Source organism: Mauremys reevesii, linkage group 3 (genome assembly GCF_016161935.1).
Source record: "Mauremys reevesii isolate NIE-2019 linkage group 3, ASM1616193v1, whole genome shotgun sequence".
NCBI classification, from domain to species: Eukaryota; Metazoa; Chordata; order Testudines; family Geoemydidae; genus Mauremys; species Mauremys reevesii.
The window spans coordinates 39201720-39273245 of record NC_052625.1 but is presented as its reverse complement, the minus strand read 5'-3'; the positions used below and the strand labels follow the sequence as shown (position 1 = coordinate 39273245).

At 43.4% G+C, this 71526-nt stretch overlaps 3 protein-coding genes across 7 annotated transcripts in view; 1 reads left to right on the top strand and 2 right to left on the bottom strand.

Moving 5' to 3' along the window:
* Positions 1-11531, bottom strand: part of CAMKMT (calmodulin-lysine N-methyltransferase) — a 352032-nt gene extending 340501 nt beyond the window's left edge. The window contains exon 1 of the mRNA XM_039529504.1: positions 10933-11531. Coding sequence (XP_039385438.1) covers positions 10933-11082 — 150 coding nt within the window. The 5' untranslated portion in view covers positions 11083-11531. The remainder of the gene's footprint in view (positions 1-10932) is intronic.
* PREPL (prolyl endopeptidase like) lies at positions 11521-37505 on the top strand. Of its 5 annotated transcripts, none has more exons than XM_039529498.1 (15): positions 11521-11798; positions 12324-12903; positions 14106-14234; positions 16883-16949; positions 19428-19631; positions 21311-21434; positions 24665-24881; positions 26448-26633; positions 28212-28406; positions 29135-29310; positions 30947-31163; positions 31704-31853; positions 32986-33112; positions 35906-35988; positions 36977-37504. In XM_039529498.1, the coding sequence occupies exons 2-15, from the start codon at positions 12694-12696 to the stop codon at positions 37028-37030; spliced, it is 2139 nt and encodes a 712-aa protein (XP_039385432.1). In that variant the 5' UTR covers positions 11521-11798; positions 12324-12693; the 3' UTR covers positions 37031-37504. The 5 variants fall into 5 exon arrangements, with proteins under 5 accessions (XP_039385432.1, XP_039385433.1, XP_039385436.1 ...); XM_039529499.1 differs by having other exon boundaries at positions 11714-11798; positions 12555-12903; XM_039529501.1 differs by lacking the exon at positions 11521-11798 and adding an exon at positions 11901-12263 and having other exon boundaries at positions 12555-12903.
* Positions 37506-38483: 978 nt separating this feature from the next.
* On the bottom strand, positions 38484-68609 carry SLC3A1 (solute carrier family 3 member 1). The gene is made up of 10 exons (XM_039529503.1): positions 68174-68609; positions 66549-66728; positions 64426-64580; positions 59768-59893; positions 56861-56980; positions 55763-55887; positions 54116-54314; positions 52432-52615; positions 39996-40099; positions 38484-39067 (listed from the first exon to the last, which is right to left on the bottom strand). The coding sequence occupies exons 1-10, from the start codon at positions 68607-68609 to the stop codon at positions 38627-38629; spliced, it is 2070 nt and encodes a 689-aa protein (XP_039385437.1). The 3' UTR covers positions 38484-38626.
* Positions 68610-71526: the final 2917 nt, after the last annotated feature.

Sequence of the window (71526 nt, the reverse complement as noted above, 5' to 3'; positions counted from 1 at the left end):
ATGAGAAAACAGTATGAAAACACTGCTCTGTTTTCCATTCTTTGGTCTAATCATTCTGTAAAATACATTCTCTAAGCTAGCTGAACACCCACTTCTTGAAGACACTTTTTAACGATAAATTGTGCCTTCTCATCAAACTGGAACTAAAATCAAGCAGAACTCTGAAAATCAAAAACACAATGGAAGGACAGATTTTTTAAGAATCTGGAAGTAATTAAGGAAAATGTAGACTAGAGGGAGAACATGAGGTATTGTTATATTTCACCCATGTATTTTTCAAAAGACTCCAGGTTTCTTTTCTTAAGTCAACTCCTGGAAGCATCAAAATTGTGTTACAAGTCACAAAGATATAGTATCGCTATTGTATAACTGTAGACAAAAACAAAGCTATCTAGAACTAGTTATGATAACATTTTGAAAAAAGACAGTCTTCTCTGTTTTCATGATGCCCTCCAAGTGAACTTCAAGGCTCACTTACTTACCATATAATGCCATTCTAAATTAATACCCTCCCCGGGAATAATATAACTAGCACTCTATAGAGCAAAGCAAATGAGAAATGGTCACTAAGGAAACGGACAAATACAAGAAAGAAAAAAGTTGATCCAGAGCTATAATCTATATTTGATTACTCCACTGTAGAAAGTGGATAAACGCTTAAAATTTGGCTGGAAACAGTTTAAGTAATATGGCTTTTAAAATGACCACTGAAAAAAAGGCTACAATAATAAACCTCATTTATGTCAAACTAAAAAAATATGCTTCTGGGTGCATATATAATAAAACAAAATTCTTACAAAATAAATCATGAAATTACTCATCCAATCATATGAATGAACAAAAAAATTTTACTTAAGTGACAAGTTTAAAAAAAATGAGACTTCTTTTTAAAATACTTATCGTTAGAATAACTAACCTGAGATTGCAGAAAGTAATTTTTTAGTATGTTTACTCTGTGGATTTGACAACATTTTGTTTATAGTTAGTTTCCTGTTTCCCGGTTTAGTCAGGAAGTCATTTTCCCCTTTTTGTCTGTGCGAGTCTTTCACACAAGAACAAGACAGATAAAAACATTTTATAAAATAGAAAATTATTGTAAACTCCGCAAAAATTGGCAGGGGGACTTAAGGACAAGTGTAGTACTTAAAACTAGTTTTAATTTTTTTTAAAACACTGACTGATTTCAAGTTAATACTTCCCCCTAACTCCTGAGAAAGAGAAGGATGAGTGAAGTACAGTAATATCTTTTATTGGACCAACTTCAAGCAGAAATTGATCCAGTAAAAGATATTACCTCACCCACTTTGTCTCTCTAATATCCTGAGTCCCACCCGACTACAACACCACTGCCCCTAATGCCTTATTTACTCTACCTTTCCTTAAAAAGACCCAGAGAACACACAAGCCTTGCAGATCAAAAGATTCCTCTCAAGCAGGCTGATAGGGAAAATGAGAATCTTTGCATGAGTACCTCAGCTGATCTCACCCGCCTCAGCTAGATCTAGTCAAAATTTTTCCATTGAAAAAATGTGGTTTTATTGAAAAGGAAAGAAGGGGAATAAGGGGATAAACAAAAATTCCAACTTTTGAAAATAATTCTTGGAAAATTTTGAAAAATGTTCTATTTTGAGCCTTGCAAAATTGAAACAACTTCAACCCTCTCTATCCCCATCACACAAGAAGAGCGGTACCTCAGCTCAGCAGACAAAAGCAAGCCTCAGTATGGGCTTTCTATGTTTTAAACACCACCCTGTATTTCACCTTGTAAGAGATTGGAGGCCACTGCATACTACACAGGACAGGAACAAATATTTCCTTCCTAGATACACCACGAATCAAGTGAGCCATATTCTGCACTAGTTGAATCTTCTGGAGGTCTTCAGGTGTAGCCCATATAGAATGCATAAAGTAATCCAATCCAAAGGTAACAAAGCTATGAATAGCTTTATCTAAAGCTTTGTAGCCAACATAAATGGTGACTGACCGCTGGCCAAGTGCAATCCTGGCCACATCTGCTATGTAGGCTTCCAGAAACAGGAGAAACTAATGACAAATTGCAGGCATGCCCCACCACTCTAAGTAACCTCTGTCTCATTCAAACTGAGTTTTCACCCAACTAGACTTCATCCAAGACCTAATATTCCCAGGGCATCAGTCCAATACCATGCTTAAGCTGAAGTCTATGTCACTTAAGAGCTATGCTGGGTTAACTCCTGGGAAAGTTGCTCAACCAAACCAACTGGACCAGATGGAAATATAGAGTGGAGTGACACCCCCATACTAAAGAAAATGCAATTCATAACGCCTCACTAGACCTGATTAAATAATATTCATCAACATGTTTGATTAATTTTGTTGCATTTTTCTAACACAGTGCCTAATTATTTTTCATCAATCTCTTCTCCTCATTAATTCTCACAACAACTTCACACCATGAACGTAAGTGGTGACAGAACTGAGTCCGATGGAATGCACCATAACACAGTCCTCCGAGTAGATGAGCAGCTGCCCACAACTGCTCCCTAGGATGTCTTCGAATGAAAATAACTGAATAACTCCATCTACTCCTGCTAGTGTCCCTGGTTGCCAATGTCACCTCATAATGGATGCTATCAAAGACAGTGGTCAGATCTAAAAGAATCACTGGAACATCCAATATCTCCCTCCATCAGCAAACAGAGTCTATCAAACAACAGCACTGAGGCAGTTTCACCCATACACAAACCTAAACCAAATTCACAGGGCTAAAGAGGATCCCAGTGCTCCTGGACCTACCTTGCTACAACCTCCTCCTAAAAGAAATATCTGAGACAGTGCAATAATTGAAGCATTTGAAGGGATCATTTACTGGACATGCAAGATATGGGCCAGTAAAGGCCCTGCAGCATCACCCAACCTGTTCTTGGGTATTTTCTCAAATCAGGGCCACATCCATGATAAATTCAAGTTTAATACCATCCATCATAGCCTGTCATCATACATTAAACAGCATGATACGAAAATTAATGAGGAAATCCTGAAGAGACAAGCTGGGTGAGGCAGTATCTTTTATTGGACCAACTTTTGAGCTTACAGAACTCTTATGTAAGCTCAAAAGCTTGTCTTTCTCACCAACAAAAGTTGGTCCAGTAAAAGATATTACCTCACCCACCTTGTCTCTCTAATATCCTGGGACCGACATGGCTACACCACCACTGCAAACAACTGAAGAAATCCTGACAGACTGAAGAGAGACCATTAGTGACAGCTAGCTCCCAGTTTGGGATTAGCGGGAAACCACAACTTTCTCCCTACTGCTCTGTGCTAAGACAATTCAGTCCTGAAGAATGGTGTTCTGTTTGGTTATAAGTAAGGCTGCATGTCTGTCACAGAAATAACGGATTCTGTGACCTCCGTGACTTCTGCAGCGGCCAGCAGCAGCAGTTTGGGTATGGGAGGTGGCTCAGAGTTGAGGGAGGGAGTTGGGGTGCGGGACAGTGCTTACCTCGGGGGGGAGGGGCTCTCTACCTGTCTCCCACCAGCATGTCCCTGCAGCTCCTAGGCGGAAGAGCTAGGGGGCTCTGCATGCTGCCTGCGTCCGCAAGTGCCACCCCTGCAGCTCCCATTGGCTGCAATTCCCGGCCAATGGGAGCTACAGAGCCAGCGCTTGTGGCGGGAGCAGCGCGCAGCGCCCCCCTAGCCGCCCCTCCCCCCACAAGCTGCAGGGACATGCCGGTCAGAGGTGGGTAGGGAACCTGCCAGCCCTGCCAACTCTCCCCTGCCCAGCACGGATCCCAGGCCGTGCCACCGCCCACCCCCACCCCCAGCATGGGTCCGGGCCAGACACCACCATCCACAACCTCCCTCCCACCAGCACGGGTCCTGGGCCACACAACCCCAGCACCTGAGGAGCCCCTGGCCTGCCCCCACCCCCCAGAGTACCCATGGCCCCCCAGCCCAAGTTTTTGTCAGGGATATATAGTAAAAGTCATGGACAGGTCATGGGCCATGAATTTTTGTTTACTGCCTGTGACCTGTCCACAACTTTTACTAAAAATACCCGTAACTAAAACATAGCCTTAATTATAAACCACTGTTTTAGACTAACAACAAAAATGAAGACGCCTTCCTTTCCCCCCTATGTTAAATCAGACCATTCTTTCCAAGATGAACTGCTCTGTCCTTCAGACACTGAGATAATGCAACGTATGGTAGTGAAAGGCTGCAGCAGTGGAGAAAGACCATTTTTTGCAACCAGGTAGACTATGTTTGAAAATGTCTGACACTCATTTAAATTATGTCTACACTTACGGTAGCATGTATAGTTCAGACACTGCACTCCTAGCTAGCATGGGCATAAATAGCAGTGAAGATGTGGAAGGCACTGCTTGGGCATGTAGAGAGCCAGGTATACCCTGGGGGTTCGCAGCTGTTCAAACATAATCCACATGATTGTAAAAAATGGTCTGTTGGCCAATCTGGACATCACCTTCTCCTGAGTTTACCTGTATTGTAGAAGTACCGCTATTGGCTACCGATACAGGGTTTGCATGGCGGGGGGGGGGGGGGGGGAGGAGCGACAGTCCCATTGGGGGCATCGGGGCTCCCCTGAAACCGGTTTGCACATGCCATCTGAGAACCACTGCTCAAAATGCTTTGTTTAAGGAGAATATGAAGGAAGATTGTCCCCATCTCGCTCTCTGTGATTCATGGATTTATCTGAACATTATTGGTAAAGAGTGCAGAACAGATTTTTTCTTCAGATGGACCAGTAAGATTAAATTGATCTTTGTTCATTGGACCATGTAAAACTTATAGAAGAACTAATAAAGAACATGAAGAAGCAAGAAATCTGCAGAGGAAAAGGTCACAGATAGATACAGGTTGAGGAGGGAACATAAGCCTTCTCCCCACACACAGAGAAATGCATCACCCCAGACACTGCTGCTGCGTTCTCTGCAGTTTTTTGTGTTTTAAGTGGGAACATGACACAATTAACAGGCAGTACAATTAAAACAAATTAAAGGAAATATTTCTGTGTGTAGTGCCAGCCAACATAATTTACTGCAAAAGGAATTTACAGGTTTGATTTTCTTACCTGTAAGTCTGAATTTCCTATTATGGATCTCCTTCTTTAACATAAATTATAATTATAGGAATTTTGTCCAATAAAACTGAATGGAGGCAGGGGAGGGTTGGCTGTTTTCTGTGTTTGTTGTGGGACGGGAGGGTAAAAACAGACTAAAGGCTCCTCCAGCTGGCAGGTTTGCTCACTGAACCAACCAAACCTTCCCCATACAAAAACTTCCAAAGCTGAGGAGGTATAACACTAGAACAATAATTACCATGAACAAACTGAACAAATACTCAGAATTGTAGTGTGGATGTAATTACTGTGACATATTAGCCCCGTTTGGCATTCCCTCTTGTCTTAACTTAAAAGGACAACAACAGAGAATCTCACAGTAAACCAAACATATCCATAACACAATACTATCATATGGGCAGTCTTTCCAGGGCCACTGCTCCAAATTAGGGGAAATCAAAATTACACATTAAAAAAAAGTTAAAATTAAGACCCCAATCCTATGCAGATGTATAATTTTAGACAGCTGACTAATCACACTGAAGTCAACTGAACTACTCACATGTTTAAAATGAAGAACCTTGGGAGGGATTCACTAGAGCAGGGGTCCCCAAACTTTTCAGGGTTGCGCCTCCCCCTTACCTCTGTCTGTGCCCCACCCCCACCCAGGAGTGGGGCCATAGTCCCGGGCAGATAACACAGACAGGGTTAAGGGGGCCGAGGCTGGTGCCACACTGGGAGTGGGTCTGGGGCCGGGAGCAGGGAGCAGGGACAGAGCCGTGGCCAGGGGCCGAGCCACAACCAAGCTGTAGTGGAGACTGGCAGCTGGGCCCACGGCCAGGTGTGGCTCCGCTCCCAGCCCTGCCCCACCTCCAGACTGCAGCCAGGGGGCAAGGAGGCAGAGGCAGGGGTGGAGCTGTAGCTGAGCCGTGGTGGGGGCCAGCAGCGGAGTCACATGGAGGCTGTGGACGGGGCCAGGAGCGGGGGCTAGGACTGAAGCAAAGCTGGAGGCAGGACTGGGTGGACATCCATCTCCGCTCCCACCTCCAGGGGACTGGCCTGAGCCTGCTGACCTCCGCTCCAAACGTTCTCCACACCCTGCTATGGGAGCTCGCCCCACAGTTTGGGGACCTCTGCACTAGAGGATTCAGACTCCCTGGCACCTAATGGAATTCACAACCCTGAGTCAGGCTCCCAGACTCCCTATTCAATGCATGGGGAGAGTTAGGCACCTAATGGGATTCACAAAAGCCAGCATGCTGAGCAGGGAATTGCCTAAGATAGCCAACAGAAATGCTGCAGATCTGTGTGCCCTAAGTGCCACCCTCAAAAAGACTTAGGCACCTAATTCCAGGCCAGAGAGAAGCACCTATCTCCAGATGGGATTCACAGCCTTGAACCCCCTCCTGGAGTTAGGTGCCTAAGCCAGGTGACTGTTTTTTCAAGAAACATGGTAGTAGTGATATCTCTGAATCTGTTGGAGCTGTTGTATTGTGTATAAATAACTATAGATTCATTGGAGCAGAGAAGCTGGAATATGAGTCTCCAATCTGAGTGCCCAAACCATGAGGCTATATAGTCACTCCCTCTCTCTGGCCCAATTAATATTTAATCATTTATATACAGTGGAAGAGCTTCAAAAGGAGAGATTCAAAAAGACCCACCCCAGCATACTCTATAGCCCAGGGGTTAGGGCACTCTCCTGGGTGATGGGAGACCCAAATTCAAATGCCTGTTCTATATAAGGCAATGAGGGAAACTGAACCGAAGTCTCCCACAAACTGAGTGCAGTAACCACTGGCTAAAGGTATCAGGGGGATGGGAGTGGCACCATCTCCTCCTCATCCTCTCACATGGATATAGGCATACTCTAAGCGCATATACCAGCTTGAGTCCTGAAGGCTAGATAGCCAGGGAATGCCTAGTTTATGAATCCTGCAGGGGGGGAAATTTAAAGGCAGAAACTCAAGCACCTCATGACTTTAGGTGCCTACCTTTAGGCGACAGCTGAGCGAGGGTTTTGTGAATATCAGCATTGTCTAAATCAGGGGTAGGCAACCTATGGCACGTGTGCCGAAGAACTCACACTGCCCAGGTCCTGGCCAGCGGTCCGGGGGGGGCGGGGAGGGGAGGTCTGCATTTTAATTTAATTTTAAATGAAGCTTCTTAAACATTTTTTAAATCTTATGTACTTTACTTACAACAATAGTTTAGTTATATATTATAGACTTATTGAAAGAGACCCTCTAAAAACGTTAAAATGTATTAGTGGCACACGAAACCTTAAATCTGAGTGAATAAATGAAGGCTCAGCACACCACTTCTGAAAGGTTGCCAACCACTGGTCTAAATGTTGGACTTAGGCACCCTGAGGGGTAGTTAGGTGTTTAAACCGCCTTTGTGAATTCCACCTCTAGTGTAAATATTTGCAAGATCAGGGCCTTAATATTGCTTTTCTCCTGCACTAGTTCCACTCTTCTGGGCAGAAGTTCTGCTGTAATTTAGGAGAGGAAGCAAACAGTGACCATCATCCACCAAGCACGTACTAGTAGGGAAAACATTCAGATAATTGACAAAGGAAATAAAGGGAGAACTGAGCTAAAAAAAATGAACCTTTCATAAATTAGAACGGATGTGAAATTAAAGAAATGATGTGAAGACTTTTCAGTTACCTTGGGGCTCTAAAATAATTATGTGCAGATTTTTAACACTGAGGATTAAATAACCACAGGAAGAGTTTTAGGAAAGGTGTGGTAAATTCTTCAACACTTGAACTCTTTAAATTAAAATTGGATGTCTTTCCAGAAGATATACCTAGTTAAACCAGAAGTTTTTAGGTTCAGTGCAGGGATTCCTGGGTAAAGTTCTAAGGCCTGTATTATGAGTCAGACTACATTATCTCATAACTTCTCTTTCTTGATTTAAAATCTATGAATTTACTTCACTCTGAAATACTGGAAGGTGTTGGTGGCTGTTGCCACTCTTTTTACTGCTGCCCTGAGTGGAGCTGAATTCATGGAAGCAAGCAGCAGCAGCAGCGGGAAATTTTAAGAAAAAAAGATTGGTGTAGACACAGCCTGTGTGACAATTCAAATTTTGGTGGAGAGCAGAATGTAAGCACTGCTTCAAAACACCGCTTTCCTGTTGTCCACTTTGGTGATGCCAAGCCATTTACCAGCGAGGTGGAAGGCTGGCTTGCTCTGGCATGACAGTGATCTTGAAGAAGAGGTAGGCTACATCAGGTGTAAAATCCACTTCCAGGACAGAGACACATAGAGAGAGAGATCAGTGGTTCAAGCACCTGTGCTGAGAAGTAGGAGACCCCTATTTAAATCCTTTCCCCTCCTCTAGCAGAGAGGGGAGAATTGAACCTGCATGTCCCACACCCAGGCAAATGCTCTAACCATCTCCTCTCTGACCAGATTTTGGATGGGACCTGATCTGGTAGGTGACCTCTGAGCACACCTACTAACTAGATCAGACCCTGCATGCAATGTAGAGAGCTGAATGTCTATCTACCCCTGGCTTGTGAATTGCTCTGGGGCGTAGACAGCAAGGTGGACATCTCAGTTCCTAGAGTGAGGCAGCAGTATGCATGCCCAGAGCCAGAAACACAGGTGCTAGTGAACTTTTATTCTGAAAACTTAGGGGCCAAGTGGATTTGGGCACCTACAGGATTCAGCTGCAGTTTTGTAGATTGCAGTGGAGACAAAACTGGGATTTAGGCCCTTAAGTCTGGAGTTTAAGCACCTAAGTACCTTTGTGGATCCCACCCATACTGCCTTTAGGCCCCAATCCTGCAAACACTTATGCATATGCTTAACTTTAGGCACAAAAGTAATGCCATTGAACAATATGGGACTGCTTGTTCAACTAAGCTCAATTTTGCAAACCCTTAAACATAAGTAATTTTACACTTCGGCCCCAGACCTACAAACACTTAACCTTGTCCTTAACATTACCTATGTGAGCAGTCCTACTGAACTCAGTGGCATTATTCATGTGTGTTAGGCACATCTTAAAGTGTTTGCAGGACTGGGCTCTACTTGTATATACAGAGATGGAAATTGACTATACATAAGGTGTTGTCAAATGCACAGATTAAACAAAATGAAAGATAATACCAAAAACCCCTCTCTTTCTCTAATGCCTTTCAGTTATACAGTAGCAATCTTGGGTCCCTATCCCAAAACAACTGGTTCCTCACAGGCTGACCCTCTGAGCCCATAGACTTCAATAGGGCTCCATGCAAGTGCAGGAGTCTGCCTGCACATAGCTAAATGCATTAGGCATCACATGCAACAATAATACACAAAATATTTTCAAAGAGACGTGTGAGTTTTAAAGCGACAAGTGTCCCTTTAACCATAAGACTCATCTACATCACGAGTATTGTGAGACTTTGTTAATTATCCACTTTAAGAGTTCAAAAATTACGATTCAGGTACCCAAAAATCATGAGATTTGTTTAGAGATCATGATACTTTTTTAAAAATCATATATTTTAGGTTGTTTTTATTTGTCTTCTGGGTTTTGAGCCTCTAGGAAACATTTAAGTCACGTTTTCAAATTTTTCTCCACAATCATGAGGACTAGAAACCTGCTTTTACAAAAACAAACAAACAAACACTGACATTCTCATCTATTCATATTATTTCTTTCATGAGAATTTGCAACACTGATTACCTTTAATGTATAGGAAAGCACTGAGTGATCCTTTAGGATGAAAAGTCCTTTCCATTCCACCTAACCTCTCCTTTTTTCCTCTCCTCCCCAACCCTCATCACCTCCTTCCCTCCTCTCCCTATTTTTGTATGTCTTTTCCTATTTTATTAGTGTTACACCCACTCCAACACATTATGTCTACGCAGTATTTTCTGATCTTGCAGCTTTGACAATCTGTAAAATTGCACAATTCCATAATTCCATTGGCAAGCCCAGGATACAGTATTTGAAAACATACAAGCTGTAGGTCATTTACCATTTTTGTCTCTTTATGAAAAATCAGTAACAATTAATAGAAAAATAGAAATGCCAGTTAATAGTACATATACTATTTTGAGGCATTAGTTCCCATTTGCTCAGAACTGTTGCTGCCTAAGGCCCTGAGCCTGCAATCTGCTCTGCATGGGCAGACACTGGCATCTGTGCAGAGCCGCAATGAAGTTGGGGCTGCCTGCAGGAATGGGCACTACGCACTAATGCCCATTGGTCCACCACTACAGATTAACTGAAAGTTAATTTTTAAGAGTTTCTCAGTTTATGGTGAAGGGTTTCACTGTTTGTATTTCAATGCCATTTTTAACATTCCACTCATTTGAATAGCTTGCAATAGCTCTGCAGTTCCCCAGTCATTGCAAATATACCACACCAAAATGTTGTGAAAACAAGCTAAGTGATTGCACAGTATTTTGTGGCTCTCAGGTGAAGCATGTTGCTATGGAAGTGCACAGTGTGTGTTCTGGGAGGTGCTTTAGTGGTCTCAGCACCAGGTCTGAAACACTTGAACTCTCTGTGCCCAGAAGCCTAGATCCCAGCGATGTTATCTTAGCCCTTCATCCTGGTGAATTGCAATTGAAAGCATTAAGGCATCTTTCAGCACAGCCCTTAAAAACTGCAGCCTTCGTTGTTGTGCCTGGACATTCAAGTGCCCCTGGAGAGCAGTCTCCTCCTAAGTGCAGGACTCGTCAACAGTGTGTGACCAAAGTCCCTCCCCCATACAGGCTGCTTTGCCATGGGACAATATCCTAGCTATCGCCCTCCACCCCAGAAGTGGCTGCATGTCAGTGGCCTGGTGCACAGGTTAGCAGGCTCTGTGGCACCCTTGGGAGGAAAGGGCCTTGGGGAAATGTAAAGTAGCATTATACCTCTCTGAGCAGTTTCCACCGGGCTCTAGCGGCTCCCTGTCTCCTTCCTTTCGGACCTTCCTCAGCGTCTCCCTCTCCTTTTCCTCCTCCTGACTCACACCTAGCAACAGGAGCTGGGATGCTCCCGGGCCAGGCTGTAGCCTCAGTCATGCTGAGGCTGCTGGGAGCAGGCTAGGGGAGAGCTGAGGGAGCCCCCAGGGGCTCAAGGGGAAACAAGCCCTGAGCCACTCACTGACCCGTCCCCGCCCGGGGAGCAGCAGCCAGGGATAGACAAAAGGCGGGCTAAGCAGGTGGGGAGGAAGAGACGTGCGCTCGGCAGCCCAGAGAAAGGACTTGCCCTTACAGCTGCTGCGGCTAGACCCTCCCAGCCCAGGCTAGGGAGGCGGGACGGCGGCAGCCATCTTTGATAAGGGCAAGAAGGTTCCTGTGGAAACCGTCCTGCATGTTTCTGCCCTGACCTATACAGCACCTCACCTGGGTCGCTGTAACCTCGAGGAGCTCGGGGGTTACTACAAGGAGCACCCCGCGATAATAAAACCCATTTGTTACAGATCCACTTTTCTCTATTAAGTTACGGTTATCGAAAGGGGCAGGTGCCCGAAAGCAAACATTTCCAGGCACGAAACTGGGGTAAAATAGCAAAGAAAATGTGAATATGCCTTAAAACCAACAACCTGACGGATTAGAGTAAATCACTATCTGGCCAACGGCCCATAACCAAGATGGCGACAGAGCGCACAGCTTTTGTCGCCATCTTGACTGCTGGTCACCGCGTTTAGAGAGGTATTGGTTCGGACGCCATCTTGGCTATGGGCATGCCCGTGAATCATCTTGACTGTGGGCAGCTCAGCGTGTAGGAAAATCAGGTGAGTCTCTGGCTTCGGCGCGGAATAGAGATGCTCCTCCGTGATGTCATCACTGCGCGCCCGGTCGGGGGGCTGCGGCGGCGACCTGAGTCTCACAAGTGGCAGCAGCCGCTTCCCGCTGCCAGAGGCGGCGAGTCCCGGCGGGCGGTGGGAGCCGTTGCAGGGCCGTTTCCATTTCCAGCAGCTGCGCCGGCGGCGAGCGAGGACCCGTCTGGTCTCTGTCCGGAGCCCTGCCTCCAGCAGGCCTGGAGGGGTCTGTCGCGGCCGCCGAGCGCCTTGCCCAGCTCGCCCGGGCCGGCTGCCCGACTGGAGGCGGGGGTGGTTAGCATGTGCGCGGCGCTCGGAGACCTGCCGGGTGGGGTCAGATCTCAGAGCCGCTCCGCCTCGTGCAGGCTTGGACGTGTTTCCAAGCGGTGCGTTAAAGCCACTGGCCGGGGCTGGCGGATTGTGTCTAAATGCAGTTCGGTGAGCCTTGAAAATCTCTCACATTTTAAAAGCTCTTTGAACTTTCACACATCTGAACAGGAAAGTGTCCGGCAGGATGGCTGCGGCTGGCCCTCCCACCTCCGGGCCCGCCGAGGTCTGCCCTTCAGCCGTGTGAGCCTGCAGCCCGGGGGAGAAACACGCTGCTTAAGTGTACAAACGAATTATTTGAAAAGAGTTAGGGGAGGCAGCTTCAGGTTGCTTTTGTGTTCCCTGCCGTTCACATGGTAACTAAAGTTTACAGCATTCAGTCTGAATCTTTTGCCCCTTTAGGTTTAAAGCCTTCACTTTTGAAGAAATCCCTGCTTCAGTTTCACCCTGTTTCAGGTACCCAGTTTAATTGCACGCAACATAATTTTGGATTCTTGGAAAGTTCAGAGTGAGTAGTCAGTCAAGTCAAGATTTGGGCATCATGCATCGGACTGTGAAATCTTTTCTCCAGACTCTGAAGTTCAGTGTTGGTTACTGCAGATACTACTTTAACCATAACTGTGATCTGAGAATAGCTCTTTGCAGTCAAATAAAACCGCAAGAATTTCAGTTTACAAAGTGTTTGGGAAATTCATGGAACAACACAGACTCACCAGGGCACATTGTGCCACGGAGATTCTTTTCTTGCAAGGTATGCAGTTTAAATATAAATATAATGCCAACAACCATCATGACCCTTACATCAGCAATGACAGTCACACTGTTTCAAATGTTAAGGAAACATTTTTTTCCAAAGAGTTTGAGATAGGGATTGGGATTTCAGGTATACTCAGAGACAAATGACGTTGTTCAACTTGTCAGTATCTGTACTTATCTTTCTTGGGAGGCAGAAGAGGTAAATGGATCAGCAGGCTGGAAACAGATAAGGGGGAACACCCAGGGAACCATTTACAATGGATAAGATAATGGACAAGATAAACCTGGGACACAAGATGAGGTAAAAAGTAAATTGGGATTGGTTCCTACAAAGTGACCAAACCAATCCCAAAATGTGTGATGCAATATATAGGGAACGTAATGTGATGTATACGTGTATATAAAGGAAGGGAGTTTCTGTGTAACTTTGGGTGTATGGTATTCTTTGTACCTATGCTTGAGCCTGATCAGCTGAAGCGTAGTTTGATTGTATGCCAATAAAAAAAATCTCAGTGACCAGTTCAGAGTTGAGCTGAGTTCTTGGGAAGCAAGTAGATAAAGTCTCGGAGGCTAATAGGTGGATACGGTCTCAGAGGGTACCCCCAACATACTGTAGCTTTTTTCCTAAAATCTAAATAGCTGCCAGAAAGATAATATTAGGGTATCAGGATAAAACTGTATAAAGAATCTCCATAGTGATGAGACCAGGATTTAACCACTGCTAGCTGACACAATGTTTAACAAAACTTGTCCTTGTCTATACAGACAAGTCAGTCTGTATCCGTAATTGGATCTACTGGCAGCCCATTGAGCCTGCACAGACCTTGATCCTCCAATTAAATCTGACTGACTTTGGAGGGGAAACAGTGAAAATTATTTATCAGCGTGCATGTCTGATGCATGCAAAAAGCAGAGAACAAATTCTAATATTTTTCAATAATATAAATCTTAGGTGTTACTTGAAGTACATAGTAGGTGAAATATTTCCAGGCAGAAATTTGAGTTGTTTTACATTGACAGTGTTTATTTAAGGGTGACTTGAAAATGATTTTCAAAAAGGTGGATTTCAGCCCAGCCAATTTAAGTTAATTTTCTATTGCATAAGTGATGCAACATGACCTTGATAGGCAAGAGCATCCAACCATAACTTTGGACATTTAAAATCAGAGGTTGATTGCATTGACATATTTGTACCAGGATCTTCTGAAATCAGAGCAGGAGAACTGGAAAGTAACTTCAGCAAGATATATGGATACAGCAGAAAGACTCAAGAAGAAATTAGAAGTAATGTACAACAAGTATACATTCAGCATGAGCAGCCCAGTGGTGAGTGGCAATTTTTTTTTTAAAATGCATTATAATTTAGTACAAGTAAGAGTCAGTGAAGCTGTTCCTACTATGAAATGCCTTTACGCTACATGTTTTTGGTTAAGCTGTTTTATGTTCATAGTCCTGATTTTTAAATATTTTGATATTTATATCAGAGAGGTAGCTGTGTTAGTCTGGATCTGTAAAAAGCAACAAAGAGTCCTATGGCACCTTAAAGACTAACAGATGTATTGGAGCATAAGCTTTTGTGGGTGAATACCCACTTCATCAGACGCATTCACCCACAAAAGCTTATGCTCCAATACATCTGTTAGTCTTTAAGGTGCCACAGGACTCTTTGTTGCTTGATATTTATAAAGTATGAACAAAATAGTCTGGAGTATGCTTACGGTATCTTAGATCCAATACTAATACTTTTACCTGAACAACAGTCTTAATGCCACCACAGTCAATAGAAGCAATAATAATTAACAAATAGGATAAAATTAAACTGGCTTTTTGGCAAACAGTGTAGATTATATGATCCAAGAGAAGATTTAAATGCTTTTAGCCATTATTAAGTTTAGGGGGGGGAAATAGTAACTGAATTGTGGAGCTTTGATTCCATGCACCGATAGGATATGATAAACTGCAAGACCTTTGCTCTCTTAGACTCCAGTTCTAGAGACACTTCAGTACCATGAGTAATCTCATTGATATCAATTGGTCTACTTGCAATAGTTAAAGTTAAGCACATGCATATGTGTTTGCAGGATTGGGCCCTTAGGCCTTGAGCCTTAAACTCAATTCTGATTTTTTTAACATTAAGTAGTGAATAGTCCCATTGAACCTAAGTTGTTAGCATACTTCTTCCTATTTGTTGTTATAGCTTTTATTTACTTCAGTGAGACTATTCCTGTGCTTAATGGTACATATGTGTTTGTAGGCACAAGGATTAAGGGTCCAATCCTGCAAACAACATGTGCTTGGGTAATGAGTAATTCTGTTAAGTCAGCTGTTCGTAGGATAATGCTTTTTGCTTGTGTAGTTACCAGAGAAATGTCTTCTCCATTTGTCAGTGTCTTACAGCAGTGGTCTCCAACCTTTTTATGCACAAGATCACTTTTTGAACTTAAGATCAATGCAGGATCTACCCCTTCCCTTCCCCAAGGCTCCACTCCATTCCCCCATCTCTCCATTGCTCACTCTCCCCCCCACCCTCACTCACTTTCACCGGGATAGGGCAGGGGGTTCGGGTGCAGGAGGGGGTGCGCAGACTCTGGGCTGGGGCCAAGGGGTGCGGAGTGTGGGAGGGGGCTCCAGGCTGAGCCTGGGGCGGGGGGTTGGGGTGCAGGCTCTGGGAGGGAGTTTGGGTGCAGGTGTCATATGGTCACACTGCACCTAATCTCAGAATCCACTGGACATTTCATGAGTTTTACTTTTTATTAGTGGATTATAGATCCAAAAGTCTTCAGGGATCGTCACAAGTCAGTGTAACATTCTCAGCTGTGGGGTGTGCATTGGCTGAGCCTGGAGCAATGGGTTGAGGAGCTGGAGTGAGGGGTGCAAACTCTGGGAGGGAGTTTGGGTGCAGGAGGGAGCTCCGGGGTGGGGCAGAGTGTTGGGAAGCTGGAGGGGGGTGAGGGCTCTGGGAGGGAGTTTGGGTGCAGGAGGGAGCTCCGGGGTGGGGCAGAGTGTTGGGGAGCTGGAGGGGGGTGAGGGCTCTGGGAGGGAGTTTGGGTGCAGGAGGGGGCTGGGGTGTGTGGGCGGGGTGAAGGGTGTGGGCTCTGGGAGGGAGTTTAGATGCAGGAGGGGGCTGGAGCAGGGGATTGGGGTATGGGAGAGGGTGCGGGGGCTAGGAGGGAGCTCTGGGCTGGGGTGCAGGAGAGGGTGCGAGGTGCAGGCTTCAGCCAGGAGGCGGTTACCACCGGCGGCTCCTGGTCGGCAGCACAGTGGGGCTTAGGCAGGCTGCCTGCCTGCTGTGGCCCCATGCCTGCTGTGGCCCCATGCCCCTCCTGGGAGCAGCTGGCTGCTGGCACGGCTCTGCATGCAGCCCCTGGGAGGGAAGGGGCACCGGGTCTCTGTGCACTGCAAACACTGCCCCCATGGGGATGGTGCTGGGGTTGGAGGCAGCACGCGGAGCCGCCTCTCTCACACACACCCTTCCCCCAGGGGCCACAGAGACGTGCCTGCCGCTTCTGGGAGCGGTGTGGGGCCACAGCAGGTAGGCAGACTGCCTGAGCCGCTGCACTGCAGGACTTTTAGTTAGCGGCCTGGAGATTGCGATCAGCTGGCCGAGGCTCCAGTATCGACCAGTCAATCGCAATCGACAGGTTGGTGACCACTGTGTTATGGTAGATTGACTTAAAAAAAGAAAATCTTAGTGTGTGGGTGACTCCCTTTCATTCCTCTGAATATGACTAACAAAATCCTTCAGTGTATCAAGCACATCTTTTATATTTTGTCTTATTTATATATAAAATATTATATGTTGCTGAATTAGATTTTATTTATACATAAAACCATAGGCCTATTCATCTACTATATAACCTCAGCAGAAAACCGATTGTATGTAGTGGCTTTTAGGAAATATTTTGACCTCTAAGGTCTGACCACGATTTAATTCTGCCTATATATTGGCAACATGTCTGTTTTGTGCTTAACAGATTAGGTTTGGGGATTGTGTTTACTTTGAAGAAAATGGCTGCATATTTCGTTCAAAATCAGATGCTGGTAAGATATTTCTTGGATTCTCTGATCTTTCCGCATGCATTGACGTTTTAGGATACTTTACTAAGCTTCAAGCTTAACCATCCCTGTTACTTAATTTTTTTTAAACTTACCATTTTGAGCTATTTTTGTTTTATTTTACATAATAAAATGTTTAAGTAATAAATTTTATAAAAGTACTAAAAGCTTCAGAATCTAGAAAGGAGAATGGGACAGGAACTGGGGAGTAATGTCATATGATTACACATATTAAAGTCTCAAACTTTTTAAGGTCAGAAGGGCCCCATGCTGCAGAGGTAAGCAAAAAGGGTCTCTGCCAATCTGACCTGGGGGGGAAATTCCTTCCCAACCCCAAATATGGCTAGGGTTGCCAACTTTCTAATCACAGAAAACTGAATACCCCTACCCTGTCCCTTCTCAGAGGCTCTGCCCATGCCCTGCCCCTTCTGAGACCCTGCCCCCCACTCACTCCATCCCCCCCCTCTCTCTTCTGTTGTTCTCTCTTCCCCACCCTCACTCACTTTCACCAGCTGGGGCAGGAGGTTGGGGAGGCGAGGTTGAGGGCTCCAGCTGGGGGTGTTGGCTCTAGGGTGGGGCTAGGGATGAGGGGTTTGGGGTGCAGGAGGGGGCTCTGGGCTGGGCAAGAGAGTTTGGATGTGGGGGGGGGTGAGGGATTTGGGGAGTAGGAGGAGACTCTGGGTTGGGGGTGCAGGATCCTGGTGGCGCTTACTGCAGCTCCGAGGAAGTGACCACCAGGTCCCTGTGGCCTCTAGTCACACGGGCAGCCAGAGAGGCTCTGTGCACTGCCTTCGCACCCACAGGTGCCACCGCTCGCAGATCCCCATTGGTTGTGGTTCCCGGCCAATGGGAGCTGTGTAACCAGCACTCGGGGAGCCTCCCTGGCTGTCCATGCATCTAGGAGCCGCAGGGACCTGGCAGCCGCTTCTAGGAGCCATGTAGAGCTAGGGCAGGTAGGGAGCCTGCCTTAGCCCCAGGCCCCTGCTGCACTACCGACTGGACTTCTAATGGCCCGGTCGGCAGTGCTGGCCCGAGCCACCAGGGTCCCTTTTCAAACTGGCGTTCCGGTCGAAAACTGGACACCTGGCAACCTTAAAATACGGCTGTCGGTTGAACCCTAAGCACATCAGCCACACTCACCAGCCAGACACCTGGGAAAGAATTTTCTGTAGTAATTCAAAGCCCTCCCCATCTAGTGCTCCATCACTGGCTCTTGGGCATATTTGCTATTAGCAGTCGCAGATCAGCTGTATACCCTTGTAGACAGTCTCATCATACCATCCCCTTCATCAACTTATCAAGCTCAGTCTTAAAGCCAGTTAGGTTTTTTGCCTCCACTGTTCCCCTTGGAAGGCTGTTCCAGAACTTCACTCCTCTGACTGTTGGACACCTTTGTTTAACTCAGCGATCCCCAAGCTTGTGTGGTCGCGGACCCCCCTTACCCTGTCCATGCCCCCTGCTGGGGCCAGGAGCAGGTACATGGATGCGGACGGGGTAAAGGGGTCAAGGCTGGGTCTGCAGCTGGAGGTGGGAGTGGGAGTGGAGCCCCAGCCGGGCTGTGGTGGGGGCCGGCAGCCAGACCCGCAGCTGGGTGCAGCTCCAGTCCTCCCCAAGCCTTGGCCCTGGGCCAGGACTGGAGCCGCCCTGAGGCTGAGGGTGGGGCCAGGCACAGGACCAAGGATGCTGCTGAGGGTGGGACTGGAGCAGAGCTGGGGAGCAGGGAGAGGCTGGTGGCACTCCCTCCCCGCTCCCCGTGTAGGCTGGCCCGGGCCCTGCTGCACCCCTCCTGGACGTTCCTCCACCCCTCTTAGGGGGGCGTATCTCACAGTTTGGGGATCTCTGGTTTAACTTCAAATCTAAACTTTCTGATGGCCAGTTTATATCCATTTGTTCTTGTGTCAACATTGGCACGTAACTCCTCTCTCTCCCTGGTATTTATTTAAGTTATCAATTTACATTAGTAGCGAAAGCTATGTTGAGACTTCCATTATAAATTCTTGTTTTCACATGATCATAAATTTCTGGATTTTTTTTTCCAGTCAGCACTTTGGGTTTATACAAAACACCACTTCACTGGGGGGGGGGGGGAATAAGCAAAATTAATTCACCCATATTTTAATTCCAAAAGGGTGAAAAATATTTCTCCTCTCATTGCACACAAATACCTCAAAAGTTTGACTTTAAATTTAAACCTTCCTTCAGAAGTATAGTCTCCATTTCAGGCAAATTTACAAATCAAAAAATATTTTTAAAAATAGTAACAGCAAAATCTTTTTTGCACATGCCATTAAACTCAGTTATGATACTGTTTATTAGCATACGTTAAGACAACTGAACTATTCCGTGCTAACAAATTCCTCTTTTGGATATCATTAGCAGAATATCAAAGCAGAATATAAACTATTATGATTCATTGGGCTGGTTCTTCGATATTATTGTTGTCTGTATTCTTTTGTGTACTAGATGAAGGAGGTGTTGAGGTTTTACTCAATACTGAAGATTTTGGTTTTCATGATGCGATTATTCAGCGCATCAGAATTTCCCCAGATCAGAGGTATATGGCTACCAGCATAAAAAGCTCAAATTCTGAAGAGTCAAGCTGTATTGTTACGAAATTTGAGAAGTTACCTATGGTGGAATATATTATCCCAAATGTGTTTAGTTTTGGTAAGTAGTCTGTAAATGTAATGTGGAATATACAAAATGGGAAGATAAAATGCTCCATATAGTGCAACTTAGAATCAGTAATAATATTTTAACAAAATAAAGGACTGCCATGTTAAAATTGATATCTATTATAAAGCGCTGTTGCTGTAGCCATGTTGGTCCCAGGAGAGAGACAAGGTAGGTCAGGTAATATTTTTGTATCTATCTTGCCATATCAAGACACACACATTTTAAAAGTGCAGAAGGGTTCTCAATTGATTACAAAGATTTACAGGCTCAAAAAGTTTCTTTTATACTGCACAATTGTACATGTTTTACAATTCAAACAAAAGCAGCTTGTTTAGTAGGGTGGGCATTCCTTTGTTACACAGGGTTCCTAATCCTGCAAACATTTATGCACATGATTAACTTCATGTATGTGAATGTGCCTGTTGAGTTCAGTAGGCTTGTAAATGTGTGTAAAGTTATTCACATATGTAAACATTTGCAGGATCAGGGCCTTCATGTCTGATTTAGCAAGCGCTTGCAGCTCCAACTGAAGTCAGTGGTGCAGGTGATCAGCACCTCTGAAAGTTAGAACCCAAGCGCCAAATACATTTTTTAAATGTTGAACAACTGCAGTTCCAGTTGATTTCAGGATATGGGCCCCAATTCAAAAACCCCTAAAGTCAATTAGGAGTCCTTCAGTTGACTTCAATAGGCTTTGATTGGGGCCCCGGGGCCTTTAATTTAACTTAGGAAACTTTACTACCTCTCAGTTTTGCTAGTAAAATATACAACACAATACTGAAATGGAAGTGGAGAACTTTCTTTTCCCTTACAGCATATTAGAGCAATACAGTAGAGAGAGTGTTTTGTTACGCCATATGTATGTCCATGCTGATTGATTATTTATTATTATTATTGTTGGCCAGTATGGAGACTGGTTTTAGATGCGTTATCCTATATTCAGTGATCCTTTGGCTAGGCCTATGAACTGCAAAACTCTGGGCAAAATTTCCTAATTCACTGATCAGAATAAAGCAGATTGACAATTCAGTAGGTGTTCGTACACATGCTGTTCTAGTGCCTTGAACTGTCCACTGGCATTATTTTCTCTCATCGTGACTAGCATCTTCCGAGTGATCTGCCCAGACGATTCAATATATAAAAGGAAAAGCACAATAGGCTTGATTCTTCAGTGTCTTCTACCTTGTGTGGTCATGTACACTTGTGCAAAACATTACTTAATCAGAATGGTAGCTATTCACACCCACCTTGCACAGGTGTAAATGACTTCATGAGGTTCTGTGCAGTACAGAATTGGACCTTACATGCCTATGCAAAGTATTTTCTCCTAGTGCATAATGTGTAATAACAGACAGAAGGGAAATGCTTGATAATGTACAGCTGTGGGATGTTTCAGTGCTGACAGCAAAAACCTGGATTTCCTCTTTAAACCAAATCTGAACTATTAAAATCATGGCCAGAAAAGAAATAAGTTTTAATTTTGGAAAAAATAAATAAAACTTAATGTCACCTTTAGCTTAATTAAATTCAGATTAGATTCCCAAGATCAAACTTTTTCACAAATCTCCTCTGAAACTTGCTTTGGGATGGGCAAAATATTTGCTTTTATTTTTCCCTTCAATAGCACAAAATACTGTGGTGTAGTTCACTTGTATTTGTCTTTTTTTCAGAATGGGCTACAAATGATGTTCTGTTCTACACCAGTCAAAAGAACCTTGTATGCCATAAGGTGCTTCTGGCCACTTTCACTAACAGAAAACATGCTCAGCTAGTTTATGTGGAACAAGATCCAAGGTAATATTTCTCATCAAAACATATTAAAACTTCCCCTTATATATTTTTGTATGTGTTGAATTATTCATAATTATCATAAAATATATAAACACAATTGCTCAGAAAATCTAGAAAATGTTTTCTTCCATGCTTTGTATTAAATCATGTAAAGTCTATTTTTTCTGTTACTGATTATCAGGTGTTCTTGGAGAATGTGCTCTGTCCGATTTGTGATCGGCTTAAATTTAACTGTTCTCAGTTACCTGGTTAGTGGTTCGTAAATGTCAAGGTCAGTTTCAGGTCAAGATGTTGTTTGGTGAAAACCAAGTTGCGTTTTTTTCCTACTGTAAGTGTGTATGTTATATCTGTTAAAAAATAATGTTTGGACTAAGCTTTGGTGCTGTGGGTAGTCTATGAGTGAAGCCGTTGTGTGATCAAACTGTTGTCAACTGAATACCCTTTCAGTAACCTTTCTGGAAGCAGTGGTTTAGGAAGAAAAGCAGATTCTTTCTAATTTGACTGCAGAACTAGTTTTCCAGCCCTATAGCAAGATCTAGTCTCTCTGAGGATCTTAGCGTTATACAGTACATTGTAAATATGTTAGTAGTTTTGTCTTACTGAATTACATTCTCCGTAAAGAAATAGTTTTTTATCAGGAGCATGACTGATGCTGTACAACTGTGATGAAATAACTGAGATCCTTTTTCCAACTGCGCTTTATACATCCAATTGTATAAAACTATACAGCAGGTGGCAGAATCAAGTGGAACAAGTTGCACTGACCAGACACTTCCCCACGGGGAAATTGTTGACACAGTTCTGAAGGTCACGGTCATTACTGTAAATCAAACAGCAAGCTGAGTGTAAAGGCTCATGTTCTAGTGCAGTGCATAGCTGAACCACTTGCTTTGTGGGCGAAAGAAGTGTGAAGAATTCTCCTGTGTTACTATTATACATCAGGAAGATGTAGGTGAACAGGCGAGCTCTTGAGATTTGCAGTATAACATTTCTAAGACGCTAAAGACTTCAAGCCTTGATTAACAATAATGTAAAAAAAAAGAAAACCAGGGCCTTACACTTGTGAAAGGAATGGAACACTTTACAGCCTGACCTCCATGGAATCCTGGCAGAGTGAGTGCAGTTCTCCACTCTTGCTCAGTTGGTAGGCAATGGGTAAGCAGGGGACTTATTCTCTGCAAAGTCTAGAAGCTCTAACCACCACCACAAAGGAGGCAAAGGAATGAAGCAGAGCAGGACAGTGGGGACCTAGGGGAGAGGCAAACAGTAGTTAATTCTGGAACATTCACAGACGGTGTGGGGAAGACAACTACCATCACAGTAAAAAGGTTAAATTAAAGCCCTGAAAATGCTCTTTAAAGATTTTAATTCCTATCTGTAGGTTTTAAGACCAGAGAAAAGACCATAATTATCAGGTCTGACTGCCTGCATAACACAGGTCATAGATCCTCACCCAGTAACTTCTGCATCAAGCCCATATCTTCTGCTTGAGCTATAATATGTCGTCTTAGAAAGACATGCAGTCAATGCAGAGCTTTGAAGTGATGGAAGAATCCATCTCATCCCTTGGTAAATTGTTCCAATGGTTAATTATTTTTACTGTTAACAAATTGCAATTTACTTCTAGTCTGTATTTATCTGGTTTCAGCTTCCAACCATTGGCTGTCATTATGCCTTTAGGTGCTAGAATAAATAGCCATCTGCTATCAGAAATCTTTTTCCTATGTAGGTATTTGTAGAGAGTTATCAATTCACCTCTTAATCTTCTCTTGGATAAACTAAATACATTGAGCTTTTTATGTCTCTCACTATAAGGTGTGTTTTCTAGACTTCAAGTTATTATTGCTCTTTTCTGTACTCTTTCCAATTTTTCAAGCCCCTTTTTTGAAGCAGGCCCAGTATTCCATTAATAGTATCGGTAATACCACCTCCCTACTCTTACTTCCCCTTCTTATACATTAAAGGATCACATTAGTCCCCTTAGATATACAGTATCACACTGAGAACTCAGTTGGTTTTTTGTGATCCGGTAGTGACTGATTGGACACTGTCTAAGGTTTTGGTATAGTGCCTAATACCGTAATCTCAAAGCATCATTGTTACTGACATCCACTAGAGTGAAATTACTCCAAAACTCATTTGACATTTTTACAAACCTCTGCAGTTACGCAAGAAGAATGCAGCACATGCAAGTGAAGAGGAGGCAGTACAGCTCAGAATGTCTCACTTACAATGCCTATTCCTTCTTCCCTCAATCCCAAAGTGGATCCAATGAAGGTTATCCTAGTATTCAAATCAGAATGCCAGTCTCCTCTCCCATTCCAATCACTGCACCAGTCAGACTGAACCCACTGAAAATATTAAGCACCTCCACAACATCGCCCCATCTCAAAGGGCAGATGTTATTACTTCTAAAGTAGTTTCTAGGTCATAAACTTTTTTTTGGGGGGGAGAGGGGGGGATATTGTTCCCTCTCTGTCTTTAGTTTTGTGTTCTGCTTCCAAGATTTTTCTTTCTACTTGTTCCCCAGGAAATTTATTTTTTGTTGCTTCTGCCACACCAGATTTCGTCTAGATCCTTTTCTTTTTTATATCATTTTTTTTCATATTATCCTCATACTGTTCTTTTTAAAGAAAATTAAATTGTCATTTCTTCCTCAGTGGTCTTAAGCATCTCAGCCATTGTTGGGTTGTGTCTCATACTAGCCAGTGTTTACTTTTGATTCATTGTCTTTTTCTGAAGCAGCTGCCGTTACCCTTTGTGTCTCACTCCTCCCTATAACAAAAGGGAAGTTTTTCCTGTTTTCTCAGTGATGATTTTGGACGCTTTACCAAGCCTTTCATTTGGGCAGAAGAATTTGATGATCTTTCATAAAGGAACTTTTGTTTTGTTTTTGCATCTTTTGAGCCTGGTTAGTGGTTATACATCGATGAACTGCCAGTTGGCCTAAAACATCAAGAAAATCTGTTCTTGTCCAACTGATTTCAAAACTTGCCTCTCATCAGTGTTTCCTTGGAGGATTCCAGCATTTTTATAACTGTGCATTTTTCTGAATCTCAGGAAGGAGACAACACATCTACCACTAGAATCCAAGCTGGCTGAACTTCCCATTCCTTGCCCTAACCCCTAGATATGCTTCCTCTTGACTTAGATAGAATTACTTGATTCTAACAGAACTGAGGATTTTTTAAAATAAGAACTCCATGAGTTTAACTTCCTTTTTTTTCTTGCAGATTTTTTGTGGATATATATTGCACAAAAGACAAGCGTTTTCTCACCATCAACAGTAACAGCAAGACTAGCTCCGAAGTTTGGTTGGTTGACTGTAGCAATCCTTTTAATTCACCTATTCTCGTACAACAGAGAACTAAAGGGGTCATTTATCATGTTGAGCACAGAAATGATGAATTATACATTCTTACTACTTATGGAGAGCCTGCGGAATACAAGGTAATCTTCTGACAAACTACTAAAGCATTGTATTTGTTCAGATGCCTGCTACAAATCACATGGAAGTATGACTTTAATTAATCTGTAAGGGGTGAGAAAGTTGATTTTATTTGTGTTTGACAGCTTACTAGAGGAATTAAAAAAAAAAACTAGACATGTAGGGGACTGCATGGCTCTAAGGACTAACAACAGTATATGGAGTCTTTCATCTTTAGGAATGCTAGTTTCACTCTAGCCCATCTGGTAATGACTGAAAATTATTACTCTCTGATGGTTGTTTAGCCTATATTAAAATGTGTTGGTGGTTTCAGTCCAATTTCTAACTGACCAGCTTGTCTATTGGAAAAAATACCACCCACAGGTTAGTGATGAAGCACATTGGCTGAGCAGTGTGAGGAAGTTTGTACTGCCATTGCCCATGCTGTTGTTAGATATAAAAAAAGAATTTTAGTCTGCAGGGCATCAGTCTCTCATATTGCATCAGCACTAACCTTACTTCTACAAATGTACATTTCTACAATATGCACTAGACATTTTTAAGCATCCAATTCTATTCCCAGTCTTTAGTGCATACATTGTCCTCTTGGACACCACTTCATCTTTTTATTGACTTTCCTACTGAGCTGTTTAGAATCTCATAGAAAATACTGCAAGGTTTCTTTTAAAAGAAACACTGTGCTGCTCAGTTTCTCAGTTTTTTGATTTATAGTTTTCAGTACATAAACAGGAAGCCTTGTACTTTGTTGGAATAAACATCTAACTTGCTGCCAACATTCTGCCTGGCTGGTTTATACCATTCTTCGTTATGTACACAAGTCAGAGAAACTGAATAAGCATGTGCAGTATTCACACAACGGGCTTAAATCTATTTTGAAGGTACTTCGCATTCCTCTAAAGCATCAGTTACTAGCCATTACTGAAGGCAGAGATAGCTAGATACCAGTGTTTATACAGTTGCCTTGATGGCCCAAGCAGTTAACCAATTTTCATGACTTTGTTGGGTTGTTTTGCCTACTAGGATAAATTGATTATGCAAATCAGATTTATTTATATTTTTGCAATCCTGTTTACAAAGAAATACAGAGTCCCTAAACGCAGTAGAAACAAACAGGCAATTTCTTAGCTTGCCATTTTTACGGTCATGCCAGTGAGTTCTATGGCCCAATAAGCTGTCTCTTTGCTCCACACTCACTGCTGGTTCTCTCCCCCCCCCCCCCCCCGCCTCTCTCTCACACACTCACACACACCTGCAACCAATCAATACTCTAACTCCCCCTGAATTTTACCCTCAGTTCCAGGGAAACCTCTCAGCTCGCACATCTTACCTGCTTGGACAGTGGCTTCCTATTGTCTCAAGTTATAATCACTACATTAAGGGACATTTAATTGCTCCTTCCATTCCCATTTAGCCTGAAGGGAAGGATGGTTAGCATGCCCATCAACTTTAACCAGGTCTGTGATTGATGGCAGCCATTAACACCTTCCAGTATGACAATTCCCAAGTGTGTATGCATTATTTTTGCAACTCCTATCATTTCATTCATGTATGTTTTTCTCATTTTGTAGTTGATGAAGACTCCAGTTGGTTCCTGTGGTATGGAGAACTGGCAATTGGTTTACACGTTGAAAGAAAAGACTAAGCTAATAGACTTAGAGATGTTCAGAGATCACTGTGTGATGTTTTTGAAACACTACGGTCATCTTTATTTAAATGTGATTTCTCTTGTTTCTCATTCAGTTCAGTCTATTAAGGTATATTTTAGATTTAATTTTAAAACAATTGGTTTATTACATGAAGACATTCACATTTGACTTTTAATGTAAAAGTTGAAAATGTCAGCAACAGAGAAGCTGTGTATACTACAACAGTGACATGTCATTGTGTGTACTTTCAAGTGTGTGTTACTGTCCTCTGATCTTATATTACAGTCAGACCTGTTACCATAAGGCCAGTTTCTGATCCCCGTGATCAGGTTACGTAGTAGTCTCATTGACTTCAGTGGGCCAACTGCTGGTACTATGCAGTGAAAATTAGGGTATCAATCTGGCACACTGAGAAGAGCAAGATAGATAGCCAAAGTCAGTATATTGAAAGAGTATTCAAAAGACCAATGTGTAATGCTGACACACCCTAATAGTAAGTAATTTAGAAGAATTATGTTTATTACAATGATTGATACAAATAAATATTGCCTACTTTTCCTAGTTCTTAGATGCCAAATTTTCATTATGACTTTGATCTTTTTCCTTTTAACTCCTATCTCATCAAAATACTTTAATTTCTGCAGATAAACAAGTCAACCACAGGATTTAAAATTGTTTTTGTATTTATTCAAAAATACAAATCGGAAGAATTCTTAACTTTGTTGAATAAGTTACTAATGTTGTATTCTACAATCCTCCTTCCTAATGGTATTCCTATAGGTAAATATAGTACACTCCCAGCACAGTTGCTGAGACTGTTGCTTTTTTAAATGATCTTGTTCAGTTGAATCAATTGTTCAGAGAAGGGACTGCAATTTCTCTGTAAAACTTTGACTTTTAGTGACAATTTCTGAAGCCTCTATCAACCTGCTAACCAGAATTCCTTAAAGAAAGTAAGTTGTGGTCCAGCTGGGGGCTTGACACAGGACCCTGCTGCTCTCAAAGAATGAATCTTGATTCCTTTCATTTTTAGTAGAGTTAAAAATCTTAAACATAATAGCAGTGAGTTTCTGAGTGTAGATGTGCCAAGAAAAGGTTTTGTTCTTCACAGTGGCTAGCACTGGGAACAAAGTTAGAGGCAGGGGCCTTAAGTGGCTGAGCACTACTGAGTCAACTTACGGCACTGGAGTAATAACTGACATTGACTTGGCTGTATTACAAATTGAACAAGAAGTGGTAGATCAGAGGGGAAATGAGATAAGGAAATTTGTTTAAAAATACAGTAGAATACAAGGTAATCCATAAAGAGAGAGTATTTTGATTATATTTTTTTAAAATCTTGCTAATACAGTATTCCCATTTTCAAACAGTCTTGAATATGGCTGTATTTATTTTGTCCTCTATATGAAAAACTTTGGAATTAGGTTTTATATTCCATTTTACATCATTGTTGAACCTCATTAGGTAGCTGTAGAAAAAGATTGGCTAAAGTCTTACATTAAAATGTTTAATGAAACAGTGTCAGCAAGTGTATAAGACATGGAGCTTGTGTTAAATACAAACTGAGGTAGTTAAGCATTATGTCCAAATCTTTTCATTTGAGAGGATGCAATGGACATAATTGTAAAAGCAGTAAAAGGTTTCACTTTAAATTTTTGGTATTATTAACAATCTTCATTTTTTCAGTTACCTGCATGGGCCTGTGCATTTGAGTCAGAACCCCATCCTGAGTACAATGCCAGCACTTGCTATTTTCAGCTCTCCTCCCCAGTACAACCCCCTAAACGTTTTGCATATAAATTAGTGGAAAATCATCTCGTTGAGCAGGAGGCACCAATTACAATTAATTGCCATACTGTACGGCTAGAAGCTAAGAGCCAGGTAAGATTTTCAGCCATTTCCCCTCCCCACTACCTTCCCCACACACTCTACCCTCTCTGTAGAAACTGTTTGTGGAAGGGACTCAGGAATAAATACCATAAAGAACTTCTGGTGCCATATTTACTAGAACAGTAGGTGTTTTCTCCAGCGCTATAGAAAAAAAGATCAGGAAAAGGTAGTGTTAATGTTTTTTCCGGATTTGGTGTACCTTGGAGCTGGTATGCTATAGTTAAGAGGATGTAGTTGAACATGACCTGATAAAGACATAATACTAATACAATTGTATGACATACAAAAAAAAAAAGCCAAAATGATGTACAGCATACATCAGTCAAGAAGGAAAAAAAGTTAACATCCTTCTGGAGTTTAAAAAGGTTGAGATGTTAAGTTAATAACAAGTTTGCTGCTACAGTAAGTGCTAAACTATTCAGTTCATAATACATATTGATGGTGTTATAAGGGGGATGGAAGAGCTGGGTACTTTGATACTTTAAAAACACCTCAGGTGTTGCACTTAAATGAATTTTATACTCTGCATCAGTAAACCAGCCCAGCAGAGGTTCAGTCTCTCACTTTATTTTTCAAGAGTGCTTTGTACAATGTAAGTGGGGAAAAAAATTACTGTAATCAAAAACACACATTTAAAACAAATAATTGAAGTTTTCATTGCCATGTGTCATTGTGAACTCTGAAACATCCTTTAATGTAAAATACTCCTTCATTTCCAGGATGAAATTTTGGTGCCAATTACAGTTTTTTATAATACAAATTCTAAAGAGCTACACAGGAAACCACTTCTGGTTCATGTATATGGAGCTTACGGCATAGATTTGAACATGAGCTTTAAAGCTGAGAAGCTGATGCTAATTGAAGATGGTTGGATATTAGCATATTGCCATGTTAGGTAAGTTGTAGTTATATAATGTAATAAAGATTTTTATTTGTAGGGCACATGGTCAATTTTTTTGAGACTCATCTGGACTGCTAGGAAGAGCTTTTTCATTTTGCTGTCTTGTACTGTAGCATTTCCATCTCTCCATAAAATTATAGGTATCCTTTTTGGTAATTAAGTGATTCAATTACAACTCAAATACCCTAAAGAAAATAAGGTTAAATTCACAAGATCTATGCACAGTGCTTGAGTGTCTCTACTTATGGTTGTATTTGATTTTTCAGCTTAGCCCTGACAGTATCTGACTTCTCGAATACACACACACCATTTTCTGTAAAGTCGCATCTTGTCCTTGCTCAAAAACATAATTTCTGCTATTATGTTCACGGTGTAAGGATTTACCATCCCCCTCTTATTCCCAGGCCAGTAGCATGTTCATGTTTGATCTGTATCTGTTGAAAAGCATTTGCCTTTTAAAAACAGTATCCAAGCCTGTAACCTATTTCTTGTCTCTTTTTTGGCTAACTCCTCTCTGCTTTCTGTTCAGCTACAGTCCTATTGCAGTCACACTTTTACCACAGCGTACAGTCTCTTTCCAGCTTTCATTTGGTTCTAAAAAATTCATTCGTCTGATCAAAGATACAGGAAAACTCCATTATTTCTCAGTTATGTTCTTTAACAGGGAAAAAATGTTGCTTAAATGAGATGAAATATTATTGCTCATGAGGCTAGTTCAACTATAAAATCATCTTCGGAGTCCACGGTTACATTTATATTCTGATATTGCTCAATGGAAAACATGTTCTTTTTCTATTAGCATCTTATGACTTAGCCAAGTCTTACTTGTTTTACAATGATAACATTACAGATGAAGAATTCTGGCAATTTATTCAGTTGTGATTTTGTTCTAAATTGAAGGATGCCGTAAGGTAATTTAGATCCAAATTACTGGTTTGTGAAAAATATTTGTGACGTTTCATATGATTAACAATATATTAATGAAGTATTATTTTAAAAAAATTTAATTAAACTTTCCCTTGAAGTGTTTGCAACCGCACATTGTAGCGCTGTGCAAGTGTACATGAACCAGAAAGTGAAACTGATTGGCCTAGTGTGCTAACTCAAACTGAATGAAAGGCAACACCTCAATGAATGTAATGGGTGAAAAATAAACTGATTTAATTTTTCATTGTTTAATTGATTAGTAACACACAGATGGAAAAATATATTTTTCCTGAGTTTCCCTTTATTATTTATAAGTGTGTGTATAAATAATTTTAGAGTGATATTATCTACTTTGGTAACTTAAAATATTGATCTACTGTGACAACAACCGAGGCAGACCTTCCCTCAAGGTCCTTCTCTGATGACTTTATGGAATATTCACACTAAGCAGATTGGTGCATATGCAGTTCTAGAGACAGTGCACACATACTAGGTTGGGTTTTTTTAAAGTTTCACCAGAGTTCATGGGTTTTTCCCCCCTGCATTTTGCCATGAAGAAGTGAGTAGGTGTTTGTATGATAGAAAGGAAGGGAAGGTTAGTTATGGATACTAAAAACATTTTGTACTACCACAGATGATGATGTCTTAATATTTGAAACATAAGTTCTGTGACATTTGTGACTTGAATTGTTTTAAATTTCAGGGGTGGCGGAGAGTTAGGCCTGAGTTGGCATAAAGATGGATGTATGCATAATAAACTCAAAGGTCTCCACGACCTCAAGGCTTGTATAATGCTCTTGCATGAACTAGGATTTTCTCAGCCAAAGTATACAGCGCTAACAGGTAGCAGTGCAGGAGGAGTTCTTGCAGGAGCTCTGTGCAATGCTGATCCTGACCTCATCAGAGCTGTAGTTTTACAGGTGAGATGACAGATTTCTAATGGAATAGGAGGTTAAAACTACATTGTTTATTTTATCTTCTCTAATTTCAGAATTGGTCAACAATTTCTTACTCAGTGAAAGATTGTTCAAGGAAGGGGGCAATGTTGCAATTTCATTATATGAGGGAGCAGACAGGCATTCTTTACCCTGAAGAGCTAAGACTAGGGAAGGCTATAGAAAAGAGTTGTCATAGTGAAGGAGAGAGGAGATGGAAGTATGGCTAAGGATTTCAGCATAGGTAGAATCGAGGTGCTTATACATTCACAGCATAGAATAAATAATTATTTGGAAACACACTTTTGCTGATGCTCACTGCTAACCTGAAGAACAAGCTCACATGATAAGAGGATTAAAGGAGTATTTCCATTGACTTCATTGGGTGTTGGGTCAGGCTGTAAATTTGTGCCTTCACAGACATTTAGTGGATTCTAGTAGAGTAGACTAGACGTGAAGGTCTAGTGTCCTCTTTTGTTAACTGTATCTTAAGTTTGTGAAACCATCTTTTTGTTTTGTTTTTAGGCCCCTTTCCTAGATGTTCTAAATACAATGTTGGACACTGATCTCCCACTGACAATTGAAGAACAGGAAGAATGGGGAAATCCATTAGCAGATGAAAAGTACATGGAATATATTAAAAGTTACTGCCCTTATCATAATATTAAGCCACAGGTACTAAAGAGTAATTAAACCATTCTGCTTTTTCTTAATACAATGTATAGTACCACACAGAATAAATAAGTAAAACATTTAATCATGAAAATGCAGAGTTGGATTTTCTAAAGATTCATTCTTTAGGGCCTTAGGAACATAGAGCTTTAAAAAAGCTCTGAGATTGTGAACTGTGTGTTCTTAAAAGATAAATCCTGATTGAATATGAAGAAGCCATCTTTGGCTAGTTAGTTCAGGAATAATCTATATTGCTTTGTAGTGCACAAAATCATAAGTAGCTGCTGAAATTAATTGAACACCTCCCCTTAGACAATCAATCTCAAAAGTTTTATTGCTGGTATACTATAAAGTATTAGATTATTCCTATTATACAACAAACCACAGCATGAAAAAATATTGCTTCTGCCGTTGTGAGGATTTTTAAATAGTTTTCCTGACTGACTAGGGAATTGTCACTGTGGCAGAGGAGTAATGTCACTAGACACATGGTGCAAGTAAGTGTTTCAGTGTCATTTCTGAATGGCTAATTCATTCTCTCTGAACTGTGATTGGTTACTAATGCTGTACAACTTCCCTAATGATAGTCTTCTGAGTATGTGAACTCTTACTATATCTAGTTTGATGCAAAGTTTGACTCTTTTTATCTGTAAATTAAGATCACAGCCAGAAATAAATTTAATTGTAAGTAAAATTGCTTATTTGTAAGCTGATAAGTGACTAGAGCTCCTTTTGCATCAGTCCTACATGGGTGAGGCAGTCCCCAGGAAGTGTGGAGTAGCTCCAGTAACTCTCAGCAGAGGGATTTTGTTAGGAGGGGAGAGGCATGGTCAGAGTATTCTGCGGTTCGGTTATCACTTCTTGCCAGATGGTCCCTTGAGGATAAATCTGGCAGTTTTCAGACCAAACCAATTTTCAAGTTAAAATTATAGGGATGCTAATGTAGGGCTTTATAAAAAGAAGCTGGCTGCAGTGCTAAATATAGAAGATATCTTTTCTCCATCATTGTCAACTGTAACAAGCCTTCAAGTACTGTAATAGTATAGGAATTCAAAATGGAACTCTTCAGGTTGTTCACATTTTAGGAAGTGAAAATGTTAATAACTGTCCCCCCCCCCCCCCATCTCTCTTTTAGGCTTATCCTTCAGTTTTAATCACAGCATATGAAAATGATCAACGAATACCACTGATAGGATTATTAAGATACGTTCATAAACTTAGAAAAGCAGAAAGGGATCATGCTAGAAGCATGAATAAGAAAGGTAATGTGGAAGTGTCTTTTATATACGTTGTTAAATAAGCACACACAAAAGTCACATAATTATCCATCAATCATGAGACATGTAAGAGTGGAAGGGACCTTAATAGGTCGTCTTGTTCAGTCCACTGCACTGAGGCAGCCCCCAGCCCTGACAGGTGTTCATCTGACCTGTTCTTAAAAACCTCTAATGACAGGGATTTCACAGCCTCCCTAGATAATTTGTTCCATTAGGCATGTGTGTACTATATAAAGCACAATATCGAAAGGTTGGAAGCAATTCAGGGTACCTATAACCTTCAGAAATTAGTCTACCCATATTTATTGTAGGGTGTGGCAGAGCTCCGACTGTGTCCCTGGGGGTCCCACGCTTCTAGGCGGTTTATGCTAGCCTCAGTGGCTCACTACGACTGTTAGGGGGCTTATTCTTTCACCCTCTCACTTCCCTGGTCCTTCTCGCATGAACAGAGAGCAACAATACCCGAAGTCCAAAGGCGCAAACAATTCAATGTTTATTGGGGTGAACTTCCAGCAAGCATGATTCCAGTTTCCTTCCTTAGTATCCCCCTTTCCAGCTCTGACACCACAGAGCCTTGCCTGTGTCCCTGTTTCTGTTCCCATCCCCTGTTCCCATTCCCCCTTTAGCAAAACATGATCCCAATTCCCCCATCCCCAGTCCCTGTTCCCATCCGCCGCCCCCCCACCCCTCAATTGACTGCAGTCTATATAGTAAAACTTGAGTTCTGCTTAGCTATACCTTAACCAATCATTTTACTGAAATTTAACTAACCAATCTTAACATATTGTAACATGGTTATTTAACCAATTATATCCCACCACCTTAATTGGTTTATACCCAACAAAATTAATTATACAGCAGACAAACAATTACAGAACCAGACAGAGACCATGCAAATAAACATACAAAACAATACAGAAGTGAGGATTTCACAACTACATCTACACAGACATAAGGGTTTTCCAGCTGTGTCTATTGATAAGTGAGTTCTTGCCAGACAGGATGCTATCAAACTAAGTTTCCTTTTACATCTTATAGGCGCTTCCCTTTCTCTGGAGGTGATAGATCAGATTGCCTTATTTCAGTGTGACTAGTTGGGAATGTGAGGATGTGACCTTACATTTCCCAGTTTATGGCTGGCCTCCGCTGCTTAGCTGAAGAACCAGGCCTCAGACTGTCACAGTAAGAGAAGGCCATTACATACAGTGTTTTTTTGATTTTCTATTATACCTCTATAACTAACTAAGTGATAAGAATACACCTAAATTCCTGAAGTGTAGGCCTTTACAGACAGGCCTGAATATGTATATCCTAACACTGACCCTCCACATAGCCCTTCTCTCTCTAGGGCCAGGGTTACAGTCCACTGAGCCCTTTTCATCATAAGCCAGCAAGGAGGTTGGTGAGAGAACTCCCACAGTCTCTGTTGTCCCTAGGGCTTATTTCAGAACAGTTTAGCCTCCTGTCCTGCCAGGGGCCTGACTTCCCCTCCCAGGAGATGTTTCTGTAGTGGCAAGTTGGGGGGAACCTGAGTTCTGGCCCAGGGACCCTAATGGTAACAGCTGTTGGCAGCTGACCTTTCACTGCCAGAGTTGCTACATTTCCCTGGGCCACTTCCCTACAGCTCTCCTGCTTCTCCCTTCTTCACCCTTACCTTAGGGCTTGAGGGTGTCTTCATTAACCAGCCCTTCAGCTGCACTTCCTGTCCTCTGGCTCTTCTCAGCCTGAGTGGAGTGAGCCCTTTTATAGTATCAAAAGGTCGTTAATTAGAGTCAGGTGTTCACATTACCTTAATGGACTCACCTGACTCTTTGCAGGTTAATTGGAGTCAGGTGTTCTCATTAGGCTGGAGCAGCCCCTGGTCTGGTCAGTCAGGGAACAGAAAACTGCTAATCCAGTGGCCAGTATATCTGCCTTCTACTAGTTTGTTGTACCCAACTGGCCTGGGTCTATCACAGTGGGTTAAGCAGCCTACTTGTAATGATATGGGTAGGGCTAAAGCTTTTAGTACTCACTCTCCAGAATCTTAAAAGGCACTCATCAATTTGGGATCCAAAATTTGCCTTAAAATAGTCAAGCTAATGGGTGCTAAATAATTATTTAAAAAAATTAAATTAATAATCCACTTAATCTATCATTCAATTGCTGTGAATTTTAAAGCCCTTTATTATTCAGAGCCTGCACAAACCTACTATTTCCCTGTTCATTCTGAAGTTATAGACATGCTATTCCTGGAGATACAATGACATGACTGTTAAAGCACAGAAGTTGTGTATTGTTGATAGAAGTTATCACCAGCCAAGAACTTTCTTTCAGTAACAGATGCTAAAATTATTTTTTAGTACAACAGAATCCAACTAATCTGTACTAATGAGGGGAAGAGGCCCTCTTTCACAGTTTTAGCTCTTGAATTAGCTGTTCCTGTCAGCTGGGAGCCTAGCTGCAGGGAATAAGTAAAGATGGCAGCTGCTCCTGCCTTGCTCATGAAGAAAAAAATCCATCCTTCTGAAAAGAATGGAGACACAATTGTGTATATATACTTCCTGAGATATGTAATCATCAGAAACCATTTAATGCAAATAGTTCATCCACCAACCTATTACATGTGGTTTAATGTCATACAATTCAGGGTTTTTTTTTTTCAATTTTCTTGCTTGTAGAAGTACACAAACATCTTGTCCAGGATACTGGTAATATCATCCCTCTCCATATAATACACACAGCTCCACCTTTCTGTGTTCATTCAACAGTGACCGACGTTAAATGTTTTTGTTTCAGGAAACCTGATACCTAATATCATCTTAAATGTTCAGGCAGGAGGCAGTCATTGTGCTCCATTGTGGGAGGACTCATTAAATGAGGTATGATTCCTCTATTGTACATTTTTATAGTTAGGACAAAAACAAATCTATAATGAAGTGTATACTAACACTATGATGTCATCGTTTTGTGTATTATTTAATACACATTGGAGCTAACAAACAAGAACCACTGGCCTGGGAGTTAGAATGCTCAGCTGCTGTTCCTGGCTTCCTGTGTGTGTGACCATTGACAAGTCACTTAACCTCATTGTGCCTCAGCTTACCCATCTTTTAAATGGGGTACTTAACTACGGAACTTTGTAAAGTGCTTTGATACCTTTGGATGAACAGCTCTAAATAGTGCAAAGTATTGGTACAGTAATAGCGAAAGCTTTACACCATCCAATTGCAAAGGCTTCAAATGTTCTGATTAAATTGCCTTTCATTTGCTCTCATCAGCCTTCTTGGTTGAGAAAATCACCAATGTGTTTCTGCAGCTTTAAATTTTGCAAGTTTGGTTTATACTGTGGGTGGCAAATTGTCTTTTAGAAATTCCAGATTTTCATGGCCCCAGCTGCATCCCCTGCCAAACCATGGAAGCAGCTGGGGAGGGGGATGTAGCCCCTGGCAAAAGCCATGTGGCTTGGGTGCACGACCCCAACCCCTGCCAAGCCTGGGACTGGGGCTGTAGGATTTTTTTTTTAAACTCCTAAGCTTCCTACAAATAGCATTATAGTTTAAGCAAATCAACTCTGAAAGCACCTGGTGACACCTCCTTCACTGTTACTGCTGTCCCATGCCCAATAACATTTTCTTCCTGGGAAGCTTTTCAGATCCCAGTGGCTGCTTTTTTTCTAAAGAAAATTGAGCAGGAAAATCTCTGTTTACATTTCAGATTGCTGCAGGGTGGTATTTAGTGGCACCAGTGGCTATCACGGTGAATAATGTAAGAAGGGGCCAGATAAAGGGTGGGAAGGTTTGACAGAAATCTAAAGATTTTTTAGGATAAGTCCTCTGATTTTTTTTAACTAAATTTTCATTGTTTTAGGTTACAAGCCACCTTGCTTTTCTCTACAAAGAATTTGGACTTGAGAGAGAATAACTTGAAGTGGTTTATTTAACATGCACAGTTATTTCAGAATTTGTTGAAAGATTTAAAAACTGTGTATATACACTTTAGACTTCTGAAAAAGCCATATCACATACCTGTAAATTTAAAAAATGAGCACTCATTCTCCAAAGGAACCAGCTGTAATAGATCCCTAGATATGGGTCCCTGCTTCTGGTGCATAACCAGACCAGGAGCTCATAAAGGGGGAGTTGTGAGAGCTACTGGCTTACATATACATACCAGGTGGTAAATTCCTTCCCTGCTACATTGGAGGAGCAGCGTCTCCAGCCACCAGTTCCTTGTGCAAACAAAAAATATGAAGGAATACGAACATCCATCCCAAATCTACAGCGGAGGGTGGATCCCTTACAAATTCAATCTTCATAGAAGAATTATGACTAAGGCTAAGATTTTATCATGGTTATTTTTAGTAAAAGTCACTGACAGGTCATGGGCAATAAACAAAAATTCACAGAGCCCGTGACCTGTCGGTGACTTTTACTACTAATAATTGGGGGGGGGAGGGTGTTAGAGGGGGGGGAATGACTGACAGGCCAAGCCCCCATTCCAGAGCTGGCTGCAGCTGTGGGACAGGGAAGCATGGCCCCAGCTGCATCCCCTGCCAAACCCTGGCAGCAGCTGGGGAGGGGGATGCAGCCCCTGGCAAAAGCCATGGGGCTTGGGTGCACAACCCCAACCCCTGCCAAGCCTGGGACTGGGGCTGTAGGGTCCTGGTTCCAGCCAGCCCCAGTTGCAGGGCAGGGGTGCACAGTCCTGCCTCCTCATCCTGAAGCCCTAGAAGTCCGGGAGGTCTGGTAAAATCACAGAATCCATGACTGCCATGACCTCTGTGACTAAATCGTAGCTTTAATTATGACATGTTCAGTAAGTAAATTTCTCTTCCAGCTGATACTAAACACTTGTTTGTTACATATTTACCTTGATCATCTCTCAATTTTCTCTTTCCTCTAAATGTATTGTTTTAAAACTGACCTGATGACTTATTTGCTTCTAACTATTTCAGACAATTCAGTGCCCATTACACAAATAGGAAACTTGCAGAACAAGTACTATGGAGTGTAAACTGCCAAAGGATTTGCGGCTACGTTGTGGCAGTCAGATACAGCCCACAATACGGGTACACAGAGCATAGGTACAATACTCAAGCAGGAAATCCTAAGAGCTTTATACCTTAGGCACAATGCCTCTAGGAGCTCTATAGGCATATGGTTAGTGTTCTACCCTTGCACAAATACTTATCTGAGTGCACCAGCCCCAGGGAGGCTTTACAGGGGAGGCTCCTTACCCTTCCTGGTACCTGTTCAAATCCCTCTGGAAGCTCCTAGCCTCTGTGGTTGTTGGTTAATTGGTTGCCCTTTTAAGGTAAGCACCTTCTGCCCATTGCTCACACACCAATAAAAGAGGCCAGACAATTAAGCCACATTAGTTTGTTTATGGACTGCTGTTCATTTAATACACAAACCGGCAAGTTTTAAAAGCCATTGCCACACTATTCACAGTATTTACCTGAAATCAATACTTTCTGCCTTAAATGCATAAAACAAAATTTCCTACATGCCCTAGCGCTTAGCAATGCATGTAGAGTATATTCAAGGCACTAGAATAACATGCTTTTTCAGCCACAAAACACTTCCCTTGGAAAGCTTCCGTAGTATGAACCGTCTTCCTTGTTTTATACTCAAGGACAATTCCTTCCCCTTTTTCAGTTTTAATTGTTTTGGTATTTACAACTTTACCGGTGTTACTAAAATTAGTGCTTAGCCTTATGGTAGCTTCAGACGGAAGCTCAGAAACTACAGCTTTCAGGTCTGTGATTGATTCCTGTCCAAAATTGAGAACCATTATAAAGACTGTGTCTAATCCATCTAATTCCCTCAGATACACAAAAACATTGCTGTCATTCCAAATGTAGCACATCCATCCCCTATGAATGGGCAGCTCATTGTTGCGAAGTAAATTTAGCTCTCGATATAGATTCAGTGTTGAGTTAGGTTGAGTCTTTTGAACCTGTTTAAAAAAAAAAAAGTCACATCATTACCGTAGTCATTTATTCCTCATTAAATATTAGAAATGTTACTTTGAAGTACAGAAGTGATTACCACATCTGCTAAGATTATCTTCCCACCTTTCTGACTCTACGCCCCCACTGCAAATCCTTCCACAGATTCAAATTGAAGCTATTTGTCCTCAGCCTCTGGGGACCTTCACAACTCTGCCTCTCCATATACTTATCTGCCCTATCTCTCCCCATATTGTCCACCTTTGCCACTCCACCAGTGATGATAGCCTCGTCTCCTCCTACAACTGTCTTTGCTCCTTCCAATGCACTTCATACACTTTTTGTCAACAAAGCATTCCATACCAAGGAATCAGAGCATTCAGCATCAAGGACTGGATCTTGCTCCCACTGACTTCAGTGCTGCAGAAGCAACCCCCAATGGATTAGTTTCAAGTGTTTTTTCTTTGCTGTTGTTCACTGTTGTAGATCAACAATACCTGTACTTGACCTACCTGGTGTAATGGCAACTGCCGAGTTTGGTCTTAGACGGATCAACATATGCAAACCTAGAAATGCATCCATGTTATTTCCCTGCTAAGTTTAACAAAACCTACTTGTATTAATCTAAATTAAAATGGGGGTGGGAGGATTTCAGATTAATGTTGAAAGATTAAATGAATTAGACTAAAAAAAAATCACTTCAGTATCACCATATTTTTCTGGTTAAATTAGGGCTGGTAAAATAGCCTTTGCTGTTGCAATAAGATTTACCACCATTTTTCTTCCACAGATTTGTTTTTTCTTGGTTTTAGTTTTAATTTAGCTAAACTGCCACATTCCACTAATCAAAACAAGTTAGAGCTTCATTTAGCTGAAGCTATTTTGCTAGCATTTTTTTGTAACCCATACAACTGTGTCCTTAATTTAAATACTCACTTCGACATTTACATTTTGGTAGTCCAGATTAACAGGTAACCAGCTTATGTTACCCTCACTGAAGCCAGCATGAAGGTTGCCATTCCACTGCATGGGTGACTTCTCTGGAAAGGTCACCTAAAAATAGAGTATTGGGCACCATTCAAAAACATCCTCGTTAATGTGCTAAAGAATGATCCAGTTAAACAATCTTTTGCTCAAGTTTATCTCTCATGTCAAGATTATTCCATCTCATAGGAGACTTTAATTAGGTCTTAGACCTAAAGCTTGACAGGAAGTAATTAAAAATCCCACAAGTGTAGGGGGATCATGAAGAGAGAGAATCAAAAGCTATCACTGAAAGAGGGAGGGAAAACTGTGTAATGGGTTTGGCACTGGACTGGGTGCTGCAGATCTGTGTTCAGTTCCCAGCTCAGACACAGATTTTCTGTGCGACTTCTGGGAAGTTACTTAATCTACTCTGCTTCAGTTCCCCATCTGTAAAATGGGGATAATACTTGCCTACCCTGCCCAGAAGTGGTGTGAGGATAAAAAGCTATTAATGATTATTAGGTGGTCAGATTCTACAGTAATGAGGCCATGTAAATTCTTTGACAGATAGAAATGCAGTTAGTGGATATATGGAGTGATCTGTATCCTGGAAAGAGATACTGTACTAATATTTGAATAATCAAAGTTAGTATTAAATTTGAAGACTAAGTACCTTATTCAGTAGCATATCAGTGCTTGTTAATTGTTCTAATGTGTATTATATTTTAGCTCTAATTATCTGAGAAATTTTAATCTGTCCTGATGGGTGCTTTGTAAATATATTACAGTTTTCAATATATCAGTCCTTTTGTAGAATTCCCTTCTCAAGTGAAAGATATACTCTTAAAGCTCATGGTCTATAACAGGTAAATGAAAAACATGTCAAAACTTGCTTGCAAAACATAAGAAATTATTTAAAATTTTGAGAAGTGTGACAGTTGTATGTTGCAAAACAAATTATTACGGCTGATCAAAAAATGAAAAGCTAGCTTTGTGAAAACTTCCAAGTTTTGTTTGAAAAGTTCAAAATAGACTTTTTCAAAAACATTTCCTGAATGTTTTTCAGTATTTTTTTTAAAAAATTATTGAATGTGATTGAACACCTTATCTAAATGATCAAAAGCTGTAGCAACAGCTGCAATGATTTGATAAACTTTGTAAAATTTTAAAAACGAAATAGTCACACTCATTTCAGCAATTTCACCAAGAAAAAAAAAAAGTGTGTGTGTAAAGAAGGCCTTTCTCAGTGAAAATTTTGACCAGTTGTAGCACTTTCCTTTCTGTGGCAATATAGATACTGGGTTTCTCCTGCTCACATGTTCTGACAGGCAGGATAACCACCAGTCCCAGATGTCTATACCCGGTAATGCTCCCTCACTGCATTCAGTTTATCTCCTGGGGCTTCAGTTGTTACTCCTGCACTAATTCTGTGCCACACAATTTTTTTCCCCTGCAGAAAAACTTTTTCTGGAAAGTTGCTGCAGTTCTGCTTTTTGCCACAAGGGGACACTGTGGCACCAGAACAGAGCAGCCAATCCCCGGCCAGCCTCAGCACCCAAAGGGAAGAGAAAGAGCCTGCCTTCTTCACTGTACTGGTGGGGCCAAGTCAGGAGACAGGGAATAGGGAGAGACAGACGGTGTGAACAAAGTGGGGCTGCTGGGGGGACAAAGATGGGTTCTTCTTCGAGTGATTGCTCCTATGCATTCCAGTTAGGTGTGTGCGCCGCGCGTGCATGGCATCTCGGAACTTTTTTACCCTAGCAACACCGGCGGGCCGGCTGGCGCCCCCTGGAGTGGCGCCGCTATGGCGCGTGTTATATACCCCAGCCGGCCCGTCCGCTCCTCAGTTCCTTCTTACCGCCCGTGACGGCCAGTTGGAACTGTGGAGTGCTCTCTGTCCTCCACTACCCTAGCTTTCGCTACAGGTTTTTTGTATATAGTTATCTTAGTACATATAGTTAGTTGTGATAGTTGTAGTTATAGTTAGTTTGTTAAGTTTAGGGTTAGGGTTAGGGGGGGGTTCCCTCCCTTTCCTTCCCCGGTGCGGGCTCATGCCCAAGGCACCGGGATTTAAGCCCTGCGCAATTTGCCAGAGGCCTATGCCGATCGGGGACCCGCACGACGCCTGTCTTCGCTGCCTCGGCGAGGGTCATCGCACGGACAAGTGCCAAATTTGTTCCACCTTCAAGCCGAGAACGCGTAAGGAGCGGGACAATAGACTAAAGCAGCTCCTTATGGAGGCGTCGCTACAGCCCCCGGCACCGGCCGCACCGGCACTGAGAGCCTCATCGGTGCAAAGCGCACCGGCTGCTCCGAGCCGCTCCGGCACCGCAGCCTCAGTCAGGCACTGAGAAGACCCGGCACCGCTCTCTTTCGCCTGCCAGAAAGCGCAGACTGGCTAAGGCTATCGCTAAGTCCCGCGCGCAGGACTCAGCCATGACTATTGCGCCATCGGCACCTCCCACGGTGGCCGTGCGCCAAGCAGGCACCGGGCCGTTGACTCCGGCGCCGCAAGGCCCGTTGAGTCCGGCACCGCCACGCTCCCCGGCACCGTCCGCGGTTGAGCCACGACTGCCGTCGACGCCGGAGACATTCTCTGCAGCGCGAGAGCTCATACAGCTCGTAGAGGCACCGAGCCTCCGGCCCCCGGCACCGCCGGTGCGGGCTGTAACGTCCGTCGGGAAGCCGGCAATGATGCTCCGCCCGCCCTCCGCGGACCGCCGGCACAAGCGACACTCCCAGTCCCGATCACGCTCCCGGTCCCGACGGCGGTCGCCTTCTCGATCTCGGCACCGGTCGCCGTCCCGGTACCGGTCGCCATCCCGCCGCCGGTCAGAGTCCCGGTACTGTTCGTCATCTCGGTACCGGTCGCACTCCCGGCACAGATCCAGGTCCCGATCGCCGTCGCGTCGGCACCACCGGAGGTCTCCATCCTGGCGTCGTTCCCGACATCGCAATTCCCGCAGCCTCTCCCGGCACCACAGATCCTGCTCCCGGTCGAGCTCCCGGCACCGGTTGAGCTCCCGGCACCGCGGTGGCCGACGGTCTCGATCACCATCCCGGTACCGGAGGTACTCACGCCATCCCTCGGTACCGTCCGCGGAGAGGCTACCGCCTTCAGCGGTGCAGTCTGTCAGCGCCTCAGCGCCTCCTTGGCCATCCCGCCCGGCATCGGTGGCCTCTGGTGTGGACAGCACCACGCACCTGCCACCGACCCCACATGGCGATCCTCAGGGGTCTCAACAGTGGGGCTTCTGGGTTCCATGGGCCCAGCATGAGGCACAGGGGGTACCTCATGCTGAGAGACTTAGCCGCCGAGCGCAGGGTCCCCGAGGCGACAGTTAGCCGGCCGGCTCCTTCTCCTCACCATGAGTCCCCCATTCCACCGGATCACAAGTCCACCACGCTGCGCGATCCAACCGAGGCACAGTCAACAGCCCCTGCGGCGGAGGCCCTAGTGCAGGGCTTGTCCTCTTCATCCTCCCCGGACGAGGCGATGGCCGGCGCTTCAGCCAAGGATCTACCGCCTATTGACCTGAAGGCCCATCAGGACCTGCTTCGCCGGGTGGCGACGGCCATGGATCTCCCAGTGGCGGAGGTCCAGGAGGACGAGGACCCTGTCACCAATGTGGTGGGCGCGGACGCTCCCGTGCGTGTGGCGTTACCCTTCGTCAGAACAATTCAAAAGAACGCCACTACGCTCTGGCAAACCCCTGCATCCATTCCTCCCACGGCCCGCGGGGTTGAGCGTAAATACTCGGTTCCCCCGACGGGATACGAGTACCTTTACACCCACCTGACCCCGGACTCGCTAGTGGTGCAGTTGGTTAATGACCGCGAGAGACACGGTCAACCTGCCCCCACGGCTAAATCCAAGGATGCTCGGCGCATGGACCTGCTAGGCCGCAAGGTCTACTCGGCAGGCGGTTTGCAGATGCGAATTGCTAATCAGATGGTCCTCCTCGCCAGGTACATCTACGACATCTTGACGTCCCTGGCGAAGTTCACGGAGCTCCTGCCTTCAGCCTCCCGCCAGGAGTTCACGGCGCTGTTGGAGGAGGGCAGAAGGTCATCTAGGTCCTCCATCACGGCCGCCCTCGACGCTGCGGACTCCGGAGCTCGGACCTTAGCCTCCGGCGTGTCAATGCGGCGCATCGCCTGGCTGCAGTCCTCTACCCTGCCGCCAGAGGTGCAATATACTCTACAGGACCTGCCATTTGACACACAGGGTCTCTTTTCCGAAAAGACGGATTCTCGGATCCAGACCCTGAAGGATGGCCGTATTGCAATCCGTACTCTCGGCATGCACACGCCGGCGACGCAGCGCAGGTCCTTCCGGCAGCAGCCCTCCCGGCCCTTTTATCAGCAGCGATATCGGCCATACAATAGCCGGCGACCAGCCCAAAATCGCCGTCGTCCTTCCGGCAACCGCCGTAACCAGGGCCAGGCCGCTTCCAAGGCCCCTCAGGGGGCCAAGCAGGCCTTTTGATGGGACGCTCGAGGACGGCCCATCTCTCTCCCTACCGGATCCTTCCCCGTTATTTTACAACCGCCTTTCCCATTTCTTTTCGGCATGGTCCCAGTTAACAACAGACAACTGGGTGCTTCAAACGGTCCAGTCGGGATACCGCCTACAATTTGTTTCGCCCCCTCCTTCCCACCCACCCTCCCTGTCCCTCTTCAGGGACCCCTCTCACGAGCAAGTCCTCTTACAAGAGGTTCAGACTCTGTTGAGCGTGAGTGCCATAGAAGCAGTGCCTCCAGACAGGCGGGGCAGGGGTTTCTATTCCCGTTATTTTCTCATCCCCAAAGCGAAAGGGGGGCTACGTCCTATCCTGGACTTTCGCGAGCTGAACAAGTACCTGCTCAAGCCCAAGTTTCGCATGGTCACCTTGGGGACCATCATTCCCTCTCTGGATCTGGGAGATTGGTTTGCCGCCCTCAACATGAAGGACGCCTACTTCCATGTCGCGATATATCCTCCCCATCGTCGTTATCTCCGGTTTGTGGTCAACAACACCCACTACCAGTTCGCCGTGTTGCCGTTTGGACTCGCCACCGCCCCGAGGGTGTTTACCAAATGCATGGCGGTGGTTGCCGCAGCCCTCCGACGTCGTCAGATACACGTCTACCCGTATCTCGACGACTGGCTGGTTCGGGGACAGTCTCGACAACTCGTGATGGGCCAGATGACAGAAATCCTGTCTCTCTTTCAACGGCTCGGTCTTCTCATCAACGCTGAGAAGTCCGCTTTGATTCCGTCACAGCGAGTGGAGTTCATCGGAGCGGTTCTCGACTCCACGGTGGCCAGGGCCTGTCTCCCTCGCACTCGACACCAGACAATGGTCTCCATCATCCGGGACCTCGTCACCTTTCCGACCACGACGGTGCACTCCTGCCTCCGTCTCCTGGGCCACATGGCTTCGTGCACGTATGTCACCGCGTACGCACGGCTCCGCCTCCGTCCGTTCCAGTCTTGGCTTGCGTCGGTGTACCGGCCGCTTCGGGATCCCATCGACATGGTGGTCACGGTCACCAGGCCGACCCTTGAGTCCCTCACCTGGTGGCTCGACCCGGAGGTCGTGTGTGCCGGAGTCCCATTCCGCCCTCCTCATCCGTCGGCCACTCTGACCACGGATGCCTCAGCACTCGGTTGGGGAGCTCACCTGGGCGACCTTCACACCCAAGGCCTGTGGTCGCCCCAGGAGCTCGCCCTGCACATCAATGTCCGCGAGCTGCGCGCGAACCGCCTGGCCTGTCACACCTTCTGCACCCACCTGCAACGCCGCTGTGTGACAGTGTTCACGGACAACACCACCGCAATGTTCTACGTGAACAAGCAGGGCAGAGCCCGCTCCTCCCCGCTCTGCAAGGAAGCGATGCTCCTGTGGGACTTCTGCGTAACCCACTCAATTCACCTGGAAGCGTCCTTTCTTCCGGGAGTGCAGAACACGCTGGCCGACCATCTCAGCAGGTCGTTCCTTTCCCACGAGTGGTCCCTCCGTCCAGATGTCGTCCACACAATCTTCCGGAGGTGGGGGTTTCCCCAAATAGACCTATTTGCCTCCAGGGAAAACAGGAAGTGCCACCGGTTTTGCTCATACCAGGGTCGCTCGCCAGGCTCCCTGTCGGACACCTTCCTTTACCCCTGGACGGATCGCCTCCTCTACGCCTTCCCTCCGTTCCCGCTCGTGCACCGAGTGCTCCTGAAGCTTCGGAGGGACAAAGCCCATATCATACTCGTAGCACCGGCCTGGCCGAGGCAGCACTGGTACACCCTGCTGCTCGAGCTCTCCGTTCGGGAACCCATCCCCCTTCCGTTGTGGCCGGACCTCATCACCCAGGACTTCGGCAGACTCCGCCATCCGAACCTGCAGTCCCTCCATCTTACAGCTTGGTACCTGAGTGGTTGACCCACGCGGAGAGGGGCTGTTCTACAGCGGTTCAGCAAGTCCTGCTTGAGAGCAGAAAGCCTTCCACTCGCTCCACTTACCTAGCGAAGTGGAAGAGATTTGCACTCTGGTGTGATCATCGAGGTCTCAATCCATTCGTGGTCCTGGTCCCTACCATCCTGGACTACCTCTGGTACCTTAAAGAGCAAGGTCTTGCGGTCTCCTCCTTGAGAGTTCACCTGGCAGCAGTGTCCGCCTTTCGTCCATCCGTGGAAGGTCGGTCCATCTTCTCGAACCAGATGGTTTCCCGCTTCCTCAAAGGCCTGGACCGCTTGTACCCGCCGGTGCGGCGTCCTACCCCGACATGGGATTTGAACCTTGTGCTCGCTAAGCTGATGGGCCCTCCGTTCGAGCCCTTAGCCACGTGCTCCCTACTCTACCTCTCCTGGAAGACGGCCTTCCTCGTCGCCATTACATCAGCGAGACGAGTTTCTGAGCTCCGCGCTCTGACGGTTAGCCCGCCGTACACCGTCTTCCATGGGGACAAGGTGCAGCTTTGTCCTCATCCGGCCTTCCTCCCGAAGGTAGTGTCAGCTTTCCACCTCAACCAGGAGATCTTCCTCCCGGTGTTCTTCCCGAAGCCACATGCCTCGCCTCGGGAGCAACAGCTGCATACCCTCGACGTCCGCAGGGCGCTCGCTTTCTACATCGAGCGGACTAAGCCCATCCGGCGTTCGCCCCAGCTGTTCGTGGCGGTGGCTGACCGCATGAAGGGCGAACCGATATCCTCCCAGCGGATTTCCTCCTGGGTCACTGCGTGTATCCGGACCTGCTACGAGCTTGCTCGCGTGCCGCCATGCCGCCTCACGGCACACTCGACGAGGGCGCACGCCTCGTCGGCCGCCTTCCTGGCCCACGTTCCAATCCAGGACATCTGCCGAGCGGCCACCTGGTCTTCGGTCCACACCTTCGCCTCCCACTACGCGTTGGTGCAGCAGTCTCGAGACGACGCAGCCTTCGGCTCCGCGGTATTACACTCCGCCACGTCTCACTCCGACCCCACCGCCTAGGTAAGGCTTGGGATTCACCTAACTGGAATGCATAGGAGCAATCACTCGAAGAAGAAAAGACGGTTACTCACCGTAGTAACTGTTGTTCTTCGAGATGTGTTGCTCCTATCCATTCCAGACCCGCCCTCCTTCCCCACTGTCGGAGTAGCCGGCAAGAAGGAACTGAGGAGCGGACGGGCCGGCTGGGGTATATAACACGCGCCATAGCGGCGCCACTCCAGGGGGCGCCAGCCGGCCCGCCGGTGTTGCTAGGGTAAAAAAGTTCCGAGATGCCGTGCACGCGCGGCGCGCACACCTAACTGGAATGGATAGGAGCAACACATCTCGAAGAACAACAGTTACTACGGTGAGTAACCGTCTTTTCATAAGGGCTAGTGTGGGAGGACAGACTGGGGCAGGGACTGTACGGGAGTGGAGGTGCAGGAACACATGGGGATGCGGGGGTGTAGGGCCACATGGGGGAAGAGGGTTGGCTGAGTGGGGGCACAGACACATGGGGATGGGGAGTAGCTGAGGGGGTGCAGGGGGACAGGGGCAGATGTGTCCAACTGAGTGGGAGACACTAAGGATAAGCCAGGGTCTGCATTGGGGAGGCTCCCTACCAGTTCCTCTCTGCCCCCCCCCCAAAACCTGTTGTATACTTTTCCCACCCAGCAACCCTCCAAGTTCACATCCAGACTCTTTCCCAGCAATTACTTTCCTCTCCCTCAACTCCTCCATTACCCCTGACTCCCCCAAGCATTTACACTGCTTCTGAGGGGTGCAGGAAATACGGTTCTGTGTTGTCGTTTAAATGAATTATTACTTAGAGTTCTGTATTAGTATGCCTAGTAAGGAATCTATTCATCAAAAAATTTCCTGAATCTTTTTTGTCTATTGTTACAGATGTACTTGCTGTTGGGTACTTTGAAATAAATTACCAAAATAATTGAAACTGGTATGATTATAGTGTGTTTTGGTAAATAAAATTTGCAGATTTTTTAAATATTGTGTGCAGAATTTTTAATATTTCAGTGCAGCATTCCCCGAGGAGTAAATTTTCATGGCTACAGAAGTGTACCTCAGCAAATGACTCCTCCTTTCTCAGAGACCCTGCTCATGAGTCCTGTCTCTGATGGTTAAAGGAAACCTTTCCTTCCGTCCTGTGGCCCAGGGCTCAGAACTGGATGGTCATTGAAACCCCAGAGTGAGAGGGCTGTGCCAAAGGGTGAGATCTTTCTAAGAAGTAGCTTTGTGTTTGCAGCAGACAAGGCTCTGGGGATCTGTAGTAATAAGCTCTTGAGAAGCTTTGTCAGCATATATCTGGAAGGAAAGGCAAAGTTTTCCTGAAAAGATTTAACTGCTAGAAGGACTCATTAATCCACTTGAAGGGGTCAGGGGAAAAGGTGGATTTGTCACTGAAACTCTTTTCCTCAACACAGAACTCTCTTCAGCATCCAAGGCAGACTACTTTGGTGCCTAGATGTGTATTATCACTATTAGCCACAAGACTGCAATGTGTATTCTATTCTACTACACCCTTAAACACCATATACTTCCTTCAGCCCTACTGGGACTGGGGGCAGTGGGCAGAGGAGCCTACTTTGGGAAGGCTAGTCTGACCATTGCTGTTATCCACATGCAGTCCTTGTGCTCAGGTCATCTAGGGCTGGATAACTACTAGCTCTGTGCAGGGGCATGAGGAGATGAAGCTACTCTGGTTCTCTCACACACTTAGTTCTCTCCCATAGTGAGTGAGTAAGAAACCAAAAAAGGAGGAACATTTGCCATTCAGAATGCTCCCACTCAGTGCTGTCTTTTCATGAAGATAATAATGAGAATAATCAAGTGGTTGCTCCCCTTTCACTGGGGAAAGATTATTTTAGAAACAGGACAGTGGTTGGGGATGGAATGAGAAATATATTGATATTTAGGCCTGTCTGCAAAGGCCTATACTTTAAGAATTTAGCTGTATTCTTATCACTTAGCTAGTTATAGAGGTATAAAAGAAAGAGAATGTGTAAGGGCCTTCTCTCACTGTGACAGTCTGAGGCCTGGTTCTTAGGCTAAAGCCTTCGGCTAAGCAGCAGAAGCAGCCATAACTGGGAAATGTATAGTCACATCCTTACAGTCCAAACTAGTCACATTGAAATAAGGTGCTATTGGGCTGTTAGGAATACAATCCTGTCCTGATATTCCTATCACCTCCAGAGAAAGGGAAGAGCCTAGAAGATGTAAAAGGAAATTTAGTTTGATAGCATCCTGTCTGGCAAGAACTCACTTATCAATAGCTGGGATGTGAAATCCTCATTTCTGTATTGTTCTATCACTGTAGTCTCCACTTCCCGCTTGTTTGTGTGTATAATCTCTGTCTGGTTCTGTGACTGTTTCTGTCTGCTGTATAATTAATGTTGTTGGGTGTAAACTAATTAAGGTGGTGGGATATAATTGGTTAAATAACCATGTTACACTGTGTCAGGATTGGTTAGTTAAATTTCAGTAAAATGATTCAAAGAATCCTGTGGCACCTTATAGACTAACAGACATTTTGCAGCATGAGCTTTCGTGGGTGAATACCCACTTCATCGGATGCAAGTAGTGGAAATTTCCAGGGGCAGGTATATATATGCAAGCAAGAAGCAAGCTAGAGATAACGAGGTTAGTTCAATCAGGGAGTATGAGGCCCTGTTCTAGCAGTTGAGGTGTGAAAACCAAAGGAGGAGAAACTGGTTCTGTAGTTGGCAAGCCATTCACAGTCTTTGTTTAATCCTGAGCTGATGGTGTCAAATTTGCAGATGAACTGAAGCTCAGCAGTTTCTCTTTGAAGTCTGGTCCTGAAGTGTTTTTGCTGCAGGATGGCCACCTTAAGATCTGCTATTGTGTGGCCAGGGAGGTTGAAGTGTTCTCCTACAGGTTTTTGTATATTGCCATTCCTAATATCTGATTTGTGTCCATTTATCCTTTTCCTTAGAGACTGTCCAGTTTGGCCAATGTACATAGCAGAGGGGCATTGCTGGCATATATTACATTGGTGGACGTGCAGGTGAATGAACCGGTGATGGTGTGGCTGATCTGGTTAGGTCCTGTGATATTGTCGCTGGTGTAGCTATGTGGGCAGAGTTGGCATCGAGGTTTGTTGCATGGATTGGTTCCTGAGCTGGAGTTACTATGATGCGGTGTGCAGTTACTGGTGAGAATATGCTTCAGGTTGTCTGTGGGCGAGGACTGGCCTGCCACCCAAGGCCTGTGAAAGTGTGGGATCATTGTCCAGGATGGGTTGTAGATCCCTGATGATGCGTTGGAGGGGTTTTAGCTGGGGACTGTATGTGATGGCCAGTGGAGTCCTGTTGGTTTCTTTCTTGGGTTTGTCTTACAGTAGGAGGCTTCTGGGTACATGTCTGGCTCTGTTGATCTGTTTCCTTATTTCCTCGTGCGGGTACTGTAGTTTTGAGAATGCTTGGTAGAGATTTTGTAGGTGTTGGTCTCTGTCTGTGGGGTTAGAGCAGATGCGGTTGTACCTCAGTGCTTGGCTGTAAACAATGGATCTTGTGGTGTGCCCAGGATGGAAGCTGGAGGCATGAAGGTAGGCACGGCTAAAACCCCCTCCAACGCATCATCAGGGATCTACAACCCATCCTGGACAATGATCCCACACTTTCACAGGCCTTGGGTGGCAGGCCAGTCCTCGCCCACAGACAACCTGCCAACCTGAAGCATATTCTCACCAGTAACTGCACACCGCACCATAGTAACTCCAGCTCAGGAACCAATCCATGCCAACTCTGCCCACATAGCTACACCAGCGACACCATCACAGGAGGGATAGCTCAGTGGTTTGAGCATTGGCCTGCTAAACCCAGGGTTGTGAGTTCAATCCTTGAGGAGGCCACTTAGGGATCTGGGGCAAAAAAATTGGTCCTGCTAGTGAAGGCAGGGGGCTGGACTCAATGACCTTTCAAGGTCCCTTCCAGTTCTAGGAGATTGGCATATCTCCAATTTATTATTATTAGTAGTAGTACCTAACCAGATCAGCCACACCATCACCGGTTCATTCACCTGCACGTCCACCAATGTAATATATGCCAGCAATGCCGCTCTGCTATGTACATCGGCCAAACTGGACAGTCTCTAAGGAAAAGGATAAATGGACACAAATCAGATATTAGGAATGGCAATATACAAAAACTTCAGGACCAGACTTCAAAGAGAAACTGCTGAGCTTCAGTTCATCTGCAAATTTGACACCATCAGCTCAGGATTAAACAAAGACTGTGAATGGCTTGCCAACTACAGAACTAGTTTCTCCTCCCTTGGTTTTCACACCTCAACTGCTAGAACAGGTCCTCATCCTCCCTGATTGAACTAACCTCGTTATCTCTAGCTTGCTTCTAGCTTGCATATATATACCTGCCCCTGGAAATTTCCACTACTTGCATCCGACGAAGTGGGTATTCACCCACGAAAGCTCATGCTGCAAAATGTCTGTTAGTCTATAAGGTGCCACAGGATTCTTTGCTGCTTTTACAGATCCAGACTAACACGGCTACCCCTCTAATAGTAAAATGATTGGTTAAGGTATTGCTAAGCAGAACTCAAGTAAGAACTTACTATATAGTCTGCAGTCAATCAGGAAGTAAGGGGTGGGTGGGAACAGGGAATGGGGGTAGGGGCATTGGAATCAAGCTTTGTTAAAGGGGGAATGGGATCAGGGATGGCTCTGTGGTGTCAGAGCTGGAAAGGGGGATACTGAGGAAGGAAGCTGGAATCATGCTTGCTGGAATTTCACCCCAATAAACATCGAATTGTTTGCACCTTTGGACTTCGGGTATTGTTGCTCTCTGTTCATGCGAGAAGGACCAGGGAAGTGAGGAATAAGTGAAGGAACAAGCCCCCTAACATATGTGCTTAATTAAACAAAAGTTACTGTTTCGTTGGAAAATTCTGTGTACTCAGAACTAATAGTGCTCCTTAGGGGATTTGAATTTATAAGTCCTTCACTCACATTTTCAGTTGCAATATTTTCCATTCCTATTTCTTCACCATAATAAATTGTAGGTGTCCCAAGAAGAGTTAAAAGGAGCATATTTATGACATTAGTGTATTCTTTTCCAATCCGAGATGTAATTCGAGCAGTGCTAGGGTCTCCAACCTGAACAAAAATAATTTCTTATATCAAAATAAGAGAATAAAGGTCCATACTAGAACTAAATACATCCATATGACATTGGTCTAATACAAGTTCTGTTCATTTACATCAATGTAAACATGGAGTAACTTCATTTAAACTAGTAGACTTGCTCTGCATTTATAGAGGTGTAAGTGAGGAGAATCTGGCTCTGTTCCCTTGTGAAGTGATGTATGTTAAAAGCAGTAGGTAGCTAGTAGCCCCAGAGGAAAAGTTTCACATATATTTCTATTATATTGTCCAAGCACTTACATGCTTTATGATAAGAGTGCTCAGTAGCACAACTATTTTACTATTGCTTCCCTCCCGCTCCCTCCCCCAAGAGATGTTGCTCTGTACGGTATAACAGTAGCAAATCTATTCCATTATCACTGAATGCAGAATGAGATCTTATCATATTAAGTAAAAGAGGTGGGTTTTTTTTAATGTAACAAAATGTTAACTATAACTCTCAGGATGCATTGATATATTAAGGCATCCTTTGATCATCGCATCAATTTTATATTATCTTCTTATATTTTCAAAAGTTTTCTACATTAAATCCTATGATGCAAACTATTAAGTTTATTTGGCTTCTTTCTTTCACTTCCATATCCTCAAGGGAAAAGATTTGAGTATTTTTGTATCAGTACAATTTGCTGCCTGACAACTGAAATCTGGAAATACTACCAACAGCATGACAGACAGAAGTAAACAATGCTGATATATTAGCATCCCAGCCAACAGTGTCTTCCATTCTAACACAAACACCCTCGGTTACAGTTCTCATGTCTTTCTGCCAACATTTGCTTTGCTGACCAGAGTTATTTTTTCTGTTGTGTAGTGCTGGTTTTGTGAGGGTAGCATTCATCCATTATAATAGGAGCAATGGAAGCCTCTCAGTACTTTGGGACTGTGGTGATTCCACTACACTGGAGGTAGACGTCCAAGGAGCAGGCACACTTGGGCAGCTTGGCTTGCACCACAGGCCAACGTGGGGGAAAAGAGCGGCGGGGCGGAGCCACTTTATGCACAGAATCCCTTAGGTAGAAGGTGCATAGGGTCAGATCCTCTATTCCAGTCCCAGAGCTGCAGCAGCTGATATGGAAGCAGTCTGGAGCTGTTTCAAATGTGGCTGAAGGTTTAGAGGGATTCTGTCCCCTTTCCCAAACCCCACATTGTTCCTGGCACACACCCTGTTTTGCCAAAGAAAGGGGAAGTGGAATATTATCTTGAAAGAATAAAAAAGTGTGCCTGATGATTATGTTTAAAACTAAGCAAAAATGCTATCACACTCCTGTAAATATGCTTGGGATGGATAACATGGACCCGCTACAGCCATTGCTGTAGTGTACTGAAAGGACATGGTAGATTCCACAGATACAACAGCTATAGTTATTTTGGGCTTGATCGTACTCCAATGAGAGCTTTGCTGTGGGCTGTAATAGGAGAAGGAACATGCCATTTAAATGTCTGAACTCTTACCGCCCAGTTTGGCCATTTTCCTTTAGGCATATTCTTCATCCACAAAGATACAGTTTCAAAAATACTATTTCCTGAGAAGTTTTCCATGTTAATTAGGTAGAAGTTGAAGGGGAAATCTGATTCTTGGATAAAAGATGTTCCATAATACATCATTGTTGCTTCGATGTTTTCCAGGTTATTGGCTTCAGTTCCCATAAACCTACAAAGGAGCACACAAGTGGGTTCTTTTAAAAAAGAAAATGGAAACTGTGTTCATTCAGAGTTTATCAGAATTGCATGGAATTAGAATGGACCTTGACATAGCTAATAATTTAGCATTGTCTTTGTGACGGGTTGGATCACAGAACCCCTGTTGGGAGCTGCCACCTGATGTGCCAAGACTACCTCTGCTCCTGCTTTCCCTGCCAGCTCAGGACCCCAGCACCCTTCCTTGCTGAGCCAGACACTCCCGTCTGCTCCAACAAAGACCCAGGGTCTGAATTACTTGCCCCAAAGCTGCAGGTTTACCTGAAAGCAGCTCACAGAGGTGTTCCTGTCTTTAACACTCAGATGCCCAACTCCCAATGGGGTCTAAACCCAACTAAATCCATTTTACCCTGTATAAAGCTTATGCAGGGTAAACTCAAATTGTTCGCCCTCTATAACACTGATAGATATGCATGGCTGCTTGTTCCCCCAGGTATTAATACATAGTGTGGGTCAATTAATAAGTAAAAAGTTATTTTATTAACTACAGAAAGTAGGATTTAAGTGGTTCCAAGTAGTAACAGTCAGAACAAAGTAAGTCACTAAGCAAAATAAAATGTGCAAATTTATGTCTAATAAAACTGAATACAGATAATCTCACCCTCAGAGATGCTTCAGTAAGTTTTTTCCTCAGACTGGACACCTTCCAGGCCTGGGCACAATTCTTTCCCCTGATACAGCTCTTCTTCCAGCTCAGGTGGTAGCTAGGGGATTCTTCATGATGGCTCTCTCCCTCTTTGTTCTGTTCCACCCCTTTATATATCTTTTGCATAAGGCGGGGATCTTTTGTCCCTCTCTGGGTTCCCACCCCCTCCTTCTCAATGGAAAGACACCAGGTTAAAGATGGATTCCAGTTCAGGTGACATCATCACATGTCACTGCAAGACTTCATTGCCCATGTGCCAGCACACATACCGGAAGACTTACAGGTAAAACAGAGCCATCTGCAGTCAATTGTCCTGGTTAATTGGCGTCATCAAGATTCCAAACCACCATTAATGACCCACACTTTGCATAACTACAATAGGCCCTCAGAGTTATATTTCATATTTCTAGTTTCAGATACTAGAGTGGTACATTTATACAAACAGGATGATCACACGCAGTAGATTATAAGCTTTGTAATGATACCTTACGAGAGACCTTCTGCATGAAGCATATTCCAGTTACATTATAGTCACTCATTAGCATATTTTTATAAAACCATATAGATTGCAACATCACTGTCTTTTAAAAGAATTTGCTTTTCTTTCTATATATCACATACCTATATGTCACTATTAATGGCTGGTATTCTTGCAAAAGCATCCTACCATGACAAACCTGTTTATCCACTGGTGAGATTGTGCCTTTAGCATTAGAGGGAAAATTCAATACGGCTATGCTAACAAACTGAGTTACCTGTATCGGCCAGGCTCAACGCTGAATTCATCCAGGGTGTGCCGGAAACTGCGGACAATATCATGCATGCCAACTTGCGTGGTGGTGAAGTCATGATACAGCTCAGAATATGCTGAGATGCTCTCCTTGAAGAATAATGCAACATTTTGCATTAGCCATTCTATTGTTCATTGAATTACACTTTCAAAAGACAGTGCACCACTTCAGATAATGTTTTACTTGAGTCTGTTAGCAAACTGGGGCCATAATGATATTACCTACTCTTTTTTCCTGGTGCTGCAAAGAAGATACAAGGTAGCCCACACTCCTGGCATTTCCTTTTCCATGGCCTGAAGCTCGCTTGACTGCAGCGGGGAGAGGGATTGCACCACTCATTGCCCCAAGCCCCTACTCCCTAGAAACGGACTTTGATGAATGAGGCCCTGATTCTGCCACTTTTACTCATGTTTTTGCTCCATGAGGATTTCAGTGGGACTACTCACAAAATAAGATACCGCTCATTGTAAGTAAAGATAGCAAGTATTGTGGCCCTATGGGGAATACAGTTATTTCAAAATATCTATCTGAAATAGTGAATCATTGAAATAATACATTAATGGCACAGTTTTGGAGCTGCATCTTCATTAGTTATTTATCTAATGCTGTGCTAGATGAGGGGCTAAATATTTGGGGAACATATCAATCTAAATGAGGAATAATCTATATAACCCAGTTTACACCAGTGATCATGACACATACAGTAGATGCTGCTGAATACCAGACTCCAAGCAGAAGCAATATAAATGAGATTCTTGTAGTGACTTGCAAAGTCAACAAGATGCACATCTTTCTGTCAACTCAGTAATGTTATTGCCTCTCAGTGTTGGCATCATCTCCTGACTCTATTGGGCCCACAGCCCCACTAAAGGCAAGTTCCATAATAATTAGTCATACACTTCTGAAGCTCATCTGTACACATTTCACTGTAATTTATTGTCAATGCAAAACCTACCAGAAAAACAAGGAGTGAGTCCCATTAGCAATTCAAAGGGGAAATGTATTAGTGGTACATCTCCAAAGACAATAAGGAGCAAACAAATTCAAAACAAAATGTGTTACCGGATTTTGGGATTTATTCACTTGAGGTTCATTTCTCAGGTGTGTTGCTTCAAGAAGAAATTTAACAGCATTGATACTAAACCCATCAATGCCTTTGCCAAGCCAAAATTTGATAATATCCTAAACATAAAATGAAGATAATTCTTGATGAGTCACCTACTTTCCAAATATTAATTTAAATCAAATATATTGCACATAATTTATGAAATACATAACACATATAATATAACAACATTATATAACAATACATCATTTTTAAATTTAACGTTTTAGTAATGTTAAAGCTGACCATTTTAGATTGAAGCTACTGTCTATGGCTGAGTTTGTCTTACTAAACCGGAATTCTTTGAATTGTTTTTCAACCTTAATAGACATACAGCCGTGACTACCCCAAGCATTCAAGGAGGACAGGGGACAGAAAAACCCCATACCTCACAGGAAGCCACCTTTAATCTAGTCTATCAAAGAATCTTGGCCTTATAGCAGTTTGTAAATACCTAATCAAGAGGAACAGAGTGTAAAGAAAGCTAGTTCTGCTAAGCCCTATGGTTGGTGTACACTCATCAAGCCTGCAGGCAATTAGAACATATTGATACAAATGTTCATTGTTCTGCACAGACCTTTTGACACTGGGTTTTCTTTTACACAACACTTCCTAAATCTGTTCTCTCTTATTTAACTGATGTGAAAATAATTCCGATTTGTGATCCGGAAAATGAAAAATGATTACCTAAGTTAAGGGTTATGGATCTGTGGTTTCTTTATCAAATTCAGAGTTTAGCTATTATCAGTAAAAGTACATCATGCTTGCATGGTTATTTTATTACTATAATTTTAATGGTCCTAAATTTTAACACGAGTCCAAAGTTTAATCCCCCTGCAGCAATCTGTGTAAATGTTACTATGTGCTAGACAATATCTTTCAACTAAGTAATAAAAATAGATTATGCACACAGTGCTGTCATTTATTATTATTACATATACAATATACTTGCACAAGCCAGGACTTCGATCAAAAATATGATGGAATTCAACTAGTCCACGTTAAAGATTCACTGATTTTATTAGGTCAATACATACTCCATTTTATTGAATTGCTTGTCCCTTTACAGTAATTCTGAAAACAACTACAGGTATCCATGTCAACAGCCTCTATGGTGATTTCACGCACTGAAAGAGGTCTCATCCGAGCACTTGTGCGCATTGTAAAAACCTCTCAATTAGAACCAGCACAAAAACACCGAGGATGGTTTGGACCATGGAGACTGAACTACCTTTATACACAGAGGTTGGTTGTGGCACATTGGCAAGGTTTTGGTAAAGCTTGACTGTTCCTGCTTCCCCTGTTTGGTTTATCCACACAGAATGTAAAAGATTTCATACTCTGTCACAGAGTAGCCCTGGTCTCCTATTAAGTCACAAAGCACCAGCCTTTTGAAATAGAGCTTCATTTTAAAACACTAACCTACTGTTTTCTTGTTCCTTAAAACACTGACAGAACTAGTGGTGCTCAGAAGTACTTCTGAAATGTATTAGACTGTTCTAGTCCAGAGTATTTTTCTGCAGACACTCTGGGATGCGCAGTATTGCCAACTCCCATGATTTGAGCACCCCCTAACGATTTGGGGCTATATTCTTTTAACCTTTCATGAAAACACGACGACAGGTGCCAACCCATGAATTTTCCCTTATTCAAAATGGCACCATCTATTACTGTCAGGGGGGCCGAAGCCAGCAAGATGGCTGCCATTTTCCTATACTTTAACTGCGCCTGAAGTCAGGCTGCTCTTAATAAAGTTGGCTGCCACCTCCCACTGTTTTCAATGAGGTTAAAGCCAGGCCCAAAGGCAAAATGACTGCCACTCTATGATTCAGGGGGCAAGGCGGGCCACATAGACTGTTGAGAGCAGCCCAGACACTGAGAAGTGAAGGAGGGAGTGAGGGGGAGCAGGGCATTGGGGGAGCAGGAGACAGATTTGGGGGTTGCAGGTGAATGAGGTGCAGAGGACAGTGATGGGTGGGAGATGGAGAGGATAAAGTGGGAGCTCCCCCAGCCTGTGGAGTGTGGGTAAGGGGAGTTCCCTCTGAGCAGTTGGGGAAGGCAATGATCTCTTGTGTGAACCCTTCACAAGCATGGTATTTTGAAAGCTTCAGGAAGAGCTGTCACAATGAAGTGAGACACTCCTCCGATCCCAAGATTTTCAGGGCTTAGCATAGCTCAGTGCAAGAGCTTCGGGGCTAAAGACACAGACCTGCCCTGCCACTGAGCCCTCCCTTCACATAGAGCCTTATAGCAGAGACAAGGTCCTGGGGCAGCAGGAGGGGGTTTTAGGGAAATGGTGCGCTGATACCCAGGCAGAGAAGTCCCAGGGCAGAAGGAGGCAGAGACTTTTTGGCTGCTGGGTCAAGACAATTATAAGAAATACATGGTAGGTCCTGTATCTTAGAATTCAGGAGATGAGTGCAGTCTGCATCTGAGCAGCCAGGGAGAGGTGTACATTTGTGTAAGCCTCACACAGAAACTAGATCCTAGATATTATATGATTAATCCTTTTAAAAGTATAATACAATAATGGTCAGAACACTGCAAACTACAGGCCGTGGTACTGCCATGTATGGGACTCTTTCAGTGGGATGCTGCCTCTTTTTTTTTTAATTAGCAGGAGACTCTTCAAAGATAAGACTCTGATACTTGAAGCATTACAATAAATTGTTTAAATTTTGCCTAAGCAGGTATATTTGTGTTGACACGTCATTGTCTGTATTGTTTGCATAAACACTAATCCTTGAATTACTTCCCACTGGATTGTCAACTATATAAAGAAATTACATTCTAAAAATTAAAACAAACACAAAACCCAACAGTTTCCTTGCTACTGGAGTAGCAGCAGTGGATTATATACTTACATGGATTTCTTCTTGCACAGCGGAGTTGCGGAAATTTAAATCTGGTTGTTCTTTCCCAAACTGGTGAAAATAACATTGCTTTCTCTCTTCATCATATTGCCAACTGGAATTCCCATAAACACTCACCTGATCACATAAGAAAATGATGATGATTAATTACTTAATAAATGATGAGCATTTGCACAGCATTGTAATTTACACAGTGCTTCACAAGCATATAGAAAGGCATGCATCACTTAGTAAATAGTATTCATTTACTATCCATAACAGTTAGTTGGCCTGAAACTGATTAGTCTATTTTCATTGTCCAAAGGAGAGAAATGCTAAAGTAAATATGCAATATAACTATTTAAAATCTAATTTACTGAACATATATGGCTGTTACATGAAAAACATTGAAGCCAATGAGAGCTGCATGTTCTCAGTGCATCTTCAAATTATGATGACTAAAAAAACGGAATTACTCAGCCTACTCTATTTTTAACTTTTTATTTTTTCATTAATAAAGGTAAACAGAAAATACCCTCATTTAAATGAGATATGTTTTTCCTTAACATTAACATTCCTTAACATTAACCTAATACATTCATATTTACATACAAGTATAAATTTCATCCACAACTATAAAACAATTTCCATATATTTCACCTACTACTACTACAAACTTATTTAACCTGCAAAGACATAACCAGCTGCTATATGTGGTCCTTCATATGCAAATCATCTACCCTAGTACACTTCTGCCTGTGCCCTGGTATTTATCATCTTTAATAGACCTATTTGTGTTTGGTCAATCTCACATTATATATTTATTTGCTCAAATTCCAAAATTGCTCACCAAACAGCATAAGATCTGCTTAACGATTTCCCAAGCCTAGTATATTTTGTACAAGCAATATAGGTGCTTCTAAGAATTTCAGCAGTAATGAAAAGGACTATTAATAAAATACTAGGGCTGCAATTAAAACAATTTAATTGCTTAATTAATTAATTGCTTTGTTAAACAATTATAGAGTGCCATTTATTTAAATATTTGTGGATGTTTTGTACATTTTCAAATATATTGATTTCAATTACAACAGAATAAAAAGTGTACAGTGATCACTCTCTATATTAATTTTTTACAAGTATTTGCACTGTAAAAAAACAAAAGAAAGAGTATTTTTCAATTTACCTCATACAAGTACTGTAGTGCAGTGTCTTTGTCGTGAAAGTGCAGCTTACAAATGTAGATTTTTTTTGGTTCCATAACTGCACTCAAAAACAAAACAATGAAAAACATCAGAGCCTGCAAGTCCACTCAGTCTTACTTCTTGTTCAGTCAATCGCTCAGACAAACAAGTTTATTTACATTTGCAGTAGATAATGCTGCCTGCTTCTTGTTTACAATGTCACCTGAAAGTGAGAACATGCATTCTCATAGCACTGTTGTAGCTGGCGTTGCAAGATATTTACATGCCAGATTCACTAAAGATTCATATGTCCCTTCATGCTTCAACCATTATTCCAGGGGACATGCATCCATGCTGATGACGCGTTCTGCTTGATAACAATCCAAAGCAGTGCTGACCGACGCATGTTCATGTTCATTTTCATTATCTGAGTCAGATGCCACCAGCAGAAGATTTTCATTTTTGGTGGTTTGGGTCCTGTAGTTTCTGCATTGGAGTGTTGCTCTTTTAAGACTTCTGAAAGCATGCTCCACACCTCATCCCTCTCAGGTTTTGGAAAGCACTTCAGATTCATAGAGTTGGGTCAACTGCTGTAGCTATCTTTAGAAATCTCACATTGGTACCATCTTTGCGTTTTATGAAATCTGCAGTGAAAGTGTGCTTAAAATGAACAATATGTACTGGGTCATCATCCAATACTGCTATAACATGAAATATATGGCAGAATGCGGGTAAACAGAGCAGAGGACATAACAATTCTCCCCCAAAGAGTTCAGTCACAAACTTAATTAAAGCATTATTTTTTTAACAAGCGTCATCAGCATAGAAGCATGTCCTCTGTAATGATGGCCGAAGCATGAAGGGGCATAAGAATGTTTAGCATATCTGGCATGTAGATATCTGGCAATGCTGGCTACAAAAGCGCCATGTAAATGCCTGTTCTCACTTTCTGGTGACACTGTAAACAAGAAAAGGGCAGCTTTATCTCCTGCAAATGCAAACAAGCTTGTTTGTCTTAGCGATTGGCTGAACAAGAAGTAGGACTGAGTAGACTTGTAGTCTCTAAAGTTTTACATTGTTTTGTTTTTGAGTGCAGTTATTGTAACAAAAAAAATCTATATTTGTAAGTTGTACTTTCATGACAAAGAGATTGCACTACAGTATTTGTATGAGGTGAATTGAAAAAATACTATTTCTTTTGTTTATAATTTTACAGTGCAAATATTTATAATAAAAATAATATACATTTTGATTTCAATTTCAACATAGAATACAACATATATATGCAAATGTAGAAAAACATCCAAAAGATCTGATAAATTTCAATTGGTATTCTATTGTTTAACACTGCAATAAAAACTGCAATTAATCATGAATAATTTTTTAATCACAATTAATTTTTTTTTACTTAATCGCGTGAGTTAACTGCAATTAATTGACAGGCCTATAAAATACATGATGAGCTTGCAATGTGTTGAGCTGGACTTTTCTTCCTATTAGTCTGTGAGAAAAAGATATGGAGAGAAATGGTAAGCTTTTTTTGTGGCACTAAGTTTTAAAGGGAGACTGTACAGTTAAACTTCATACTTTTTTTTAAAAAAGCCTTATTTATTATTATTGTTGCTAATAAGCAGCTGTTACATTACTGTTACTAATAACTTAGAAAATGAACACTGAAAATAATTGTAAAAAGTAAACTGGATTCTAAATAATTATGTTTCTTGTTTACTTTTTACATTTCTCTCAGGTTAGACAATGAAAATAAACTAGTCGGTTTCACTTTTTCTTTACAGTCAATTTCATTTTCAGATATCATAAACCAGCATAACGCTGGTATGCCCATGCTATAAATGCTCACGGGAAGGATTCATGTTTTTCAAAAGCAGGTTTTAATTGAGAATTTTCTTTAATTTTATGGGAGTATTTCTAGTTGACATATATTTTGTGAAACTTGTTTCTACAAAGCCTCAACCGACATAAAACCTCTTTTGAAATATCAGCAACAATGAATATTTGAGAATAATAAAGTCATCAGCTGTACGTGGGTTAGATTTGAGACAATATTCAAGATATTTCTCAAAACAGTCGCTGTGTTACTAAGTTAAAAATAATTATGGTCAAATATGTTAATTTGTTGGTTTCTAGCTCATGTGTTTAGAAGATGTAAGTTCTTATCATAGAGTAAATGGTTGGATTTCCAATTAAAACATGGAAAATAAGTAGATAAGCCATTTTCCAGCATCTTGGCCTGCTAGGAAGGCTAGGAAAGGAAAGCAATAATCCAACAATGTGCTGGTTTGTTTTTCTGACCTCATAGTTGGCATGCATAAAGGACAACTGGTAAGAAGCTCCCCAAATGGAATGTCCATATACTAGGGCTGTCAAATGATTAAAAGAAATAATCACGATTAATCATGAGATTTTAAAAAAGTCATGATTAATGGTAGTTCTAATCACACTGTTAAACAATAATAGAATACCAATTTAAATTTATGATAAATATTTTCTACGTAGTCAAATATATAGATTTCAATTACAACACATAATACAAGATGTAAAGTGCTCACTTTATATTATTATTTTTAATACAAATATTTGCACTGTAAAAAAGATAAATCGAAGCATGAAGGGGCATACAAATGTTTAGCATATCTGGTACATAAATACCTTGTAATGCTAGCTACAACAGTGCCATGTGAATGCCTGTTCTCACTTTCAGATGACATTGTAAATAAGCAGGCAGCATTATCTCCCATAAATATAAACAAATTTGTTTGTCTTAGCGATTGGCTGAACAAGAAGTAGGACTGAGTAGACTTGTAGGCTCTAAAGTTTTACATTGTTTGGTTTTTGAGTGCAGTTATGTGAAAAAAAATAATTCTACATTTGTAAGTTGCACTTTCACTATAAAGATTGCACTACAGTACTTGTATGAGGTGATTGAAAAATACCATTTATAAAATCTTTTTTACAGTGTAAGTATTTAATCAAAATAATATGAATTGAGCACTGTACACTTTGTATTCTGTGTTGTAATTGGAATCAATATATTTGACAATTACATCCAAAATTTATCATAAGTTTAAATTGGTATTCTATTATTAACACAGTGATTAAAACTGTGCTTTTAAAAATCTAGTTAATTTGTTTCACGTTAATCACTTGAGTTAAGTGCAATTAATTGACAGCCCTACCATATACCAAAATGTGTTAGATACAAAATTAAAGGAGAAGAACAGAAATCAAAACAGATTAAAAACAAATGACATCAAACAAAAGCAGTGCTGCTTCATTGTCTTATTCTTGTATCTTAATTCACGTTGTTCAGATGAACTCAAATACGAGTAGAAGTTACAAATGAAACATAAGATTTGAGTTTACATGCTGTGTACAGCAGCCACCACACAATGATTTCATATTCACTACACTGCTGTGATTTTCCTGTTCATTTTGTGATTTGAAGGTGACCCCAAACCTTGTATTTACCCAGTTGTTGGGAGGAGTGATTGTCCCATCAGTGTGTGCACAATCATGCCAGATGTAGTAATCCGCATACTTCCCAGTCCGATTGCGACTCAGCTGAAACCAACTGTGTTTGTCACTTGTGTGGTTTGGTATTAAATCCATTATCACCTTTAAACCTTACAAATCAAATGTGGGAAAGATTAAATTAAAACAAAACATCCCAAGTCACAAAATTTACAGTATTAACATAGAAGCCAAAATAACACTGGTGGCTTTACAGACATACAGTTAAAAGAGGCCTCTGTCCTCAAGGGCTTAGAATCTAAGGCCTGGTTTACACAGAAAAGTTTTGCCAGCATAGCTGTCAGTTAAGAGGGGGGAGCGGGGAGTGGAAGATTCATACCACTGATCACTGTGTCAGCAAAAGCCCTAGTTTAGATGCTGTTATACCAAAATATTATGCAAAAAGTCCTTTTTTCAGTGTAGGTCATTTAATTTGGTGAACTGGTATAACCTATACTGGTGAAACCCTTTAGAGTGTAGACAAGCACTCAGCCCCATCCTACAGTCACTTATGTATCTCTTTAACTAAGTGCACATGAGCAGTCCCTTTGTAGTCAATGGGACTACTCATCTGTATGAAGTTAAGTGCTTGTATAAATGTTTGTGGGACTGGGGTCTAAACAGACAGACAAAGGAGGTCATGCTAGTGAAAGAACCCAAATTTTTCCAATCTTCTTAATTTAATTTTATTTTCTAACTCTAGCAAGAACATTATTGTTTATGGATAAAAAGATAGAAGTGACAGCATCTCAGGCTTCAGTCAGCAGAAGATTACTGCAGGGACTAATAAAAACAACCTGTCAAAAAGAGAACAGGGCTGGTCCCCCAACATAGAACGTGAAAGGAGTTTCATTCCAAAACACCAGCAGCCATCCTGAGAGCTGTGTGGATTTTAGAGGATCTACAGAGTCCATATGCTACAGTACTGGCTTCCCTCTCCCACTGCCTAGTTCCCATCCATATTACATAGGCCAAGTTCCATGAAGCCCCAATGGAGAGGCTTCTGCAAGATTGATAGAAAGGGTTGCAATGCTGCAGTCAGTACTCATCCCTTCAGAACTAGGCTTGCCAGGTGACCAGTTTTTGACTGGAACAACCAGTTGAAAAGGGACCCTGGTGGCTCCAATCAGTACCGCTGACCAGACCACTAAAAGTCCAGTTGGCGGTGCAGGCAGGCTCCCTACCTGGCTTCATGAGGCTCCTGGAAGCGGCAACATGTCCCTCCAGCTCCTAGGCATAGGGGTGGCCACAGAGTCTCCATGTGCTGCTCCCACCCCAAGCGCCGGCTCCACAGCTCCCATTGGCTGGAAACCACATCCAATGGGAGCTGCAGGGGCAGCACCTACATGCAGGGGTGGCACCTGCATGCGGGGAGTGGCACGCAGAGCCAGAGGGACATTCCAGCCTTCCCAAAGCCACCTGAGGTAAGCACCGCCCAGAGCCCACACTCCTCACTCTCATATTCCTCAACCCCCTGCCCTACCCAAGCCTCCTCCCACACCCAAACTCCCTCCCAGAGCCCACACTCTCTCCAGCACCCTAACCCTCTTCCCAAGCCTGGAGCCTCCTCCTGCACTCCAACCCTCTGCCCCAGCCCTGAGCCTCCTCCCACATCCAAACTCCCTCTCAGAGCCTGCACCCCGAATCCCCAACCCCTGCCCCAGCCCTGAGCCCCCTCCTGCTCCCCAGCCCCTCATTTCTGGATCCACCCTGGAACCAGCAACCCCAGACAGAGCCCTCACCCCCTCCAGCACCCCAATCCCCTGTGAGTGAGGACTGGGGAGAGCAAGTGATGGAGGAACGGGGGATGGAGGGTGGGGACTCAAGAAAGGGGCAGAGCCTCAGGAAAGTGGTGGGAGAGTATGAGGGGCAAGGGTGTCCGGTTTTCTGCCATTAGAAAGTTGGTAACCCTATTCAGAATCCCCATTTGATCTGCTAGGTTCTGAACCCCTTTTGCCCATGGAAGACAAACAAATTGAAACACAAAACAACAAAATGTGACATAAAAAAAGAAAAGTACATCTACATTTCATGTGTGAGCAGTGCATTTTTTTTTTTTTTTGGTCAGAGCTCAAGTTTACCTTTGTCATGTATAGCCGCAATCAGGTTTTCAAAATCCCTCATTGTTCCAAACATAGGATCAACATCCCGGAAGTCTTCAACTCCATACCCAAAGTCTTTCAAGGGTGATTTATAAACAGAAGTAATCCAGATCGTTTTTATATTTAAATACATGATATGATCCAGTTTTTCTTGGATACCTGTAAATAAAGAAAAAAGTCTGTTTTGCGAGGACAAAAACCATGTGTGTGTGTCAAAGTTATCATTTCTGTTGAAATTAAGTTTCCCTCATCTGGAAGATGTACACAGGTCCATGGGCGGAGATCCCTTTCTCTTTCCCTCTGCTAGAGGTAGCAGAATCCTAAAGCTTTTGTGGTGCAGTATTGGATCACAGTATGTTAAAAGGTTGAAGGTCTTTCTTCTGTAATAAACAACTGAAAAAGATTAATCATGAAACACAGAGCAAAGATACTAATTCAAGCAGCATTTACACCCTGGCTTACAGCTTTTATTCTTTCGTTCATTAAATGTAACATTCAATTTTGGAATATTGAGATTAATGAATTCTAATAAAATGTTTGAATTATTTATTTTCATTGTCAAGGAATGTGAGTTAACCCTCGCAACCACCCTGAGAAGCAGGTAAGTGTGATTTAAATGAAAAAGCCCTAGGCTTCACCTCCAGTTAGACAGAAGACATTCTCTTTTAACCTATTATCAGAGGGGTAGCCATGTTAGTCTGTATCCACAAAAACAACGAGGAGTCCGGTGGCACCTTAAAGACTAGCAGATTTATTTGGGCATAAGCTTTTGTGAATAAAAACCCCACTTCTTCTTTTAACCTGTACTTTTTCTCTACCACTCACTCTAATTCTCTCTCCAGTCCCTAAATCATTGCAGTCTCTCTCCTCTTAAATCAAAACTGATATATGTTCATGACATGTCACAAATAATTATCCACCTATAGAAACACACTGTTCTTCACTTCCTGATAGAAGATATGATGTTCTAGTACATTTTGTATATATAGTTTATTTTTTTGTCTTTTCCCATCCATTTTTTGTAGTAAAATCTGTGAGTCAACTGAGTTCTTAATATTTGGCACCATCTATATAGTGTATCAGATACACTTGTATTGAGTCTCCCTAAAGGCTCAAAAATAGCATTTCTTCCTCTTTTATTTTTTAATGGTTTCTTTCCCCCTCAGATTTTTTATGGAGCAAAATCCAAAATGGCAATTAACTGATTGTCTAATAACATTGGATTCCAAACACTCCCCAAATTTTGGTGGGAAATTCTAATCTGGATTGCAATTTTGCAGCTGTTCTCTCTCTTTTTCTCTCTGATGGGCCAAATCAAAACTCCAGATCTGAACAGTGGCATACTTTGGGGAGGTTTTAACTTTGATAAAGTTTTAGACTCAGCAACTTGAGCCCTTCCTGATTAGATGGTTAATGATAATCACAGTTTTGGCTGCCTGTGGGTTATTAGCTAACTTGTGATCCCATCTGTCTCTAATCCGGTGGCTGCCTCTACTGTTAAAACACTTTTTAGGGAATGAGAGATTGTGGTAACAGAAATATATATAATACATACAGCTTCATGCTACCAAAGACTGAACATCACAAAAATGTAGAGCACCCACCTTTCAGATCACCATTCCCATCCTTGTTGGTGTCCTTAAATGAACGTGGGTAGATCTGATAAATGGGACTAGCTTGCCACCAGCCCAGGCACTTTGGTGACACGGCAACAATTGCAATTGTAGCACCGACAAGCACTGGTGTAGATGCAATTATGAGCCAGAAGAGGATCTCTCTGGTGACTCTGTACCGTGCCTGACCTGAGAATTTAAGCAAGACTTCCTTAGGCATTCCTGCAAAGGGCTTCAAAACTTCACAGTCCTGGTTCTGCACAGCTGCTGAGTTGATGCCAACAGCGCATGTTTCTAGTATCTCCTCTTGGCTGCTGGCATTGCATTCCTTTTCATTAAGTGCCTCATTTTGAACAAATCCTTTGTTTTCTATACCTCCTTTCTCACTCAACTCAACAGAGAAGCTCTTACTTTCCTCCTCAGCCATTTTTAGTCAGAACGTCTTGTCCTTATGAGAAGTCTTGCTGATGCTAGGATAGGTGGCAACATACCTTTGTTCAGTGAAACGGGAAGCAAGGTAATTAGCCTGTGGTTTATAAATAAACCTGACTGACCCGTCAAAGTACAATGAGGATGAAAAGGACAAAGTGCTCCTATTCTTTTGCATAATAGATGTCTTCAGCTAAATGGCAAACTATTGCAAAGAAGCATGGCCATAGCCTAGTGCTATTAGGATTCAGCTTTATTTCTTACGCTAACTGATCAAAGTTATGTCTTCAGTTGCTCCTGCTCCTGCTAGCCAAGCTAGACTTTTATTGCCTATTGCAACCATGAAAGGAAGAGGCCTTGCCTGGCCTTCTGGCACAACATTTGTTTAACAAGTCCCTTATCTATTGAGTGAGAAACTTCCCAGTGTAAATATGACACTAAGCACCCCTGTATTCACACTCTGCACACTAGCATGTGTGTAATCTTTGTACAAAATATGAGACCGGTGAACCCCTGGCACAGCTAGGAAAGCTGTGGGCCAGAACGCCACTGAAAGTGGAGAAACTGAGGCACAGCTGGACGTTGCTGTGGCACAAAACTTCTGAACATATACAGACACTGGCACGGGTAAGGGTAGTTGTGGGCCAGAACTCTGCTGGGAACAGGGCAGACTCAGAGTGGTAAGAGGTCTGGTTTCACTCTTTACTGGTCTGGGTGAGGGAAACTGAGGCACAGCTAGACAGTGCTGTGGCACAGGATCTGCTATATGAGTGGTGGGACTCTAGCAGAGCTAGGTAAATAGCTGAGGGCCAGCACTCCACTGACAGCAGGGCAGATTACGAGTAGTAAGAGAAGTGAGTAAATATCTTCAGTAGTGACAGGACTCTTTATTGGCCTGGGTGACCCAGATGGGTGAGAAGCAAGCGTGAGAGGAAGTATATATGTTAAGGACAGTGGAAGGTGCCCCATAATATGTGGGCTTAGGATGGTCATTTCCGATATAATTAAACATATTGAAGTGTTGCCGCACAGTGGGCTTTGATATGCTACCTCTTGGTCAGCATGTAGCTAACCCTCCTGCAGCATTGTAAGGGCGGAGGTGTGGCCCTAAATATCCCTCTATTCATGCCGTACACATTATAGTAATAATCTTGTACAAAATATGCCTTGTGAGCTATTATTTCAAGGCTAATTACTCACGGATCATTAACATTCTTGTGTGATGTATGTATGCAGGAGATATTAAGCATTGTAGCAGAGGTGGGCAAACTACAGCCCGTACCCACATCCAGCCTGCGGGACCCTCCTGCCCAGCCCCTGAGCTCCTGGCCCGGGAGGCTAGCCCAGCCCCTCCCCTGCTGTTCCCCCTCCCCCGCAGCCTCAGCTCGCTCCGTCTCCAGCGCAATGCTCTGGGTGGTGGGCGACAAGCTCCCGGGGCAGCGCAGCTGCAGAGCCCGGCCTGACCCAGTGCTCTGTGCTGCGTAGTGGCAACGGCATGGCTGGCTCCAGCCAGACCAGCCACCGGTGCTCCAGGCAGCGTGGTAAGGGGGCGGGGAGAAGGGGGGTGTTGGATAGAGGGCAGGTGAGTTCGAGGGGGGTGATCAGGGGGTGGGGGTGTGGATAGGGGTTGGGGCAGAGGGCGGGGAACAGGGGAGTTGAATGGGGGGCAGGGGTTCTGGGGGGGCAGTCAGTAATGAGAGGAGGGGTTGGATGGGGCAGTGGGGGGCAGTCAGGGGCAGGGGTTCTGGGGGCAGTCAGGGGACAGGGAGAAGGGGTGGTTGAATGGGGCAGGGGTCCTGGTGGGGCCATCGGGAATGAGAGGAGGGGTTGGATGGAGCAGTGGGGGGTGGGAGTTCCGGGAGCGGTCAGGGGACAGGGAGCCGGGGGGAGGGTGGACGGGGCAGGGGTCCCGGGAGGGCAGTCAGGGAACAGTGGGGATTGGATGGGGCAGGAGTCCCGGGGGGAAGAGGGGGCGAGCAACGACCCCCTCCCCTAACTGGTTCTCCATACAATTTCCAAAACCCGATGCAGCCCTCAGGCCAAAAAATTTGCCTGCCCCTGCATTATAGATATACACTCAAATTATGACTACAGTGTGTTTGGACCTGGTATGTCATGGGAAGTTGATATACAGGTTTAGACAAAGGAGTGTGTATTTGGTTCTCTGGCCAGCCCAGTCTTCAGGAAAAAAACAATGAAGTGGTTTGTTTTGTTTTGTTTTTTACATATTAGATAAACAAAGCTATTAAGCTACCAACTGGGGGGAAGAAAGAGCATGGAGCTTCTTTCACCACCAAATTTCATGTCACCTTCCTCCCAGGTTGAATAAACTTTACTTTTAGGGGTTACCCTCAGAAGAATCCATTGCAAATGTTCACTGGTCTATAAAGACAGGATGGTTGAACCTTGACTGTTAAGCACTTGAATCAACTGATTGTATATAATATTACTATATTAGTGAACAGAGTGGGGTCTTTTCTGAACGCTAATGACACACTGGTGATTAATAGTATTAATGCTATATGAGGATATATGGATACATAATATTATGTTTTAAAATCTGTGGCCAAACTGGGAGGGAACCTGTTTCTCCCTGACAGGAGAGAAGGCAGCTATTTATCTGCCTCCTGTGTAAATTAAGCATGATGGAATCAAAATAATGAAACCTCTATTTACATACACGGAGATGGGAAGTCCACAGGAAGGGAAGAACAGCATGAGGCCATCCTGACTCTTGAAACAAAGGGCTTGGCTACACTTGCAGATGTGCAGCGCTGGGAGTTACAGCTGTCTTCCTACAGCTGTGTAGGGAAAGCGCTGGAGTGTGGCCACACTGACAGCTACCAGCGCTGCAGTGTGGCCACATTTGCAGCATTTGCAGCGGTGTTGGGAGTGGTGCATTATGGGCAGCTATC

Excerpts from the sequence above, each read along its gene's own strand:
- SLC3A1 (XM_039529503.1), bottom strand. The coding sequence starts at position 68,609 with ATGGCTGAGGAGGAAAGTAAGAGCTTCTCTGTTGAGTTGAGTGAGAAA. Across the intron at positions 56,981-59,767 it reads CTGTGCAAGAAGAAATCCAT|GATATTATCAAATTTTGGCT; the intron begins GTAAGTATATAA and ends TTTTATGTTTAG. Across the intron at positions 54,315-55,762 it reads GTTGAGCCTGGCCGATACAG|GTTTATGGGAACTGAAGCCA; the intron begins GTAACTCAGTTT and ends GCTCCTTTGTAG.
- PREPL (XM_039529498.1), top strand. The coding sequence starts at position 12,694 with ATGCATCGGACTGTGAAATCTTTTCTCCAGACTCTGAAGTTCAGTGTT. Across the intron at positions 14,235-16,882 it reads TCAGCATGAGCAGCCCAGTG|ATTAGGTTTGGGGATTGTGT; the intron begins GTGAGTGGCAAT and ends TGTGCTTAACAG. Across the intron at positions 26,634-28,211 it reads ATTCAGTTCAGTCTATTAAG|TTACCTGCATGGGCCTGTGC; the intron begins GTATATTTTAGA and ends TCATTTTTTCAG.